At 37.7% G+C, this 65,397-nt stretch overlaps 2 protein-coding genes and 1 long non-coding RNA gene across 3 annotated transcripts; 2 read left to right on the top strand and 1 right to left on the bottom strand.

Annotated features, from left to right (window-relative positions):
• The first annotated feature begins 7,957 nt into the window (after positions 1-7,957).
• On the top strand, positions 7,958-49,783 carry LOC136247604 (uncharacterized). Its single transcript, XM_066039367.1, has 18 exons — positions 7,958-8,418; positions 27,503-28,615; positions 30,030-30,411; positions 31,789-32,017; positions 34,461-34,682; positions 36,271-36,332; positions 37,075-37,272; positions 37,951-38,092; positions 38,138-38,283; positions 41,624-41,738; positions 41,853-42,030; positions 42,713-42,840; positions 43,424-43,545; positions 43,990-44,115; positions 44,909-45,111; positions 45,884-46,064; positions 46,363-46,472; positions 47,936-49,783. The coding sequence occupies exons 1-18, from the start codon at positions 8,207-8,209 to the stop codon at positions 49,560-49,562; spliced, it is 5,496 nt and encodes a 1,831-aa protein (XP_065895439.1). The 5' UTR covers positions 7,958-8,206; the 3' UTR covers positions 49,563-49,783.
• Positions 49,784-54,145: 4,362 nt separating this feature from the next.
• LOC136246262 (uncharacterized) lies at positions 54,146-55,322 on the bottom strand. The gene is made up of 2 exons (XR_010696342.1): positions 54,597-55,322; positions 54,146-54,544 (listed from the first exon to the last, which is right to left on the bottom strand). It is a non-coding gene; the product is annotated as an uncharacterized lncRNA (long non-coding RNA).
• A 1,255-nt stretch (positions 55,323-56,577) lies between these two features.
• On the top strand, positions 56,578-60,282 carry LOC136246261 (uncharacterized). Its single transcript, XM_066037677.1, has 2 exons — positions 56,578-56,756; positions 59,445-60,282. The coding sequence occupies exons 1-2, from the start codon at positions 56,694-56,696 to the stop codon at positions 60,033-60,035; spliced, it is 654 nt and encodes a 217-aa protein (XP_065893749.1). The 5' UTR covers positions 56,578-56,693; the 3' UTR covers positions 60,036-60,282.
• Positions 60,283-65,397: the final 5,115 nt, after the last annotated feature.

Genomic DNA, 65,397 nt, shown 5'->3' with positions numbered 1-65,397 from the left:
TCGTTCTGTTGTTGCTACTTTGTAGCACTATAACTCTAAAAGTTCTTGGCATGTGAAGCTGAAACTTCGCCAGAGCATACACTTGGCCATGTAGATTATAAATATTAAAAGTTAATTTGAAATGTGTAATTATGTCAGGTTTTTGCATATCCGGTCACATTTATGCAAATTAAAATATCAGTACACACTAAACGCTATTATAATATGTGTTTTAACATAGTGCGCCAGCCTGAAGTTCTGTAGATGGAAGGCCATTCCAGATACTGTATCAATCAACTGCGTTTGAATCTTAACAGGGTTTGACAAAGTTTAAATGTACAGCTGGGTTCTAGGAGTAAAGACATTCAATGAGTTGGACCTGAATAGAAAATAATATTATTATACCCTGACCTCTTGAATACTGCTTACATTTGGGATCAAATATTCAGTATACACAAAACACATTTTACTACTTACTTATTTTAGGCCTTTATTTAGGAAATGACTCGAGGGGGTAAAACAACCACAAAGAAGTCAGTGTGAGTGTTTATTACAAATGAAGTAGGATTCCAAAGTACAGTAGCAAAACAAGAGATGATGGTAGCTATGAGGTAAATTTGAAATGATGGTAGCTATTTGGCATAGTGCACTGTTTTTTATCACTGGAACCCTATTTCATTTTAAAATTAAAACTTGCACTAGCTAGTTTGTTTTGTTATACTGTAGCATATGTAGCTATAAAATACACACGTGACTGTGACTGCTATGTTAGAGTATCTCAATCTCACAACTCAGCTACACAGTAGATCAAGCTAGTGAACATAGAAAAATTCCTTGTTTGCCTATGAAGCTAGATCATTATTGTGGTATATTCTGATTGTCTATGGGGGTGTGGTAATTCGTAGCCCATGTACTAGAGTCTGTTTATAAGCATCTAAAATAGTTTTGTGGCTTCTAAATATGCTTGCTCAAGGATACACCCACAACCAACCAAAATCCGTAGCCAGCCTTCAGCCGGCTGCACTCCTCCTGGTTTAAAGATGAAGCAGAAGCCATGAAATGCATGGCCCTTCATCAAACTGTGCCAATGTAACAAATACCCTGCCGTTCTGGTTAAATTCATGTGATTATGTCTAGATACCTGTATCATATAACCCTCCCTGTTATATAAATAGCAATAAAGTACTAGGGAGCCACTACTGCTCCAAGTTTGTCAATAGTACTAACCATTATAATATTTGATACGTCATACTTACTTCACGAAGCAGTTGACAATACTTTGGCCGGGTACAAACCCAGCCCATTTGCCTTCTTACACGTTTTATTGTGGAAGAAGACACAGGTATTTCCGGCCATCGCGATGCGAGCATGTCCTTTAATTTCACTGCTGTAATTTCATCATCTTGGTAGAGCATTTCTTCTATAAAAGTCTTCATTTCATCCGTTATTTTTCTCGGTCTTCTTCTCCGCGGTAAGTCTACTACAGCTTGATGTCGCCGGTATTTTGACAACAAGTAGTAAATGGCTCGCAGTGTCACTGGTGTAACTCCCTCTTGTTGTAATTGGTCATAAATATTTTTGACCTTCCAGCCTTGCTGATGCAACGCAATGACTCTATTCCTCGCTTCCAGGCTTAACCTCGGCATGGTAACACGTTTTGTCACTATCGTAAATTACAAGGTATGTAGAAAACCGATAGAAACCGGTGTATTTCTAAATAGTGCTTTACATTAAACAACAATACAGTCACAATAAATAAAAGTCCAGATCGAGGTCCAGATTCCAGCTTTAAACTCCATGATTGAGAATGAACGAAGACTGAATTAACATCTTCTCCGTAAGGTACAGTATAGATGGTGGTCGAGAATGACTGGATCGGTTTAATCAAGCAGTCCTTTATTCATGGCAACACTGTGAGTCGTTCGGACTGATCCTGCAGTGAATAGAACACTTATTAATGTAAGAAACACTGTAGCTATTGTATCACTGTACAGTACAATGTTCTTTTAGCGTGCTTACAATACAGATGCATGCGTAGGAATGAGACAAGCTACACGCTACACCCGTGTAGTTACTGAGTGTAGCTAGGGCACGCGTGTAGAGTAAAATGTACACCCGTGCACTGAATCCATAGCACTCGTGTAGAGTAGCGTGTAATCGCGTGAAAAGTAGCGTGCATTTTTATTATCCACGCGTACATTTACCTAGCACACGCGTTTTAGTGCTCAACAGCACGCGTTGTGTCACTACGCGTGCATGAAGTTTAATTTGGGCGGTACTGTATAACTTTAAAATGTTTGAAATTTCTAAGCCCAATAGCTAGAGTTTTCCTTTTCGTGAGTTTTACACACTCATTGTGTCCCAGTTAGTTGATGTTACAGTAATATGAAATGGTTTATATTAATTATGAAATGGTATATACATCAAGTTGAAACATCTTCAACAATATTAATAGTAGAGATGTTTATCAGAGGTAGGGATGCGGCGATTATGCCAGCATAATTTTGGGCATAATAGGTATGTGTGGGAATCAGGAATTATGCTAGCATTTTCAAGTGATTATAAAGCTTTAACAGTAGCAGATTGCACAATTCCGTTAAAAAAGATTGAGATACTCTAAAATCCATCCCCTCCAATGCCTTAGTCACTCCTTACAGACCCGATGTTGTCATCTATAACAGACACTCTGCATCGATGGGCATTATAGAGCTTACATGTCCATTGGACTCAATACATCATTTGGAGTCTGCACACAACTGCAAACTTTATAAACCTGAGTATGTACAGCTTTTGGCTGAATTGGATCGTTTGAAGATTCCTCACTGCTACAGAACTGTGAAAGTCAGTGTTTTGGGCCATTTTCAACCTAGTTCTATTGCTGCAATTAAGGATGTGATAAATTTTACCCGGCAAGTATCCCTATTTTCCAAAGGAAGTGCTAGAAATCTTTTGTTCAAGATAGCCAGTGCCTCAATTTCTGCTTCACAGAGAATATTTTATGGTAGGAACTCTAAAGAATGGACAATCAACCCGGGCTGTTTTTAATCTGTATATACTTTAAGCTGTAACTTTAGTTTTGTACCTAAATTTATAATTTTTTTCCTTGCCATGCCCACTGCTGTCCACTGTTGGTCAGACATGTGGTCTCATGTTGTCCGAGGACACATAAAATATAATTTGTTTGTAATCATGCATGTTTTCTCATCAATTATTAATGATGGTTCTCTCCTGTCAGAAACTCTAATAGAACAGTCACTGAATATTATTTACTCTAATAAAGCATTACATTGAAACGAAATACTCTAATACAGTAACCAGCAAGGCTGTTGAAAGCTTAAACGTCAATGAAAATGGTCTGGTACAGCAATAAACTGGCATTATGGTAGCATAATTTTGGGAATAATGGGCAATTCTCAAAAGCATAATAGGTGATTTTCTGAGCACTGCTCAAAAGCATAATGCTCAATTTTTGGAGCATAATAGCCTCATGCCTAATCAGAGCTGAATGTTAATCATTGTGACTGGGCCTGCGAAAAACGGCATGTGGGCACAAACTACACCCAGTCACACAACAGGTCATATCTCAGTACTGGAACAGACTATTTGTATTCTATAATATGTATGATATAGCCTATTAAATGTTTAATAAGAGGTGAAAATTGCACGACAATAGCATGATGGCATAAAAAGATATGAGTCATGGAAGTTTGAAGAACTAGGAAAATTTTGTGTGCCCACATGCCCTGTTTTCGCAGGCCCAGTCACATATTATTTTCGCTTTCTACCAAACATGTATGGGAACTGGTAAACAAGAAATAACTGGTGTGACATTGTGAAGCATAAACATTATTAAGCTACGTTGATACTTGGGTTTTTATATCTTCTGACACCATCTTGAACACCAATTAAGGCGCATACATGTACATTTTATGCGCATATAAGAAGTTGTAACTAAAGTGTACAGTAGTATAAGTATGTTTTGTTGTGTGATAATGAGAGTTATTAACTAACCATTAGAATTAGACAACTTGCAGTACTTTGGTGTAATGGGACAATGACCAACATACATACGTATCTATATAATATGTTTGTGGATATTGCCTTGGGCCATGACTTTACTTACTTTAACTTAAACCTTGCATGTGTGTTTATACAGCACCAGAGGTGACTTATAATTATCATGATTATCAAGAACCATTACTTAGTGTAGATATGTAATGATAGCTGGTAGCTGTACAGAATGTAGCAGCATGATAAGTTGGTATCCATTAATATGAGCTGTATGTATACCCTTTATGGTGCTTTGTCACATGCTGTGACTGGGTTTGTAAAAATATATGGGTACTATGTGGGCACAAACTACACCCCGCCCGACACTGGGATATAAACCGTTAAAAATTGTAATAAAATTGCTCCCTAATCGTGCACTCTAATTTTAGACTGTCTTTCAACTTAAGAACAATAAATTTAAGTAAAATTATTCTAAATTCAAGATACAATATTATCATGTAATTAGCAGATACTGTGACATAAGGTGTTTTTAAATTAACTATAACAAGTTGATGTTGTGCTACTTCTAAAAACCAGGCACCTATGCAATTAATACTATCCCATTCTAACTAAATAGGTAATTAATCAATTCATGCTATAGATATTAGTAATTCAGCTAGATAGTTAGAATTTGTAAATACTGTAATTTAGTGCATTTCACAATTCATTAATTATTTTGTAATTCAGTAATTATGTTGCTATACGCTTCTAAGAAAGTGTAACTGTAACAAACCACTTTAACCACAAATTACACACAGAAGTATCTTGTCTACTGCTTTAAAGTGTGTCTATTGTGTTTTCTCATGCGAATTACCTGTTGAAACATTTTTTGTTAAATTTTGATGATGATAAACGTCTTATTGATTAGTAAGACAATATATAGTATACAAAGAGGGGCCTAGACTCAGGGTTAGGGTTAGGGTTACCGTATACGTACTGATAGCCAAACAATGATCAGTGCATGAGCCCTGGCAAGACTTACATTACTTAATTTACAGTACAAAATTAACTACACAGTAAAATGTTCAGGTCAAGAGGTCCAATAGATCCCACACCGGGGAAGCTCTAGAATTGAATATTCTGTTATAGCAGGAAATGGCAATACAAGCAGCCTGCTCAAACAGTGACCAGACAGTTTTCTTCAACACACAACAAGTAGTAGCCACTTGAGCAAATATTTTTGGCGTAAAGTGGCCCAGACATTCTACTGTATCTCAGTAGAAATGAGATCAACAACTAATCCAGTGTGTTGAGGATCATACAATAAAGAGCCATATCTATCTTCTTTCCGAGCTCTTACAGCCAATAAGTGTTGCTGCAGGATATTAGTGGGAATGGTCAGCTCAAACAGGTAGATGGAATGCCTAGAAACCAAGACCAAGTCAGGTCTGCTAAGGGAGGTAGAAAGTTCGGTGGGGATAGTGCTAGGAGGGCTGACACTGGCAAGATAATCTGGAAGGTCAGCATAAAGTTTAATTTATTCCAGCCCTAATGGCACTCCCATCCTCCCCAATCTCTAGCTAGCAGTTAAACCTAGTTTATAAAAGACAAAAAGCTGAAAAAAGCACAATTACAATTACTAAAACATTACAATTACAATTGTATAGAGAAAGCCTCGAGGCTGCCTCAGTTTAATTTTCATTTGTGTATTAAAGTATGGGTAACGCCCCCCTTTCAACTGAGATTTACGAGACGTCATCTACCTCTCATAAATAACTATCCTTTAAACAACCAGACCATTAAATCCAGCAACACATACAAGTATTTAGGGATACTTCTAGACAATTCACTGTCATGGGAACCTCACATTAATAACATTACAAACAAAGCCACCAGGATGTTGAATTTTATAAAAAGAAATCTAAGTAAATGTAACAGCAAGGTAAAATCAGATGCTTACACAACACTTGTGTGACCAGTTCTTGAATATGCCACTCAAGTCTGGGATCCACATCAACAGAACTTAATTTATAAACTTGAAATGGTTCAGGGGTGAGCAGCGAGATGGGTGCAGTCAGATTACAGTTTTCAGAGTAGTGTAACAACAATGCTAGAGAATCTTAATTGGACCACACTGGAACAGAGGCGTAAAGCATCTAGATTATCCTTATTTCACAGAATTACTCACCAGCTGGAACCAGCATTACAAATACCCAATTATTTCCTGCCACAATCCACCAGCACAAGACAATAATACCACCCACTCAGACTCATATTGCCAGCAGCCAACACCACCAACTACCAAACGAATTATTTTTACACAACTATTAAAGAACTGAACAATCTACCCTCCTTATGCTATGACAAAGACTTTGTAATAAATGCACACACTCTAGCTACTTATCTGTAAATATCCCCCAACCATTTTTATATCTATCTCTTTTTTTCATTGGATGTAATCAGTATTTTGCATTTATTAACCCGGGCTTGATGGACTGCCCTTGCCTACCACCCCCAGCACAAAGAAAGGCACATGCTGGACAACTGAACAAGACAAGAGAAAAGTAGAGTAACACAGCCAGCATGTTACTCTGACAAGCGGGACTCCACTTGCACTAGATTCATTGGTGAAATTTTAACAGAAGATAGATGAGCACCCAGTACCTAATTTAAGCTATAAAACAGAAAATTGACCCATGTGCCAAAAAGGTATAGGTTTTCCAAGATCAGGTCACCATTGGTGTTTACACTAGGGCTCCACCACCAATGGATCTAGTGCAAGTGGAGTCCCGCTTGTCAGAGTAACATGCTGGCTGTGTTACTCTACTTTTCTCTTGTCTTGTTCAGTTATCCAGCATGTGCCTTTCTTTGTGCTGGGGGTGGTAGGCAAGGGCAGTCCATCAAGCCCGGGCTGTCGCGCGCCCACAGCCGGAACTGTTTTTGTAAAAATGTATGTGTGCAGGGGCGGATCCAGAGTTTGGAAAGAGGGGGGGGCACCTTTCTGAAAAACAGTTGAAGACCAAAAAAAAAAAAAGGTCACGATAATAATAGCTAGTTATCCTTACCAACTATATCACGTCTGTTATGTAAAATAAAATTCTATTTATAGCTTCATAGGTAAGCTACACTGCCTCATGAACATTGTGACTGCTTTATTAGAGTAATTGACTGCTCTATTAGAGTATCTCGATCTTGTATGCAATTTCTTGAAGGGGGGACGTTTGCCCCAAATGCCCCATCCTGGATCCGCCATTGGTGTGTGTTGTAGGGTTAGTATATCTATGATGTGTGTATCTACCATAGGCGGCGGAAAGGGGGGGGCTAGGGGGCTAAAGCCCCCCCTCGGTCTGCTGAGGGGGAGGCTTAGCCCCCCTTCAGAATGATATCACACCGAAATTATCTTTCTTGGAGTGATCTGAAAAGATCGAGATACTCTAATAGAGCAATCACTCTAATAAAGTAGTCAGTGTGTAGCGAGCTATGTAAGGATTTTTATGTTGTTTATCAGCTAGAAATGGTAGCTGGTGAGGTGGAAAGCTCTTGTCAGTTGGTTGTGACCTTTTTTTTTTTTTTCTTTTTGGTCTCACCTTACCAAACTATAGAAATAAGTCTGGGTCAGCCCAGCCCCCCCTCATATCAACTACGTCCTCCGCCGCTGGTATCTACCTACCTACCTACCTACCTATGTTGGTTTTTCTCTGCTCCATTCAGCTATTCAATGCATTCGAGGTGCACGTTCAATAAACGTGCACCTCGAATGCATTGAATAGCTGAATGGAGCAGAGAAAAACCAACATAGGTAGGTAGGTAGGTAGATACACACATCATAGATATACTAACCCTACAACACACACATACGGTTTTACGAAAACAGTTCCGGCTGTGGGCGCGCGCCTGGTGTAAAATGGGCATGGTTACAAACAACTGTTGTGGTTATAAACAAGGGGCTTGGTTTCAAACCAACGGGCGTGGTTACAGACAAGGGTGTGGTTAACTACGAACAGTCTTTCCTCAAACGGTGTGGTTAGCTACACTCAGTAACAGTCTTTCCTCAACCAGTAATCGGTGTGATTATTCTTTCCTCAACCAGGTGAAATTGAAAATTTCGAGTCAGGTTTTGGTGACACCGGAGGTCACTGTGCATACTGGCAAAGAGGGAAGCAAAAGTCGTTATAGCTACTATAGTGGTAGCTAGATCGTTTCATTCAGTTGCAAAGACGGAGCAGATTTGAGAGCTATGAAAGTTGCCATTCTACTGATGTTCGCCTGTACGGGCGTTTTAACTCGTGTGCAAGCGCTGACGTGGAGGAACATTAACAATGTGGATGCGTTGTGCAATGATTTCACTAGGGCTGGCTATTACATTCGTACAAATGAATCTTCATCAGATTGGGTTGTGTTTCTTGAGAGTGGAGGAGCTTGTTACTCAGCTAACACCTGCAATAGAAGGTATTCTGTGTATATTAACTTACAATGTTTTATGTGGTATTGGATCAACTGTTGTATTGGGGATCGGCTTGGTGGATATGAGGCAAAGGTCTGCCACTCCCATTTTTTTCAATCGTTAACTGTGACCAGCGCAGGCCTGCGAAAGCAGGGAATGTGGGCATAAACTACACCCTGTCACACTAAAGGTCATATATCTCAGTATTGGAACAGAATAATAGTGCATTCTGTAACTTGGATCATTAAATTCATACTAAGTGCAAAAAAATTGCATAGCCATAGCATAGCTAATAGCATAAAAAGTTATGAGTGATGAAAGTTTGAAAAAGTAGGCAAAAATCATGTGCCCACATGCCCTATTTTTGCAGGCCCAGTCAATGAACTTAACATGTGCTTCAGACTGGATTTTATAGCTTATTAGGGTAGCTATGGTGAAGGGTTTTTTCATTTTTGTGGTGTTCCAACATATGACCAACTGACAAGCCCTGCCAGCTGAGCAAAACCCCGGTAGATTTTGCACATTCCGATTTAGCTATTGCTTCTCTGTTGTTTATAGCTAGTAATGAAAGATTGAATCAATAGTCCATGTTTCAACCTTTTATGAGGAAGAATCTTAGTGCTAGACAAGTGGTGCTACACAAGTGGAACAGAAAATTAAGGTTACGGAATAGTTTTAAATGCGTGGGCGGAACAAATTACAAAACCTGCTTTAAACCAAGCATGGATAAATAATTTCAACAACTGTGTAGTGTTAGCAATACAACTAATTGTGCTTGTTAGTTTTTACCACAGAACAACGACTGTTCTTGGGTGTGTGGTCCACAATAAAGCGATGTTTTATAAAAACGTGCCGCCAAAAACCAGACTAACAGATTACTGAATCCTTATAATTTCAACACAAATGACTAAACAACTAAAATATCTAGGTCCTGTGGAAGCGATTTTTAAAGTTACTAGTTGTATAGACGTTTTATTGAACTTTTAGTAGTTTTTTCAAGTGAAACAAGCTCTTTGAAGGCTTGTATCTGAGTAACTGGGAAGAAACACGCCAAAAACGCTTCCACAGGACCTAATAAATTTAATATACAGTATCATTATGCCCCAGAAATTTCAATAGAGCCTACAGCTTTTGCTGTATTTGGCACGGAAAGACATGGTAGTGACAGCTGGAGCTACTTGTGTTACTACAACAAATTGTAGTGTTCCACCTGCCTCAAACTACACTGTAGCTACATAAAAACATTAAATATGAAGGGCTTCACCTTCATTTAAAACTTTTCACGCTGCTAGACTGGTTTTATGGGCTTCTCAAAAAGTATCGATAGGCATTCAAAACTTTGAATGATTGCCCGTGACTATACCGTAACCTTAATGCAATAAAACAATAAATTAAAGGCTCTTATTTACTATTACAATTTTAAGTTCGATTAGAGATTAAAGAAAAAAGTAGTGGAACAAAGAAATATCTAAAAAGTAGTGTAACAGTAGAGGTTGCCTATACTTGCACATATTATGAAAACATAATCCCTGTGCTTTAGTCGATACCATGACTGAGCCTTTAGGGATTAACTACCACTAGTATATACATCTTCAGGTATACAGTATAGGCAACCTCTCTTGTTTCACTACTTCTTTGCATAGGCGTTTCTAAGGGGGACCATGGCCCACCCTGCATGCTGAAAAATAACTTCAAAATCTTGGGGAAAAGTTGCGGTATAGATTGGTATTGTTATTTTTATGTTTTTAGCATAAATTTTAGGCTGTTTTCAAATCCTCAAATTGCAATAATCCTATAGCTTCTGAAGATTGCACCCCCAAACCCCCATCCTGAAGTTCTACTTTAATAAAAATATATTACAGCTATACAACAATAGTCATGCTGTTCCCTACTTGGCCCCCCTGAATGTCGGGTCTAGAGTTGCCACTGCTTCTTTGCTAGCTATATTCCCTTGTTCTACTGTTTTCTTTGATCCCTAAGGCCATAACTACGTATTTGAATTGTCGTTCAAATATTGCTGCAAGCTAAAATTGGTAAGTCGGATAATACAATAACACTTCATATTTGGCAGGATCTGCAAAAGGTGTCTTATAGCCTTTCCAACTTCCCAAGTTTGAGTAATCATAATATAACTGCTCTTTCGTTTAGCCTATCACCTTCATAATACCCCAAGCAATAGTAGTATTCCAGGAGTATAATGTGACCAAAGTTCAAACCAGTATAGTATTCACAAGTAAAGATATGGGTAACCAAGTACATACAATCAAAAGGCTATTTAGGTCCCCTTTCACAGATCCGGTCACATATATTGCACTGTCTGCAGGCATGTCAAATTACAAGCCACATAGTGGACTGTAAAATAATGTAACTAATATCTACTTTCATAGGACACTAAAAACTAAAGTTTTAGTTTAGCTTAGACTACAACAAGTTTGATACTGAAATTTGATTGGCTGAAAACGTGGTCTCTAAATCTCGTAGAGCCACGGTCATGTCCAATAGAGACCACGCTCTGAGGCGATACGAAACACGATAGTTACGCGCCTGTAACATTGGCAACGCATGGGAATTTAAATGGCTAGTAACAGCCGTACTGAATTAGAGGGAGGTGTAATGGGCTTGTTTGTACTAATCAACACTACATTACTTGCTTACAAGCAGCTGTTAAGGCACAACAACAGCAACAATGAGTTGTAGTCCACTCGCTGAGTCCAGTACTTCGATACATAGCACGCGCCTGTAACATTGGCAACGCATGGGCGTTTAAATGGGTAGCAACAGCCCCGCTGAGGTCCCGCCATGTCGGGAGGTGTAGAGGGCTTGTTTCTAGTAATTAGCCATACATTTCCTATTTACAAACAGCTGTCAACTCAAGGTACAATAACGAGTTGTAGTCTAAATAAGTTACACGTCAAGAACCACTGGGTTCTACGGGATTTAGAAAACCCTCAGGCCCTTAGTAGCGACCTCTCTGCGCTCAGGCGCTACAGCCCAGGGCCTTCGAGTTTTCTAAATCCCGTAGAACTCTGGTTCTTGACGTCTAACTATTATATAGATCAGGAGTGGGGTACTGACCTAGATGGATGTCAAAAATTAATGTATAATGTGCTCTTTCTAAGTGGTTTACACCTATGAGATGCCTCAAATTTTAGCTTTAGATTAGATAGAGTAAATGACTCAGTGACTGTTCTACGTATTATAATTTCGTGAACAGTTTGCAACAATTAGAAACTAAATTCCACATGTTACATAATCTACTGTTTTATTAAAGTGTGTGCAAAATTGGGTTGGTCGGGTCCGAACAAGAACTTCCCAAGTAGGTATGGGCTAATATTCCTAATTTTCCCTTCTACTGGTTTTCTTACTTTGCAATAAACTAATGAACCAGTATACTGCACCAAAGGCAAAAAATAAGCAATAAAATTAATTTGCTTTTGAAGATGATGTGTGACTCTTATATTTTGTTATCAGCTATGTTCTGCCCATTATAAAACGATACACATGAAAACAGTACAAGAAGCATCTCAACTGAAAATAAATCCAGTTGCTATGAAATACAGGTGATAGGTGTTAAAGGGAGTCACAAGGAATCCATATTGCATGCCTACTATGAATCAGCATCTTTGCATTGTCAGCAAAAAGAACTGGGTCACAAAGGAGGACAAAGGTAATATATGACCCAGTCTGAGAAAACCGGGCTTATCGCCTGTTTAAAAATATCGAGAAATGCCAGTTTTAATTATTTAGTGTGTTGTAGCTCGCCAATGATTGAAGCTATGTGTACCAAATTTTCACATGTTTAACCCCAATTCCTTACCTTCCAGAGCATCCTCTGAGCAAGTAGTCAACAACTAAGTTTCCCGCCATTTTAGATAGTTTTTAAGCCGAGGTTGACTGTATCAGGCGAGCTACAAATTGGGTGGCCCTGGAAGGCGGGCAAGACAGTGTTCAAAAATAGAAAGGGAAGGCCAAGGAATGAAATAGGCCAAGATTTGGGCCATTTAGGTCTGAAAACTGGCTAAACTGAAAGGAAATTCACAGCAGAGGTGCTCATTCAACACCACAGAGCTGTACAGCCACATACAGTCATCCCTAGGCTGACTAGAGCTCCATTAAGGCCCCACACCACACGTACGGATCGCCACTGGGCTTGGGAAAAGCAGCCAGCAAAACCAGACCACTCAAGTCTAGCTAGCTGATTTTGATTGTGGAATTAGATAGTTTATTCATGTAGCTTTGTGTCCTGGGTGAAAACTTGAATCTGCTGACATGGGCGATAAGACCGATTTTCTCAGACTGGGTCACATATGTCCATGATGTGTGCATTGTAGCTGCTGCAGTTGTTGAAAATGCATGTCTCTGGCTAAAGCAACATCAAATAGTGAAGAAATTAGCCTGTATCTAGTCATTAAGGCAGGTAAGCAGTCAGTCAGTCAGTTAGTCAGTCAATCAGTCAGTTAGGTAGCAGAAAATACTGTTAAATAGAAAATTAAGGGAATTTCATATAAAACTTTTTGGAGGAGCTTGGGGTTACACTAAAGATCTTTTTGGGCTTGGTTATGCCTAAGCAATACTGCCAAGGTGTCATGAAGGAAAATTGAGGCTGGTTTTAGGGTAATTTTTTTCCCAGAAAACCGTAACCATCATGATCCCTAAATGATAACTGATGACTAAAACAACACAGTAGAAATAAAGTTACCATTGTCGTGATCATTTCTTAGTTGGAATGGCAATCTTCTTAGTTGACATTAAGGAGTTAATGGAAAGCACTATGCCTTGATCGATTTGCCAGATCATGATGAGCAGAGTGAGAAAATCCCATCTCCATACCTTGTAAATGAGCACCAATAACTTGTTGCCTTTTCTTGGACCAACACACAACAAACAGGTGAATCTGATGATGTATCAGCATATTTGCCTGCCTGCCTGCCTGCCTCCCTTCCTTCCTTCCTTCCTTCCTTCCTTCCTTCCTTCCTACCTACCAGACCACAGTCACAAGACTGGAGACCAAACGAAGCAGCACATGGCCACTCACCAGTGGCATGTGCCCTTTGGGGTTCTGTGTTGCTCTCTGCATCTTGTGTTGCCTTTTAACTTCAATCATGCTGGTCGTTGTCTTCTTCATGCAACAAAACCATATTGAGGCATATGTGTGCATTCCATATCATTACTTCCCTTGAGCAGCATAATTAGATGCCAAAAAAGTTTTTAAAGCAGTTACACTACTGTAAAGAGTGCTGGACACCTGGTAGACACCTGCAACTTCACGGTAGGTAAGCTCATTAGTGATCGTCGTTGATTAATAACGACCAAGCTAGGAGGCGACATCCTAATAAGAAATGAATAAAGAACAGTGACCTAATCCCTTCATATATGAGAGGCTGAATCCACCAGACATCTAATGCAGACGTCACCGTAATAATTATATAGAACAGTTACACATGTATATGTATATAGCTTTATGCTGTAACAAAAACTAAATAAATTTAGTATAATTAACATCATTTTAAAAAATGAAATATATAGGGATCCAAGCGATGAAAAGCAGTGAAATAAGAGATGAATAATAGTATTTAATTGTAATTTAATTTAATTTTAATTATGAAGGACTCAAGATGAGTGTAAACGCATATCAAGTTTATAACTAAAAATTCTCATGTTACAATGTTCTCTGGCAATGAGTTCCATACATGTATTACAGCATAGCTAGGGGGGAAAGTCCCTACTCTTTTGCACTGAACTTATAACATGATAGAGCTATGCTGTACTACCATCATTCATCTCTTGTTTCACTACGTTTTATTGATTTAATCCCTACTTCATTTTAAAACTAATAATAATACATGTTTTGTTTTATTGGTTTGAGGTTAGTACCAAAGCAATTAAAATGTACTTAAAATTTTATGTAGCAGGCTTGTGTTTATTAAGTTTATTTCAATACATTTTTAACAAGATAGCAATTGCAAAAAGAAGTGGTTTTTACACACGTATGCCTGAGGGGTCATCAGTCCACAGTTCAACATTGATGATATCTGGCCTAATGTGAAGGCAAGCTAAATGCTAGTACACCAGAGTAAAACATCGTTAATAGTTACTAGTGTTATCCAGCTCTTCAGCCAGTGCTGGGGGTGGAAAAGTAGCCCTGTAGAAGACTCCTACCCATGGAGCCAATTAAACAATTAAATCAGTTAGTATGTGTATGAAATAGAGTGAATTTCTCATTGTGTCGAAAGACGCACTCCATTCCATACCATTTGACCTGGCCTGCTGTGAGGGTCAATTACCTTAATCAACAACATGGATGTGGATAACTTGCTGGAAGGAATTGTGAATGCCTTGGTTTCTTTGGTGCGTAACATTGACCCTTCGATATTTTTGAACTCCAATGATACGGCCGACGATCAGCAGACTATTATAATCCACACAAAAACAGCCAAGCTATGAAAAAATGTAGCGGGCCGTGCAGCCTTAAAAAGCCTGGGTGAAAAAAGTTGTGAAATCAAAAGTGGCGGCCAAGAAATTGCTGCAATGATGTTAATGGTAAAAAAATTTAATTATGCACACAGCCATTATTAAAATTTTTTAACATTAACTTCATTGCAGCCATTTCTTGGCCACCACCTTTGATTTCACAACTTTTTTCATCCAGGCTTTTTAAGGCCGCACCACTTTTTAACAGCTTGGCTGTTTTTGTGTGGATTTCATTTCTTTTTGTACTTCATAAGGCCCCAAACCAGCCTATGGCTGACTTTGAGGTTTGTTTTACTTCTATATAGAGACAATGATGATAGTGTATTAAAAATTATAAACTTAAAAATGAAGTAGGGATCCAAGCGGTAAAAAGTATTGAAACAAGAGGTGAACGATAGTAGCTATTACAGCATAGCTCAGTAGAAAATCCCTACTTTGGCATGGCATATAGCAATTATTTTGTGTACAATTGCAAAGTAGGGATTTTCCACCAAGCTATGCTGTAATAGCTACTCTCGTTCACCTCTTGTTTCATTACTTTTTACTGCTTGGATTCCTTCTTCATTTTTAAATTTTAAAATTTTAATATACTAGTTTGTTAAATTTTTGTTAAAGCATACAGCTAGCTATAAACATGTGACTGTTCTATTAGGGTGACTGCTGTATTAGAGTATCTAATCCAAAACAGCCAAGCTGTAAAAAAAGTGTGCGGCCCTCAGAAAGGCTATGGTGAAAAAAGATGTGAAATCCAAGGTGGCGGCCAAGAAATGGCTGTGATGGTAGGTTAATGGTAAAAATTTTAATAACGACAATTCAGGTGAATTTTTGTGCCAATTGACCAAGCGGCACCAAAATTCACCTGAATTGTTGTTATTAAAATTTTTACCATTAACCTACCATCACAGCCATTTCTTGGCCGCCACCTTGGATTTCACATCTTTTTTTCACCATAGCCTTTCTGAGGGCCGCACACTTTTTTTACAGCTTGGCTGTTTTGGATTAGATTTCATTTCTTTTTGTATTTGTATACCCCAAAGCCGGCCTATGGCCAGCTTTGGGACTTTTTTAACCTATGTTTTTTTCTTTACTACAGGAAGAAGAAAAGATGAAGTAGATGTACTTTAAATATTTTATCAGTAAATGTACAAATTATATATACTGTATAATACATATGTGACAGGATTTGCGAAAAGGGGTCTTCCACACACATCCAATTTGCCAACTTTGACAATTGATAACTTCAGATTGGAAAGAGCTATTGCCTTGAATTTTGGACAATGGTGAGCACCAATATAGCTGAATATGTGGTGAAATTGTCAGGTTACTATGTTACTTGAACACTGAGTTATGGTCTCCAAAGGTTACGGAATTGGATGTGTGTGGAAGACCCCTTTTCGCAAATCCGGTCACATAATATTATATTGATTACAGAAATCTCCATGGTGGTTTCTTTGTAACTGAACACTCTACAAGGTGACTTCTTCTAATTGCTCTCTCTACAGGGTGAATTGTTTGTAGCTGAACGATCTACAAGGTAACTTCTTCTAGCTGATCTCTCTACAGGTTGATGTGTTTGTAGCTGAATTCTGTATAGGTGATTTGTTTGCAGCTGAGCTCTTTACAGAATGGTTTCTTTGTAGCTGAACTCTCTAAAAGGTAACTTCTTCTAACTGATCTTTCTACAGGGCAATTTGTTTCTGGCAGAATTGTCTACAGGGTGATTTCTTTGCAGCTGAACTCTCTACATGGTGGTTTCTTTGTAGCTGAACTCTCTACAAGGTAATTTCTTCTAGCTGATCTCTCTACAGGGAGATTTGTTTGTAGCTGAACTATCTACAAGGTAACTTCTTATAGCTGATCTCTCTACAGGGTGATTTGTTCGTAGTTGAATTCTGTACAGGTGATTTGTTTGCAGCTGAGCTCTTTACAAAATGGTTTCTTTGTAGCTGAACTTTCTCCAAGGTAACTTCTTCTAACTGATCTTTCTACAGGGTGATTTGTTTGTAGCTGAACTATCTACAAGGTAATTTCTTCTAGCTGATCTCTCTACAGGGTGATTTGTTTGTAGCTGAATTCTGTACAAGTGATTTGTTTGCAGCTGAGCTCTTTACAGAATGGTTTCTTTGTAGCTGAACTCTCTACAGGGTGATTTGTTTGTAGCTGAAATCCCTACAAGGTAACTTCTTCTAGCTGATCTTTCTACAGGGCAATTTGTTTGTAGCTGAGTTCTCTACAGGGTGTTTGTTTGCAGCTGAATTCTCTACATGGTGATTTCTTTATAGCTGAACTCTCTACAAGGTGACTTCTTCTAGCTGATCTCTCTACAGGGTGATTTGTTTGTAACTGAACTCTCTACAGGTGATTTGTTTGTAGCTGAACTCTCTACAAGGCGATACTTCTAGGTGATCTCTCTACAGGATTCCTTGTTTCTAACTGAACTCTCAACAGGGTGATCTGTTCATAGCTGAACTTTCTACTGGGTGATTTGTTTGCAGCTGAACTCTCTAAATGGTGGTTTCTTTGTAGCTGAACTCTCTACAACGTGACTTCTTCTAGCTGAACTCTCTACAAGGTGACTTGTTTCTAGCTGATCTCTCTACAGGGCGACTTGTTTCTAGCTGAACTCTCTACAGGTGATTTGTTTGTAGCTGAACTCTCTACATGGTGGTTTCGTTGTAGCTGAACTCTCTATAAGTTAACTTCTTCTAGCTGATCTTTTTACACTGCATATTTGTTTGTAGCTGAGTTCTCTACAGGGTGATTTGTTTGCAGCTGAACTCTCTACATGGGAATTTCATTGTAGCTGAACTCTCTACAATGTGACTTCTTCTAGCTGAACTCTGTACAGGGTGACTTGTTTCTAGCTGAACTCTCTATAGGTGATTTGTTTGCAGCTGAACTCTCTACATGGTGGTTTCTTTGTAGCTGAACTCTCTACAAGGTAACTTCTTCTAGCCGATCTTTCTAAAAGGTGATTGAGTTTTTTGCAGCTGAACTCTTTACATGGTGGTTGCTTTGTAGCTGAACTCTCTAAAAGGTGACTTCTTCTAGCTGAACTCTCTACAGGATGATTTGTTTGCAGCTGAACTCTCTACGTGGTAGTTTCTTTGTAGCTGAACTCTCTACAATGTGACTTCTTCTAGCTGAACTCTCTACAGGGTGACTTGTTTTTAGCTGATCTCTCTACAGGGTGACTTGTTTCTAGCTGAACTCTCTACAGGTGATTTGTTTGTAGCTGAACTCTCTACATGGTGGTTTCGTTGTAGCTGAACTCTCTATAAGGTAACTTCTTCTAGCTGATCTTTTTACACTGCATATTTGTTTGTAGCTGAGTTCTCTACAGGGTGATTTGTTTGCAGCTGAACTCTCTACATGGGAGTTTCATTGTAGCTGAACTCTCTACAATGTGACTTCTTCTAGCTGAACTCTCTACAGGGTGACTTATTTCTAGCTGATCTCTCTACAGGGTGACTTGTTTCTAGCTGAACTCTCTACAGGTGATTTGTTTCTAGCTGAACTCTCTATAGGTGATTTGTTTGCAGCTGAACTCTCTACATGGTGGTTTCTTTGTAGCTGAACTCTCTACAAGGTAACTTCTTCTAGCCGATCTTTCTAAAAGGTGATTGAGTTTTTTGCAGCTGAACTCTTTACATGGTGGTTGCTTTGTAGCTGAACTCTCTAAAAGGTGACTTCTTCTAGCTGAACTCTCTACAGGATGATTTGTTTGCAGCTGAACTCTCTACGTGGTAGTTTCTTTGTAGCTGAACTCTCTACAATGTGACTTCTTCTAGCTGAACTCTCTACAGGGTGACTTGTTTTTAGCTGATCTCTCTACAGGGTGACTTGTTTCTAGCTGAACTCTCTACAGGTGATTTGTTTGCAGCTGAACTCTCTACATGGTGGTTTCTTTGTAGCTGAACTCTCTACAAGTTAACTTCCTCTAGCTGATCTTTCTACAGGGTGATTTGTTTGTAGCTGAATTCTCTACAGGGTAATTTATTTGCAGCTTAACTCTATACAAGGTGACTTCTTCTAGCTGAACTCTCTACAGAGTGATTGATTTTTTTTGCAACTGAACTCTCTACATGGTGGTTTCTTTGTAACTGAACTCTCTACAGGGTGATTTGTTTGTAGCTGAACTCTCTACAGGGTGATCTGTTCATAGCTGAACTCCCTATAAGGTAACTTCTTCTAGCTAATCTTTCTACAGGGCGATTTGTTTGTAGCTGAGTCCTCTACAGGGTGATTTGTTTGCAGCTGAACTCTACATGGTAGTTTCTTTGTAGCTCTACAATGTGACTTCTTCTAGCTGAACTCTCTACAAGGTGACTTGTTTCTAGCTGATCTCTCTACAGGGTGACTTGTTTCTAGCTTAACTCTCTACAGGTGATTTGTTTGCAGCTGAACTCTCTACATGGTTTATTTCTTTGTGACTGAACTCCCTGCAAGGTGACTTCTTCTAGCTGATCTCTCTACAGGGAGATTTATTTGTAGCTTAACTCTCTACAGGTGAATTGTTTACAGCTGAACTCTCTACATGATGGTTTCTATGTAGCTGAACTCTCTACAGGCCGATTTGTGTGTAGCTGAACTCTCTACATGATGGTTTCTTTGTAGCTGAACTCTCTACAAGGTGATTTCTTCTATAGCTGATCTTTCTACAGGGTGATTTGTTTGTAGTTGAACTCTCTACATGATAGTTTCTTCGTAGCTGAACTCTCTACAAGGTGATTTCTTCTATAGCTGATCTTTCTACAGGGTGATTTGTTTGTACCTGAACTATCTACATGATGATTTTCTTTGTAGCTGAACTCTCTACAAGGTAACTTCTTCTAGCTGATCTCTCTACAGGACAATTTGTTTGTACCTGAACTCTCGCACGATTGCTTCTTTGAAGCTGAACTCTCTACAAGGTGATTTCTTCTAGCTGATCTTTCTACAGGGTGATTTGTTTGTAGCAGAACTCTCTACAAGGAAACTTCTTCTAGCTGATCTCTCTACAGGGAGATTTATTTGTAGCTGAACTCTCTATACATGATTTGTTTGCAGCTGAATTCTCTACATGATGGTTTCTTTGTAGCTGAACTCTCTACAAGGTAACTTCTTCTAGCTGATCTCTTTACAGGGTGAATTGTTTGTAGCTGAACGATCTACAAGGTAACTTCTTCTAACTGATCTCTCTACAGGGTGATTTGTCTGTAGCTGAACTCTCTACAAGGAAACCTCTTTTAACTGAGCTCTGTACAGGGTGAATTGTTTGTAGCTGAACTATCTACAAGGTAACTTCTTCTAGCTGATCTCTCTACAGGATGATTTGTTTGTAGCTGAACTATCTACAAGGTAACTTCTTCTAGCTGATCTCTCTACAGGGTGATTTGTTTGTAGCTGAATTCTGTATAGGTGATTTGTTTGCAGCTGAGCTCTTTACAGAATGGTTTCTTTGTAGCTGAACTCTCTACAAGGTAACTTCTTCTAGCTGATGTATCTACAGGGTCACTAGTTTGTAGCTGAATTCTCTACATGGTGGTTTCTTTGTAACTGAACTATCTATAAGGTGACATCTTCTAGCTGATCTTTCAACAGGGTGATTTGTTTGTAACTGAACTCTCTACAAGAAAACTTCTTCTAACTGATGTCTGAACAGGGTGAATTGTTTGTAGCTGAACTCTCTACAGGGTGATTTGTTTGTAGCTGATCTCTATACAGGTTACTTATTTCTAACTGATCTCTTGAATTCTGTTCAGGGTGACTGCTCTATTAGGATGACTGCTCTATTAGAGTATCTCGATCTCGCACTTGCTGCACCAAGTTGGATTTCGTGTTATAACTCCGTGGCTTTAAGTCTGATTTTTCTACACCATTGAAGAGCCTTTCTAAGATGATAACTCCATCTGTACAGCGATTTTCAAAGCATTACCCCAAGTGGTTTATCTGGTAGGCGTGGCAAGCATAATAATAATAATAAATATAAAAAATAGCTAATCTTGATTGCGTAATTGTTACACACTGTTGATTTTTTCGCTGTATCTTCCTGGTTTTTAGTTCGATTTCTTTCAAACCACAAAAGGTTTGAGGTTCAATAGTTAACCTATTCACCCACCGATTTTCAGCTTCTTCCCATACGCGGTTTACCCTGTAGGCGTGACAACATATTGGTGTTATTTTTCGTGTATAATCGCTCATAACTCTTTGTCTGTTTATGGTATTCCAGCCAAAGTTGGTACCGAGATGCGCCTTTATACTCCCCTTCTGTGTGCCAAACTTCAAGGCAATCGGATAACGCGTTCGCGTTTTATAGCAGTTTTTGTAAGTGTGCGAAAAGAGGAAGAAAAATAAGAAGAAAAAAAACGAAGAAACTAAGCCAATTTTCGAAGTCGCATATCTCAGGAATGCCTGAAGTGATTTCGCTCAAATTTGGAATGTGGAGTACTGAAGTTGGAGGGAATGTACACAGCAAAATTTGTCTTGTTTCATCAAGGCAGCACAGAGCTACGGAGGTGCGAAAATTGCGTTTTCTTTCTTCCTGTCAATATACTCACGGGGTTGCGCGCCGGCTTCTTGGGCCGCACGACACACTACCGTGTGTCTTGATCTAATCCAAAACAGCCAAGCTGTTTAAAAAAGTGTGCGGCCCTCAGAAAGGCTATGGTGAAAAAAGATGTGAAATCCAAGGTGGCGGCCAAGAAATGGCTGTGATGGTAGGTTAATGGTAAAAATTTTAATAACGACAATTCAGGTGAATTTCTGTGCCACTTCACAAAATATACCTGAATTGTCATTATTAAAATTTTTACCATTAACCTACCATCACAGCCATTTCTTAGCCGCCACCTTGGATTTCACATCTTTTTTCACCATAGCCTTTCTGAGGGCCACACACCTTTCTTACAGCTTGACTGTTTTGGATTAGATTTCATTTCTTTTTGTATTTGTATACCCCAAAGCCGGCCTATGGCCAGCTTTGGGACTTTTTTAACCTATGCTTTTTTTCTTTACCACAGGAAGAAGAAAAGATGAAGTAGATGCACTTTAAAGATTTTATCAGTAAATGTACAAATTATATATATATAATACATAATATTATATTGATTACAGAAATCTCCATGGTGGTTTCTTTGTAACTGAACACTCTACAAGGTGACTTCTTCTAGATGCTCTCTCTACAGGGTGAATTGTTTGAAGCTGAACGATCTACAAGGTAACTTCTTCTAGCTGATGTCTCTACAAGGTCACTAGTTTGTAGCTGAGCTCTCTACATGGTGGTTTCTTTGTAACTGAACTCTCTACAAGGTGACCTCTTCTAGCTGATCTTTCTACAGTTTGATTTGTTTGAAGCTGAACTCTCTACAAAGAAACTTCTTCTAGCTGATCTCTCTACAGGGAGATTTGTTTGTAACTGAACTCTCTACATGATGGTTTCTTTGTAGCTGAACTCTCTGCAAGGTAACTTCTTCTATTGGTCTCTCCACAGGGCGATTTGTTTGTAGCTGAACTCTCTACATGGTGGTTTCTTTGTAGCTGAACTCTACAAGGTGATTTCTTCTAGCTGAACTATCTCTTTCCATAGTTGCATGAACTCCCTACAAAGTAACTTCTTCTAGCTGATCGCTCTACAGGGTGACTTGTGTGTAGCTGATCTCTATACAGGTTTCTTGTTTCTAGCTGATCTCTTGAATTCTCTTCAGGGTGACTGCTCTATTAGGATGACTGCTCTATTAGAGTATCTCGATCTCTCACTTGCTGCACCAAGTTGGATTTCGTGTTATAACTCCGTGGTTTTAAGTCTGATTCTTCTACACCCTTTCTAAGATGATTACTCCATCTGTACAACGATTTTCAAAGCATTACCCCAAGCGGTTTATCTGGTAGGCGTGGCAAGCAGTCGCTTTTTATTAGCTAATCTCGATTGCGTAATTGTTACACACTGTTGGTTTTTTCGTTGTATCTTCCTGTTTTTTAGCTCGACTTCTTTCAAACTAAAAAAGGTTTGAGGTTCAATAGTTAATCTATTCACCCACCGAGTTTCAGCTTCTTCCCATACGCGGTTTACCCTGTAGGCGTGACAACATATTGGTGTTATTTCTCGTGAATAATCGCTCATAACTCTTTGCCTGTTTATTGTATTCCAGCCAACGTTGGTACCGAGATGTGCCTTTATATCCCCCTTCTGTGTGCCAAATGTCAAGGCAATCGGATGTGGCATTTGCGTTTTATAACAGTTTTTGTAAGTGTGCGACAAGAAAAAGAAAAATAAGAACGAAAACGAAGAAACTGAGCCAATTTTTGAAGTCGCATATCTCGGGAACGCGCTAAGCAATTTCGCTCAAATTTGGAATGTGGAGTTCTGCAGTTGGAGGGAATGTCCACAGCAAAAATCGTCTTGTTTCATCAAGGAAGCACAGAGCTACGGAGGTGCGAAAATTACATTTTCTTTCTTCCTGTCAATATACTCACGGGTGCTACGCGCCGGCTTCTTGGGCCGCACGACACACTACCGTGTGTCTTGATCTCAAGTCAATCTGCAAAGTTGTGCGCTTGTCCAAACGGGGCGCGATCATCGTGATTTCGATCGATTATTAGAGTCAGCCTTCCAACTTGAAGGTGTGTGGTCACTGACTAGCTATTCCTTCACCTCGCGTAAAAAGGGTGTGTCATCGTGGTTTCAATCGATAGATTGACAATGTATAGAATAAAGAATTGGCTTGATTATTATTATTCGATCTTGTGACCTATCGTGGAGATACAGATAACTATCTAGTAACAGTACCTCAGTACAGTAGCATAGTCTAAGCGCCTTAAATAATCTTGTGGCGTCTATTACGCTGCAACACGGAAAATTAATGCCTCGATATGGATTCGTTATATTATGAAGAAGACAAGCAGCCTGATTGAAGATGAAAGAAGAGACAAGACGCAGAGGACCTACACTCATCGAAACCCCAAAAGGTACATCCCACTGGTGAGTTTGTTATTGTGGCGTAAAATGGTGGTTGTGCGCTGCCTCGTTTGGCCTGTAGCCTTGCGACTGTGGTCAGTCAGTGAGTGAGACAGTGAGGCTAAAATTCGAGTTTTGGCGATTTTAAAAAATTTTATATCTAGCCACCTGTAAGTGTTTTGTTGCATTTGATGCTGTTTTATGTATTATATGGACTAGTACTATTCCGTAACGGTGATTTTTTTGTCATGTAAAATGTCTCTAGGGTGATTTTTAAAGGCGGAATTTTGAGCAGCGCACGAAAGTTTCACTGCAATCCCTACTTAAACAGTACTACCGTACCATTCGATTATTGAAGACAGACTTATAAATGTATTTCATTTCATGATTTACCGAATTCAATATTATTTTGATAACATTATTGTGATACTCTAATAGAGCGCACATTTTTTGAGGATTTCTAATAGAACATACATAGATGTGTTCTAGAGCAATCTAGTACTTCTATTGGTAGATCTATGAAATTACAAACATTTGATTATAAGCAGATTTCAACTAGAAATTTTATTCATAAAGCAGAAATTAAGTGAGATGATCAGCCAAGGTAGCAGTGGTTCAGTGGTTAAGGATGCAGGTGATAGATATGGAGGTCCCTGGTTCGAACTCTGGTAAGTGTTTTTTCCCCAACATTTTTGCACACCTTTTTTACCCTGCGGTGACTGCTCTATTAGGGTATCTCGATCTCACAATTTTACACTTGCTTGATTTTTGCAATTTTGCTTTATAACTTTGTCGCTGTAACTAGTGATTTCCAACCAACCAATTATTCACACATATTTTTGCTACTCACCTTCAATAAATGTTTCACAAGCTGCCGTTCTAGTCAATGGTAGTCAGTGCTTCGTACTTCGTAATGCACTTTACTGGATTAAAATCATGCAGTATTTATTGAAATATGTCAAATCAAAGTTTGAGAAATAAAAATCCCCATAGGAATCCCATACAAATAATTGTGTACGTAATTCTAATTGGAAGAATACGGTACCGATGATAGCCAAAGTTTTCGAGTGTTTCCGCTTGAATCTATGGCAGATGAGGACGAAGAAAGTGTTCCTGGGCAAACCGTATATGCTGATTTCGATTTTTCTGTGTGTTTTTTGATTGGAGGATGATTGACGTTGGATTACGACGAAAATATGGCCCTTTTTAAGGTAAATCGCCATCTAACACTGTTCAGAATTCAGCATTACAATCACCCTGGGCTTCAAGGCATCCATCTGCATCAATGCAAGTATAGTTTGAAGGTGAGCAGTTTGTTGTCTTGTGCGGAATTTCAATATAAGGTTCAAGGTTGAGCATAATCTTTTCAGAAGTGGAGACTGGCATGTGATACCAGCCTTACATGGTTTCACACTTACCTAATGTTATATTCTGGTGCATTTACTGCTGTTTTGATCCAATTTATAGCAGCTTCAGTAATTGTAATTTTGGTCAGAAACTATTTATAATTTCTCTTTGTAGTATAGTGATGTCATTGTGTCGTATAATAATAATTATCCTTAGTGCTTAAAATGTGGCAAATAAGCCTGAACAGTGTCCAACAAATCTATTTTAATAATAATATTGGTCTTACATTTTGTTATCTGATTGTCATGTTCCCAAAGTATTTGTTAATTGTGACTTGTGATGCCATTACTTACTATGTTATATAATATTACTGATTTTTCTAGTTAGTTATCCCTGAAAATGCATTAGGTACCTGTGTATACTTAGTGTTACATAATACACACGGTTTTATTTGTGAATCACCTGCTTCATCCATGTAATATTGAGTGGTCAGTCTCAGGGCCAATGCAAGCACTACGGCCACTGCTGTAGCAGATTTTCACAGCCCAAGCCAGTCATGTGAGCCCAAGCCAGTCATTACAGCGCATGCCTAGCTAGGCTAATATAGCTACACACTAATAAGGTAGCTCCGTATAGTAGTTACGTCGTCATGACATACACTAATTTATATGTTTCTAGACAGACACTAACCATTCTAACCTTTAATGCAGTAAAAGGATGTGCAACCAACTACATGTTACCACTTGCTTATCCTCTATTATATTCATGCGTCTAATGATCGAAGCACGTGATGACCAGTGCCGGTGGACGTTCTTCCAGTTCTGCTGAAAGATAAGTTATTATTATTATTGGGGGTACAGGTGAGAAGGCAAAGCCTGTAAAAACCTGATCTATTGTATAAACAAAATTAGACTTTACAACATATAGAAAGGTAGTGTGACAGCTAGGGAAGTTACAAAAGTCAGTGTAAGTATGAAGCAATATCTTAAAATCAACTCTTGTAAATTGCTAAAATTGTGGTTTACAAACACTAAAAATTTGAAATTTTCCTGGGGGGAATGCCCCCCTAGAGGGGCTTGCTTTGCATGCCAGAGCGCTTCGCGGCACATTTGGCACTCATCGAGTTATGCTTCACACACTCATCACAATCCCTGAATCCAAACCTGGCTTGTTGCCTAACCAGCCACTGAGAGCTTCCACCGGGCCTGAGTCTACAAAGAAGTGGTCACTCTTGGGAGGTTTTACCTAGCTCATATGCTGTTCTCCATAAAATAGTTATGTGGTAAAAATTTCATGTCTTTATTAGTTTCCTATCTATATTTATGACACTTTGAATATTATGTTGGTGCCATGCGATATATGTAAAAAGCATTGAAAATACCATACACAAAAATCATTACACTGTCAACTTCTTTTGCTTATATCTGTTGATAGGAACCACTGATTGAGGTGGGGTTTGCACTAAAATGACCCTGAAAAATAGCACAATATTTGTCATACCAATGAATGCATGGAATGTTAATTATTTAATTTAGTTGGAAATCTCTACTGTAACTCTATTGCTATTCAAACTATCAAAAGGCACTGCTACGATGATCAGCCTATCTACACACCAGTTTTCAAGTTATTTCTATACCTGTAGCTGTGACAGAAGTTTGATCTTTTTTTACATGAATAAATGCTCATAACTCCTTGAATATTCCTCAGATTCACAACAAACGTGGCACTGTCACACGCTCTTCATCAGTGTCAAAGATTGAGGTAATCGAATTGCTCATTTGCATTTTATAGCAATTTTTGCAAAATGTGCGAAAAGAAATAGGAGCCCCCGTAGCCCCCGTATGGCATAAGGAAGAAGAAAAAACGAAGAAATTAAAACGAAATTTTGAACTCCCATATCTTCTCAAATAGCTGTTGCGATTTTAATCTAATTTGCTGTGTGGCGTACCCTACTGGGGGACAGCTATAATGCAAAATTGCTGTGTTTTAGAGAAGAGGCCATGGAGCTATGGACACATGAAAAAGCTGCTTTCTTTCTTCCGGTCAATATACTCACAGTGTGGTCACCGGCTTTCTTGACCGTATGAGTGTGTCTTGATATCAGTCACTGGTAACTCTAGTTTTCCAGTATGTAGCATGTTAGCAGGTTGAAAATGGTAGCAAGGGACAGTTTACATAGGTGCATAGCCCAGAGTAAAATGTTTGTGAGAATTTGAGATGATGTATATAAAAACCATTTGTAGACACCTGAAGGTGTTAAATGTGTGTGCTGTGTATAAAGGAATACACTATTTATGCAATGTGTTGTGTGTTTAAATATGTTTGACTGGTCATAGGTACTTCACTCGTGAGACAAGAGAGAGATATGGAGGTGGTGTGATCACACAGGAGTTCAATCTGACAAGAGCTTGGAATGAGAATAGAAATAATCGTCGTAACACAGTATCACCGTTAATGACCTCCATTAAAAACTTAACTGATAAATATGACAATATTGAAGGAACAGACATCTTGTCCACTGATAGTGAAACTAATCCAGACTTTTACCATTATAACCACATTCTTGTACCATATTGTAGTAGTGACCTGTGGCTTGGTAATGATGACCGATTTGGTAACAAGACATATTTTGAGTTTGATCCCAGTAATAACAAGACTATCCAGTTCACTTTTAGAGGTTTCACAATATTTCGTAGTGTTATCCGTGAAGCAATTAACAATACACGAGGTAGAGTGTTACTAGCAGGTTCCAGTGCTGGAGGTATTGGAGTGCTAAATCATGCTAAATGGGTGAAGGAATATTTACCAAATGCAAATATCAGGGTGTTTGCAGAGTCCTCGTGGTTTGTGAACTTTCATGACAATATTTATAACATCTTTACGGATTACTTGAATATCTCCAAAGATTCTAGAGGAGCTAATTTCAACATTACTGAATATGTTTTAGAGCAGGAGAGAACAAATGGGGATAATATGACCTCATTGTTTTCCTTAATACTTCATCACCCACCATGTAATTCTGTTGAATTGGGAACTCCATGTTGTATTTCTGCCCACTGTCTGGTTGCAAACTCTGAATACTACCCGAGTGATATACCAACATTTATGGCTCATAGCTTGTATGATGTGTATATCCTTGCTCAGTCTCTTAAAGGAGTTGAACCATATAACGCTCAAGAGAATTCTTTTGAACTTAATTTTGACCAGCATAATACAGAACCAATTGGATTAAATTTTAATTTCTTACAGATAATTGGAGAATATGGTGGAGTTATGAACAGTACTTTAGACATCACATCTCACCAATCACCTCATCTCAGTTTTTATGTTACTAGTTGTTTACAGCATATCTACTTAGCAACATCATCTCTATGGGGTGAAGATGATGATAATGAAACATTATTTGGGAGTGACTCGTTCGAGTTCAGTAATGATGTGTCTTCAATAAGGTCAGAGTTAGGCATGCGTACATTATGCCGGACTAATTTTTGGAATAATCAGTGGTAAAAAGAATCAGGAATAATTCCGGAATAATAGGGTAATCTTACAGAATAATTAATTAGAATTCACACATTTTCTGTGTAGTATTGCAGACAAACTTTTTCGTAAAAGAACATCCACAATCATTGCATACTAGCACAAAATCGGACAAGAAGATCGAGTTACTCTAATAGAGCAGTCACGTACCCTAATAGAACAGTCAGACAAGTTTAGTTTTTGACTGCTCTGTTAGAGTATCTCAATCTTTGGGTATAGTTTTTATGCTTGCAAGTGGTTATATTTTCAGCTGCAGAAGAATATCCATTTGACTTTTACAATTCCAGGAATTACTCCAGGAATATTTGGGAATAATTTTGGGAATAATAGGTGAATAAAAAAATAATTGCCAGAAAGAATAATAGGTAATTTAAAGCTAAAAGAATAATATACTCAAGCCTAGTCAAAGTCTTTATCAGTTAATTCTGGTGCCTTACATCAGTCTCGATGCGTCTTTAATGGTGAGGTGTCCTGGTCTAAAAGTGCATGCATTAGTACAGGACTATGGACAAGTGTCCTAATTATCCAGTCGTCTTATTAGGTCTAAATTCCAAATCTGTGTAAACTATTACAATAACTGTGTTCAAGATCCCTGATTATCAAGATATTCTTATTTGTGAGGTGTCCTGATTTCAGGGGTCTAAATGTGTGTTCACTAATACAAATGGGACCATGGACAAGTGTCCTGATTATCAAGACGTCGTTATTATTGAGGTGTCCTGATTTCAGGGGTCTAAAATTGGACTATGGACAAATGTCCTGATTATCAAAATTAATTATGGTTATCAAAAACTGAACTGGAACCATATTAGCTGGTTCATTTGTTCCTTGTAAGAGTTCTGTTTATACAAAGCCACTGGTACACTATTAATTTGAAGCCATTCATTAATATTATTGTTCTTGTTTTGGTATGTAATGAAGAAGCCAGATCACTGTGTGTTATATCTGTAAATACCTTGGGGCTAGTTATACAAAAGCCCTGCATGAATAGGTCAAAGTTAACTTTGGTTATCTATAGCCAGGTAAAAAGAAACAAACATGGGTTTAATACAATATAAACTACACAGTAATTAGATACTGTACATATTAGGTGCTGCTTTTGTTTGTAAACACCACGTGTAATTTGGCAAATTATAGCTAATAATCATTAACAATCATTGCTATTATCCATGCCTAAGTCTACATTGTGGTTTGGTGGAGGTTGTACACTGCTGCATACTCTTTTTATCCCATGACGCATTTGTCCATGATCCTCTTTCAGAAGCATTTGTGTTACACTTATTTTAAATTTCAAATGCACTGGGAAATTTTACAACATATTCACAGGCATACTGTCGAAAAAGGTCGCTGGAGTCGCTTCAAATTAACACCCTCATTGGAGAGGCCAAATGAAGGCACATCTATACGTCATGCTATTGGTATTTGGTTAAATACAGCTAATTCAACAAATCCAGTTCAATTCCGAGATGGATGTCACCTTACACATTGTAATGAGATGTGTCCTGAAGAAATTACATTTGCACAAGATGAATCATTTCTATGGCAATTTGGATTTGAAGTGTTTATTTATAGCCTTGTTACCTTGGTAACACTGATATGTTTCATAATTAAAACAGTGTTCTCTGTATGGCACTGGTGGTTGCTACATAAACAAAACCAGTTCTTGCACCGAGCCAGGGATGCTGAGAAAGCAAATGCTACTTATCAGGTGGGTATGTGTGTGTATGTGTGTGTGCGTGTGTGTGAGTGTGTGTGTGTGAGTGTGTGTGCGTTGTTTGTGTGTGTGTGTGCGTGCGTGCGTGCTTGCATGCGTGCGTGCGTGTGTGTGGTTGTGTGTGTGTGTGCCTGCATGCGCACACAAACTTTTTCATTCATGCACATGTGTTTGTATTTCGATTGTGTGTGCATTGCATGTTGACAGGACATTACATCATGCATATAGTCATTTTTCAACAGGATCAGTACATTGTAGCCACACCCTTTTATACAGCTTGACTGTTTTTGCATGGATAATCATTATGTAAAGTTTCATTTATGATTGTATGTTTGAAAATCTGCTATGTATCTACACACACATCATCATCAAACTGCAGTAGAATGAATGGATAGTCACACCAATACACTACACATTCACACCACAACTATGTCTCCATTGATGGTGATATTTCAAATTCATGGACTTTAGCCTTCCCAAGTTATACCAGATAGAAATGTTTAATATCCTGTATCTGTTTGATGTGTGCGTGCGTGCGTGCGTGCGTGCGTGCGTGCGTGCGTGCGTGCGTGCGTGCGTGCGTGCGTGCGTGCGTGCGTGCGTGCGTGCGTGCGTGTGTGTGTGTGTGCAGTGTATGTGCATGTACATGTGTAGTATGGGTATGTCTCTCTGTATGTGTATATTGTAACCAGCTGTACTGTGGGACAATGTAACTATGATTGCTCAATGGGTCTATCTACTATGTTAGTAAGATTTGAATGTGTCTAACAAAGGAGTGAACTATCGCGTGTGTACTGCTCATACAGAGTATTAGTGTGCCACCTGTTCATGTATGATGTATCCACAAGAAGTCTGTGTGGAACTTGAGTAATACATGTTTGTGAGGCATTGTACAGTATGTGAAACTTTACATATGCAAGCTGTATTAGTCAGGGCTCCAACCAAATTTTCCACCCGAAGATTAATTAGTTCCCATGCAAAAGAGGCTAGGTATACATGTAGAGTATAAAAAGTTGATGGCTGTGAATTGATGTGTGTTTGCTTGCAAAATGACTGACTAGCAGACTGACTCAGATCGACTGACTGACTGACTGACTGACTGACTGACTGACTGACTGACTGACTGACTGACTGACTGGCTGACTGACTGGACTGACTGGACTGACTGACTGACTGACTGACTGACCGACCGACCAACCGACCGACCAACCGACCGACCGACCGACCAACCAACCAATAATCAACTTGCTGACTCGCTGTGTCTTTGCTTCATGCATGCATGTGTGTCTCTGTCTATCAGTGTATTTGTCTAAGTGTTAATCAGTATTATCAAAATGTACTCTTTACGATTCCTTGCTCATGTGTACATAGTTTCCAGAGTGTGAGGACAAGCTGAAGATTTCTATAGCTTGTTTGGATCTTCGTTACTCAGTCCCCTTCAACCACAAGAAACACAAGGAGGCCAGTGCCTATGATGTTAAGCCTCTAGTACTACCCACCATCAATGCTGATGAGAGTGATGGTGATGAGGAGAACTCTTATGACGAGGATGAAGGCTATGAAGAAACAACTGATGAACCTGTCAATGATGGAATAGCAAGTGAGTGTCTATCTGTTTGTCTGTTCATGTATGTGTGTTAAAGCAAGAAGCTCCTAACATTGCTGTATTAATATATAGGTCTTGGGAAGACTTTTTTAATGTGCATTAGACCCTTTTTGTGGTGGATGTGGTGGATTTGGTGGATTTTGGAGGTGTCTAAGTTACTTAGACCCTTTTCATGTTTACTTAGACCTTTTTCATGTTTACTTGGACCCTTTTCATGTTTACTTGGACCCTTTTCATGTTTATTACGCGCACCTACACTGGTAGTGTTGGCAACGCATCGCCACCTGAAAATTAATTTTAAACAGGTAACAACAGGGTGGAGTAATGGCTTGTTTCTACTAATGAATGCTACATTTCTCTGTTAACAATGTTAAGGTACAACAACTACATAAAGGGTCTAAATAACTTTGACTTCAGACCACAGGGGTCTAAGTAATTTAGTAACCCTCAGGCCCTGTAGTAGCACCTTCACTTCGCTCAGATGCCACAACACAGGGCCATCGGGTTACTAAATTACTTAGACCCCTGCGGTCTGAAGTCTAACTATTACTTGTATCTAGCATGTGATTGGTTACATTTTAGTCGAGACAGCACGGTAGATTGCATTGCAGGTATGAACAAAGAGTGATAGTGTACGGGGATTGCCAAAATACTACTGTGCAATAATGTATAATATTATTTTGTGACTGAACTATACTAGAGAAACAGGTGTCTTGCTTGTGTTACTTAAGAGGAATTTCAAATTGATTTTAGTATGCTTAAAATCATAATGATGGTAAGGGGAGGGGCTGTAGCCCATGGCATTGGTATAGTGTCAGCATCCCGGAATAGTAATTACAAAGTGAAGAGTAAGCAGCAATACCTGCTTGTAGACTATACATGTATGTATTCAAGTAAAAAGAATATAATGTACTGTATTAGTGTCATAGTGTGACGCTAGGGAGAATGGGGGTCTGAAGTTAGCTAGCGTCATTATGATGTTAAGTGTACCAAAATCAGTTTGGAGATGTTCTTATAGTATTTGGCTGGTATCTTGTATATAGAAGGTAGACTTTAACTGTACACATAGTTAATTGTACGTAATGTGTAATACGTTATTGCTATATAGTTACTGCCCTGTATCATGTAAATATTATGTAACCCGTCTTTTCTGGGTGTAGTATGTGACCCGCTGAGCAAAAACTCGACGACTTGTTTGCATTTTTGTCAAACTTCATTTTTATGACTTTCATTGTCTAGAGGGAAAAATCAATGGGTCATATAGGTGCTGTACAAATTGATCGTTGTGTTCTTCTTGTTGTCTATCACTATATCTCTGAAAGCACTTACTGGATAAAGCTGAAACTTTGACAGACTGGGAAAAAGTTATATATAGGCACTTGTTTTGATCAATCATTAAGTCTCAAGTGCAATGGACTACAGAGTTGGGATTTGTGCCATTTTATTCACCATGAACTGGGGCATACATCAAGGTAGGAATGTATTGAATTTTCCAGCAAATAATTGGTAAGTAAAAGCAATTAACAAAATACTGGCATAATAGGTGTGGAGTGAATCTAATAATTGTAGAAACGATTGAGACTCTAATAGAACAAACAGTAACATGCGATAAAATATCTGCAGTATTACTAATTGTTGCTGGAAAGGCAAGTAGCAATTCAGATAGAACAGTCACATATCTGAAGCAATATTAGCTAGCTTCTTGCTAAATGTGGTAAGAGCAAGTGCAGATCGAAATACTCTAATAGAACAGCCACTTTAAGGTAACATTGTAGCTTCGCACTAGGTCATGTTCAATTAACAAAGATTAATGCTGAGAAAAATATTTAATTCTTGAGCAAACTGTGGAGCATAATAGGTGAAGAAAATATCACTGGAAAGAAAAATAGGTGAACAAAAAGCAAAATAGACTCATCCCTACTTCAAGGTACTATAGAGTTTGGGATAAAAACACCCATAAGGTTGATCAAGTTTAGAAATGTTGTTGATAAAGCTGAAACATAACCAAGCACAAATAACTCACGTTTGCTTCATGGCACAGAAACAAAGTAAAGACATCCTTCTCTCCATGAAGAGGTGAAGCCCATTGCTATGTTAGACATTTCTATTTGAGTCTTCCTTCATTGTTCACTGAAGCGAGATTAAAGCATGCATGAAAATATTTATGTAGGTAACATTTGTTTTTTACCCAATGTATTTCAATGGCATTTTTTCTCAAAAACAGAATTATGCAAACATGTCAGGTTTTCACTCATATATAACTGTAGCATGTTAAAATGGCGATTAACATGCAAGAGGTTACATTGTTACAGTAATAATCCCAAGTTGTATTTCTCACTAAAACAGATTAACACTCCCTAATAGAACAGAAAAAAGTCTTCCACACATTCAATTGGAATGTTTTAATTCCTTTGTGGTACTTGTCCTCTCCTTACAGCAAGTTATGGTCAACTAGACAATATGGAATCTGAGAATAGTCAAATTTTCAATGGTGCCTTCCCTCTACTGCCCATTAAAGAGGCATTTGTTTATCCTGAAGTTAGTGATGCTGGACTTAAGGAGAAACGTTTAAAGCCTCCACAGAAGGTGAAGGAGATACTGAAAGGAATTTCCCTCTATTTTAACCCTGGACAACTTGTTGCTATAATGGGACCATCAGGTACAGGTTTTGTGCATAGAATACATAAGAAAGCAATGATGATTATGTTGGCATAATTTCTAGAATAATGGGAATGTGTGGTATTATGTTGGTGTAAAGTTTTAACAGTAATAAAGTCTATGATTTGCACAATGTCTTAAAGACTTAAATGTACTCTAAAGAGTAGTCAAGAATTTGATGGAATAGTCACGTTACTACCAGGTACACTGTAAAAACGTAGCAATCAGCTGCTAAAAGAAAAGGAGACCAATGATCACTAAGACATCAATGTAAATAAATATTGTGACCGGGCCTGCAAAAACATGGCATGTGGGCACATAAAATTTGCCTTGTTTTTCTAACTTTCGTAACTTTTATGTCATCATACTATGGCCATGCAATTTCCAATACTTATTACACATTCAATTAGCAATATAACAACAAGTTTTAGACTACAACAAGTTTGATACTGAAATTTGATTGGCTGAAAACATGGTCTCTAAATCTCGTAGAGCCACGGTCATGTCCAATAGAGACCACGCTCTGAGGCGATACGAAACACGATAATTACGCGCCTGTAACATTGGCAACGCATGGGCATTTAAATGGCTAGTAACAGCCGTACTGAATTAGAGGGAGGTGTAATGGGCTTGTTTGTACTAATCAACACTACATTACTTGCTTACAAGCAGCTGTCGAGGCACAACAACAGCAACAATGAGTTGTAGTCCACTCGCTGAGTCCAGTACTTCGATACATAGCACGCGCCTGTAACATTGGCAACGCATGGGCGTTTAAACGGGTAGCAACAGCCACGCTGTTGTCCCGCCATGTAGGGGGGTGTAGAGGGCTTTTTTCTAGTAATTAGCCATACATTTCCTATTTACAAGCAGCTGTCAACTCAAGGTACAATAACGAGTTGTAATCTAAAAAAGTTAGACGTCAAGAACCACTGGGTTCTACGGGATTTAGAAAACCCTCAGGCCCTTAGTAGCGCCCTCGCTGTGCTCAGGCGCTACAGCCCAGGGCCTTCAAGTTTTCTAAATCCCGTAGAACCCTGGTTCTTGACGTCTAACTATTATACAGAATGCAAATGTTCTATTTCATTGCTGAGATATGATCTGTTGTGTGACAGGTGTAGTTTGTGCCCACATGCCCTATTTTTGCAGACCCAGTCACATAGAGCAATTATTGACCAAAGATGGTAATTAAAAACCTAGTGCTCAATTTTATGAGCACAACAGCATCATCTCCATACATGCATGATTGTGTTTTGAGTCAACCAACTGTCCATGTATCACATGACAGGAGAAGTTAGCTTCCTTGTGTACCTCGCTGTACACATTCAGCTGTGAAGTGTGGTATAATCTCCTATGGTGCAAAAAGGTTTACCAGCACCAGATGGGTAGTGTATAATTGTCACAGTTTAACATAGGTAGGCCAACCATGTAGTGATACCACGGTGATATTTTATCTGTACACTATTTGTGTGTATTGCATTTTGCAAGGCTTAATATGTGCAAGTGTTACTCTGTAGTTCAAATTGATTCTTTATTTTATATTCACTCTCGGTATTTAATATGCACTTGTAAGCAGTGTTTCTTCACAGGCTCTGGCAAGACTACATTTCTGGATCTGCTTACAGGTCGGAGGAAGTATGGCAACATCAAAGTGAGTGCATTCTTTTACATCCCTGTACAAACCTTGACCATATCTTTGGGACCTACTTGACATGGTCATTACAATTGGTCTTGTTAGTGGGTTCATGAAGTATACTTTAGATGTTTGGGACCTACTTGATAAGGCCACTGTAATGAGGTGGTCTTATTAATGAGGTCATGAAGTACACCTTAGCAATGTCTGGGACCTACTTGACATGGTCATTATAATGAGGTTATAAAGCACACTTTAGCTACGAATGTTTGGGACCTACTGTACTTTATAATGAGTAGGTCTTAGGTGTATGTGTGTAAATAAGTTGGCCAGTTAGCTTCGCTGTACCTCATGCAACTATGAAACAAAATCAACCTACCTATATACTGCTGTATGCATAGCTGTAGCAATAGGGGGTTTTAGAGGGGGCTTATATAGCCTCTCCACCTCTGAAGATTGATATACTCTAATAGAGCAGTCATTTACTAACTAATAAAAAAGCGAACGTGTTATGAAATTAAATCTCAAAAAGCTAATGAGAAAAGCTAATCAAAAATTTCCTGTCAGGGCATACCTCCAGACTCCTCCAGAAAATGTGTGTTCCGCATACTGAGTGAGTTTTACAGATTGTACAAATTGTATCAACCAGTCACCACCCTGCATAGCACCCTCAATTTAAATTTTATTGCTATGCCTCTGGTATGTATTGTGTATATGCATACATGTGTATACCCACTTATATGGATACCTTTCCCTACAGGGCAGCATATTTATTAATGGACACAGACTGGATGATATTAGAGACTGGTATATAGCCAATACTGGTTATGTACTACAACTAGCAATGCCTTATTATGAGGAACTGACTGTGAGGGAGAACCTGACACTAGCTGCCCAGATGAGACTATCCTTCTCTATGAGAGAAAAGTTTGAACGAACTGAACAAGTCATGAATGGGGTAGGTGATCAAGACACACGGTAGGGTATCTAGCTGCCCAAGAAAGCTGACTCATCACACCTTTGTATTATCAAGTAACAGGAAAAACAAGAGCCACTATGGTAGTTTTACATTTATGCAGCTCAGCCCTCATTCAAGGCAAGCCTTATACCAATTGTAAGCGAAATCACCCAAGCTATTCTCAAGATATGAACAACCCAGATTTTACCTTCGTTTTGCACACTTTACAAAGGTAGTTTTAAGTCAATATTAAAGATCGATATTATGGGGCATTATTATTACTTTGAGCATAAAGCAATGTAACAGTGTATAATAATATTATTATTGGCAAAGCATTAGCATTTTGGTACTGGACAATAAAGCTATGAACAGCTGACATCTATTTTGTTATAATTTGTCACCATATTTGATAACACAGATAATCATTAAAATACATATTCCTATTATGCTGAAAACAATTAAACATTTCATATTGTGATTCAATTAGATCATCTAATAATTATGGTATTCCATTTTGCTTCTTGCAAACGGTGTGCGGTTACAGCTCCACTGGTATAAAATGCACTAAACTGTGTGTTTTTGTTATTCCATTGTTAGCTATAGCATGATTTAGCAAAGTTCTAACATCAAAAAATGTCTGGCTGTATGCTTCTGGTATTCACTTAATATCTCCTCCAGACTGGTCTACAAGAACTAGCTGATATTGTAGTTGGTGGTACAGTTGGTCCAGGACTAAGTGGTGGACAGAAGAAGAGGTTGACTATAGCTCTACAATTGTTGAGACTACCAAGTGTCATCTTCCTTGATGAACCTACCTCAGGTACACATCACCTAACACATTGATAATGTTACATGTTTTGTATAGGTCTGGACTCTGCTTCATCATATGAACTACTAACCTACATGAACAAATTGGCTGAATCACAACGAACTGTCATCATGACCATCCATCAACCTCGTATGGAGATCTTCCACATGTTCACCAGATTAATAATGTTGTGTGAAGGACAGGTGTGGAGTGTAGTGAAAGTGTAGTGTTGCTGTGTATATAAAGTATACCGTATAACGGGAATGGTTCGTGGAAGAAAACATTCGCGAATAATTTACTATTTCCTCATTCGCAAGAAAACGTTAGCGACATAAAGTTGGGTGCGCACCCACAACGAATTTATTTTTTTTCCTTTTTCCATGGATAGCTAGGGAACGCTCGACTATATGGCTGACTCTGACATGTTGCGTACTACGCATACTAGTAGCCATGCATGATCGCTGTTTCGCTGGAGAAGTAGCCGTTCACGATAATGAGCGCGGACGATAGGTACATGTACGCCTACATCCGGGGGGCCGCACTAAAACCAAGGTTAAGACTAGTCTGGCGCCGCCCGCCCCTTCGCAAAAAGTAAGGGTCTAGTGAAATACAAATACCTAATCATTTCAAAAGGAATTCAATTAGACAGCGTACGTATTGTTTTATTGTAAAGAATGATCATAACACACGTACATACTGAAAACTACAACATACTACTACTTATTACCTAACTATATACTTATTACTACCTATACGTACTTAACTTAACCAATGTCAAAGTCAGGTAATTCGTCCTCAGCAGAGGGATAAAATCTCCTCCATTATCATTCACAATGTCCTGGTATTAGTTGTCCTTAGCTATCTCACCAACAGCAGCGGCCACCCCAGCCTGAGAAGAAGCAGAAGATATGACAGCAGATTGAGTGGTACTCCTGACGGAGAGATCAAAATAGGCAGGACGACCAAGATGAAAGTCAGGGTGGTATATGTCGCCAGGACGAGATCGGTCAGATGGAATGCCTTGCTCCCTCAGAACACCAGGGTGATCTTGGAGCAAGGCATGGTGTACAACAGACACTAAAGCATTATGACGCTGGATCCTCAAGGGACCATGAGAGCACCCCAGCAGACGATCACCAAACTGGTCAATGACAGATAGACAAGTACAGAGTGGTAAAGAAGGGAACAAAGGAATGCCAAGCCACAAACGTAAAGCTATAGTAAAATCGTGAGGAGGAATAGCTAGACCCAAAGCAGGCTGTGGAAGTGCTTTAAGCCAACCACTGCTGGTGCCAGAAGAATGTGATAAAGCACACAGACGTGCTTGATCACGAATGGTGGAACTGCTTACAAGCTGTTTAAAAAGTGAATCATCTAAAATGGCTTGAAGGTCAGTTTGAGAGGAGTTTTGCAACACAGAAACAGACATACCTTTGAAGAAAGCGAGGGAACAATCCTCCCCGGGAAATGGCATAAAAACATCAAAAGTTTCCACTAAATAAGGCAATAAAATACGGGAAGAATTACAGGACCCCACAAATGCAGGAGCAGCAGAACGCTCAGATTCACATAGGCCCAAGCCTCCTAACCTAAATGGCAAGGTGTCTTGTGTCCAACTACTGTCAGAAATTCCACAACACAAGATTCTACTAAGGCATTCTCGCAACCTAAGGTCAAAATGTGAGGGAAAGGAACCCAAAGAGGAAGATGGCACACAATGTAAAAGGTGAGTGACCTTGCAAACGCTAAGACAGCTCCTAAGCAGATGCAACTCTACTTGAGGGTCCTCAAGGTCAACCAATTTATCCTGAATTGCAACTATTTTATCAAATTGAACAGATAAAAAGGCATCGTAAAACTGTGGAGGTCCCCAAATAGGAGATCCAAGAAGCTCCAAACTACTGTTCTTGGGGTTGATACGCTTGATGGCAGGATGAAAGTTAGGAAAAGAACTGTCACCAGAAGGCCAGTATAGTTCACACTTGGATAGATTGATGTAAAGACCAAAACTGGGACCCGACTCAGTAAAATGTGAAAGTAATGTGTGAAGACAAGATCTAGTACCTATAAATGTGCCATCATCTAAATACCACAGGTTAAGAAGACATGTTTCACTAAAAGAGATGGAACAAAGAAATTGCACCAACACCAAAGAAAAAAGTAAGGGACCAAGAGGATCTCCCTGTTGGACACCTGTGGAAGCAAGAATACGCCTGTGGCCAAACCTCAGCTCAGCAGGTTGACTGTAGCACCAATACACCCAGGGGGGAAATCTCTGGAAACTCTTTACACACACCATTGCGTACGTATTGTTTGTTACGTCAGATGATTGCACTTCAATTCGAACAAAAGCATTGTGTTGCCAAGGCAATTTCTGTGTGAACATCATTGGCATGCACTAATTGGCTAGCGCCAAATCTGGGCGCTAGAAATGATTTAGTATCTGTATTTCACCAGACCCTTACTTTATGCGAAGGGGCGGGCGGCGCCAGACTAGGTTAAGACATGCCATTCCGGCACAGAGAATCGCTGGGCTACCATTATATTTGCTCCTTTTAGTAGCACTGATTGGACCGTTTGAATCTCTGTTCGAATCACACGCCACGGTCCTGCGCCTCACTGGCTATACCGTCACGCATGCAGTTTAGCGAGTAGCAAGTAGCTACCCGCTTATGCAATCGTTACATGAATGCTACATCAACTGACCCATGAGAAAAACTTTTTTAATTGTAGGAAAAATTTAGCAAGAAAACATTCGCAAATGCACTTAAAATCGCGAAATACGCGAATGTTTTCTTCTGCGAGTCATTCCCGTTATACACATAGGTAGCAGACCCCCCTCAGAATGAAAATTATACTTCTTGGAGTAGGGCTGAAAACCATAAAAAAGACTGATCTAGTCTTATAGAATGTACAAATACCCTAATAGAGCAGTCAAAGAGCTTCATAAAAATTATGTTCCTAAATGTATGAAAAAGAATTGCATACAGCAGGAATTGAACCACTGACCTCTCACATTAAGAGTTGATATCCTACCACTATACCAAGTGTTTCCAGGTGTCTAAAGGCTGTTTGTACTGCTCATAAATACTGTATGCCCTGTAGTCAACAGCTAAAAACTTTGTCCAAAGGGTTTGTCTACAAATAGCATTTAAAAAATACTTTTGATTAAAGAAGTTGGTGCTTTAGTTGAAATGCAATTGTACCTATACATTACTTCTGGTGAACTTTGAGATATCATAAAAGCTATTGTAAGGGGCTACAGCTTCTGGGCCCCCTGCTGCCAGAGATTCTATACTCTGGTCAGCCCTCCTCACATTAACTACTTTCACTGCCACTAAACAGTATGAACATGCTACATTATATTATGTGTGGTTGGTGTTTTGAGACACACTAGGCTCTTGTACAGTATGTTTTATAATGTACTTTGTGTTAGTATGTGCTTAGTGTGTACACAGCTCATGGGCTGGTAGTAGAGTACTGTATTACTGTCTTCACCTCTCTATTTACCTCAAGAATTTGACATGGTGTGTATCATTACAGGTAGCCTACCACGGTAGTCCTTTGAAGGCTTATGAAGTATTCATAACGGCATTGAACACTCAGTTTTTTAAAAAGGGACTTGTACTGCCTCAATTGGAGGACCAGAATCCTGCAGGTAAATGAACATGGATTATGTATAATACTGTAGCTATAGAGCCAGACTTAACTTTTTTTTGTAGTTATATATAATAACCACATATGTTGATAATTTTATTTGTTCTGCTTGTAGATGTTATTATGGACATGTTGGGTAACAGCCAGTGGAGGGAGGCCATTTTACAATACTACGAAAATTCTGGTGATCCAAAGGCTGTGTTTGAAGTGATAAAGATGTCACAGGAGAAGAAGGAGGAGACAACTGATAGAGGAAATGATGGCTTCAATTACATGTTGTTCGGAAAGAAGAGGTGTGCGTGTGTGTGTATGTGGGATACAACTTTGAGTATTTGTAGAATGTGTTTGTGCAATAAAGCTTTCACACTTTTTGCAAACTGAGCACAACACTAAAGGTTTTGTTTGGATTGGATAAAGTGTGTCTATTGACCCTTAATAAAACCCTTTCACTGCTAACGTTTCTGGGGGACCATACAATCTGCTGTAAAGTATTATATAGACATTATAATTATAAAGATATAGCACATCATTGATATACGTAACTATTATGTGACCCGGTCTGGTCTTATAGCTTTTCCACATTGTCGAGTTTGACTTATCATAACTCCTCATAATTTCAACCTATCATCTTCATATTACACCAAGCCACAGTGCTATGTTAGGGGTGTAAGGGGAACAAATTTCAAGGTGATACCACATCCACAAGTCAAGTTACAGGTTGCCAAGTACATGCAATTGGAAAGGCTATAAGACCCCTTTTTGCAAACCGGGTCACATACATGTATATACAATATAATTTGTAAGCATGCAAATGACAAACTCTTGTTTATGTCATTACCAGTTCACTGCAACCGAATATGTTGGGAACAGGAGAACAGTTTATCGGTTGTCATTTGTACACTTGTATGCAGCCAGTTACACTTTGATTGTGATTCGTCAGATAACTTGGTATTACTTTGTGCCATCACATTTCAGGGTATTGGAAAATCAGGGATCAGGATTTACTCGTATGGCAACACTGGAGACCAGAGCTGCATTGAGAACCACTATACCACAACTAGCCTATCTTCCTGTGATCTTCTTAGGTTATGGATTTCTACTTGGTTAGTTGTGTATGTTCATTTGTAATGTAGTATATTAGTTTGTATAATTATGTGACTGCAAAAAGGGGTCTTATAGCTTTTGTATTGCATATATACTCAGTAAACCCATAACTTAACTTATTAATAATTAATAAGATAACCACTTGAAATTTGGTCACAATGTACTCACTATTATTACTTGGTGTAATTTTAAGGTGATAAATTTAAAACATGAGATCAGTCAAACATGAAAACTTTGAGACCCTTACTGAGAAAGGATCATAATTAATTATAATGTTTTAAAGTGACAGGGAAAAGAAAAGCAGTGTTTAAAGTTTTGGGAATTGGTCCCTGTAAGTGAATTTTGGTAACAGTTTAAACTGAAAGGTGCTGAAATACAGCTGGATTTTTTTGTTAGACTATAAAATGGTAAGAACCTCCCCTTAGGTGGAGAGGCTCTAGCCACTTTACAGTATGCTACACTCAGTAACAAGCCCATCAGATAACCTTTTACCATATTCTAGGTCAATAATTTAATTCTCTATCATACACTAAGTTCTGTTGTTTATAACACTGCACACATTGTCTTCATCTTCCCCAATAGGTACAGTATATATTCAGACCACAACAGCTTTACTGATAGTATCAGGATTTTGTGTGTACTCAGTGGCTAGTGCTCTCTTCATGTTCCCCATCATGCACAAGTACTACTCCCAGGCTCTCACTGTAAGACATTGGGAATTACATATATGTACAGTACATGTATAGTATATGTATTGCAGATGTATACTAGAATTTGCATGCATAATACTGCAGAGATGTGTTGTGTAGAGATTCAGTAGATGTACTATATGCTGGGATATACTGTTTTACATAATTATGTGGAATTTAAAAAGTGATGTCATTCTACTACACAGGACTGGTATGCTAATGAACTTATGCATGCAAAATGGTCGTTTTGGGGCCAGACTTTCAGTAGCCATATCTTACCAACTCTGCATTTCAAATTTGTGAGATATAATTATTAACAGCTTCCTTTATAGTTATTTAAACTTTTTTAATTAAGTACTCAATACAAACATTGCCTATTAGTGATGTCACCAGAGATGTAATAAACCTAATTGTCTATGAATACTGTACTACATTTGTTATCACACTCTTTCTGTACAGCTGTACCAGTTAGAACACAGTGACGGTATAGGACACTCTATTGATCTGGTCATTCAGGGATTTACTAGATTTGTATTTCTTGGACTAATACCAGTAATTCTCTGTGGTGGAATATTGTACCTTCTGGTGAGTGAATATGTGTGATTATATGCAGTTTTTATCCATTGTAAGCAAGGCAGGCATTGCTTTCTTATAATCCAGTTCACACACCTTTAACATCCTGCTTTTAGTAGCTGCTGCCATTGACATCATGTTGACAAGTATATACGTAGCAAGCTCCTTGTCATATTAAGTATAAGTGTCCCTCCATTGTGGATAAATACAGTCCTGTATGTGTGACTTAGTCTGGGAAAACTGGTATTATTACCCATTAAAAAGTATCAAGTAATGTTTGTTTTTAATTATTCAGTGTGATGTAGCTCACCAATGGTTAAAGCTATGTACGTGTACTAATTTTTCACATGTTTTACACCATTTGGCCGGAGGAGGGAAAAGAGGCTGTTTTAGAACTAAAAGGAAGGTGTTGGAATGAAGTTATGGTCCATTTAGGTCTTAAAACTGGCTAAAATGAAAAAAAAAATATTTACAGCACCGGTCTTTATTCAATACCACGCAGCTGTACAGCCACATGTAACTATCCCGACATTGGCCAAATGTCCATTAGGGCCCCAGACTGCTTGTATGGATCAGCACTGGGCTTGGGAACAGCAAGCAAAGCAGACCACTCAAGTCGTGCTGATTTTTATTGTGAAATTTGATAGTTTGTATAGCTTTGTGTTTTTGGTGAAAAATCAAGTCATGGGCAATATGATCAGCTTTCCCAAACCCAGTCACATAATATATATGTGTGTATAATACAACATAACATACACAGATAATATATATATATATATTATTACCATTGATATCCCCACTACAGGTGATAATGGTGTCATCATACAGTTTGGAGGTTTACCTTAAAGTGTTAGTTGTCAACATGGCTCTCAACCAGACATGGATTGCTCTACTGATGTTTATACTCTGTGCATTCCCCAGTGTAGCATTCCGCCTGTCACCTGTAATTAGTTCAGTGGCTGGTTTTACCAGTGGCTTCTTTATACCTCGTGATTCCATGCCTCCTTGGTGAGTTGTGCTGCTTATTCACAACAATTATAATGACAAAAATGTGACTGAATGTTAGTATCTACTTTGTTTTTATCCATACTCAAACTTGGCAGGCACTTGAGTCCAAATGAAGGACAGGGGATGGTGTTATAAATCAAGGTCACACACCCTGTTCACAGATACTGTAACAATGTAGCTTGATGTTGTTTCTTCTTCGTGTTACTACTGTACACTTAACAAACTATTAGAGTTGCCAGCAAGCCAATCAACAATAAGCTACATAGAACAAGTGTGTAGTGCATTAGAAATTTTTGGTTAAACAGTACTGACCAAGCTGGTGTTACTGCAACTTTGGTTTGCTAGTGAGTGCTACAGAATACTGTACAAATCAATATCTTTCATGCTATAACAGTAACATAGCAACAGTAATATAGCAACAGTACATACATTGTTCCATGCTTCTGGTAGACTACCTAATGTTTTGTTGATTTGCTCTACTGGTATGTTAAGGCCAAGTGTCCAACAAAAGCAAATCATTATTATTAACGTGGTGTGTGGGTCCTGGAATTGTATCTTAACCAAGGTTACACTGTGCAAGCCAACCTTTTGGACCTGACTACTTCAGTCAATTTACATTACAGTTTATTGTGAACTGTGCCATGCTGTACAGAGAAGTAGTGTGAACTTTGTATCCATGTAACTGTATTAGATGCCACATTTGTACATCAGTAGCACTCAGACACTAATATTATCATTTTAATTGACTACTATTTCCTTTACTTGTGTACAGGTATCGATGGTTATTCTTTATTAACCCTAACTACTATGGTTTCTCATCATCTGCTTATCTACTGTTGAAGGAGTTTGACTCAAATTGTGCAGGTAATGAACTGGAATGTTACGTCTCTACTGGTGACTACACATTGACTCAGTTCAATTTCAATGAGACTAACCCTGTTCTACATGTGATGGTGAGTGCGAACTTGTATAATATACAGTGGAAGTCAAAAGTAGGGACCATTCAGACCGCTGAAATCAGGACACCAGAGCACCTTGATGATCAGGACACTTGTTCATGTTTTTATTTGTATTAGTATACTGAAGGTTTTGGAATTTCTAATATTCATAAAATATGCCCCTCTCCTACTAATTTTTGCACAAAATCTGATGCAGTTGATAAACTGACTACAGAATGTCTACTACAATATTTTGTTTCAGCACAGATATTATTAATTTCATTATAATATGTATGATTTGTTATCACTACAGATATTGCTGGCAATGACAGTTGCTTACCTCTTACTAGCAGTGATAGCAATGTGGATTAGACACGCTGACTTTGGTCCAGCACTTCGACGAGTTAAATCCATGTTCTTTAGGTAAGACATTAGAAAAGGAAATAAAATGAAGTATTGATTGTTTTATACATTCCAAAAGTAAGTGTCCCTTACACGGTCATATGTATATAATAGTAGTGACCATGACTAACATCTCTAATACTTTAATCTTTAGAATTTAGCTACTACTAGCCTGTCACAACAGACGGTGTATGTGATAATTGGTTGAGTAATCGGATGTGTAATTCATTCTCCTCTTTACTACATAATTGTGACTCAATTGTGGAAATCACTCATATGAGCACATTTGACACATAAAATATTTAATAATAAAATCCCAAACTTTATAGTGCAAATCTACTTGTTGATGGTTTTAAGCCATTCTCAATATTTTAAATTACAGGAAAAGTCTGGAAATATTTTCGAAACTGTGCACTGCTCTTATTAGTAACCCACTAAACATGAAATTTCACATGTGTCCATGTGGGTGATTTTCCAAAATTCAGTCACAATTCAACTTCTGACTACCCCACTAATAAAACGTGCCCTCTAGTGTTATGACCCTTATCAAGTTAATTGTCTAATTCTAAGCATATCAAGTGGAATTTGAGTATCTTCTATTTATACATGTGTGACTATTGTGTGTATGCAGTGAGTTGCTAATCATTTGTTTTAGCAACTTTCAATCTTGTAATCATAACTGTTATGATTACATACATGCATACATACATACTTAATAGTTATGGCATAGCCACTAGGGATTTGCCTGATATGTATGCCTATGCCCGAGGGTGCGGGAATATATATCAGGCAAATCTGGCTATGGTATACAGGTAGGTAATATATGCAACTTGGGTATGCTCACCTAATAGGTGAAGAGACAAACCTACAGTCACCACATTACTTTTATACAAAGGTATCTAGATATTGATTGTGGGTTTCAATTTGGGCTGTGGTATTCACAAAAAAGAAATGATCGTGGGTTTTGCTGGTTTTAGTGCTAGCCAAGTAATCCAGTTAAGGATGCCTGAAATAGTTTAAACTGCTAAAAGTAAGTGCTGAAGAGTATAAGTTATTGACCTTGAGAAAGTCTAAGCCATCTTGTCACATGGTTGAAATGTGCTGTATAGAAAACCATCCCCAACATTGTGCAAACAATTATTTAGTGGTGAGTAGTAGCTGATGATGATTCATTCAATTAATTCTCCTTGAAAAGATTGCTTGGCCAGTTAAGCCTATATGTTAAACTCAAACCCATAATAAAAAGTTTTAATTAGCTCAATAATATATAAATAATCTAAGGGAACTGATGATTTGTAGCTGCCTTAGCATCAAAGGCATTTGTGGTAAGGGTTATATCATGATATCACCCGAACCACAGGGCGATATCTATACTGTGGTCAGGGAAATATTTGAAATATGCCCTGTGGTTTCCTTTGATCTGAGGTGTAAAAGTGGTATACACACTTGGAACATGGAGTAATTTTCTGTTTGTGTTTTCATAGCACACCAGGTAAATTGTCAGATTTTGAGCAGTTTTCACAATCCCATTCTCATGTTGAAATGAACCCATTTGATGATGATAGTGAAAACCCAAGAAATGACATTCCAATGACTGAATTTGAAGAATCAATGAGTGACTCTGATGAGTTTTTAAGTGACAATGAAGGTTATGATGAACTTTACTTTGAGAGCCCTCATGACATTGAGTCACGAATAACCAAAACTCCATTAGATACAGTAGAAGAAGAAGCTGGTATTGATCCTAATAGAATTAGTTCTGGTAGCATTAAGAAACAGAATAGATCAACTTTGCCAACTCTAGAAGAGGAAGAAAAGCCTGAAGAACCACTTGTCACCAGCAATACAGATTTGAATGAATCACATGCTCGGTTGGATAGAATGTTAGATCCATCTACTCCACCATCCTTTGTAAAGCATGACAAAGATCAAGAAAGTACTCAGAAGCAGATAAGTTCCAGCAGTATACCAGAAACTGGTGATACTTCTAAAGTTAATCGATTGGTGAAAGGAAGATCATCAATAGAAATGTTTCATTCAGCTGCTACAGCAAGTAAAGCTGAGCATAAAATAAAGAGAAGACACACCAAACATGATTTCAATTCTGGTGCTCGAAAACCCAAAGATATACGTCATATGTCACGTTTCAAGAGTAAATTTCTCAATGACAATGAAGTTCATGTCATTTGGAAGCCAGACACATCTAATGTCACAACTGCTAGTGAAAAAACACAGAGAAAGACTAGTACTTCTACCATGTTGTCAGCGACTGATCCTGCCAATGCTACTTCATGGGACCAACAAGAAATAAATGCAGTGAGTGGGTCAACATCTCCACCTAAGGCATCGGATGATTTGTGGCTGAGGCAAAAACAGCTACAGGAGCGTGTTAATATCGCTCGAGAAGTTGCTAAAAATCAGTACAACACATTGGTTCAACCAGCAGTTTCTCAGGATGAAAAACGACGCATCCTACAATTAGCTTCAAAATATGTCTCTTATCAAATCAGTAAGAAGCCTAAACGTTTAGATGATGTAGTGTTACATGCTATGGGAAGTGCAGCTGACTCTACCAAACAATCTTCGCTAGAAGATTCAGATGAGCCATTGAGTCCAAAACAAAAATGGCGAAAAGCTGTTTTGTTATCAGCCCACAATAGAAAAGTAAACAAGTCATCAATGACCTCCAAAGCCAGTAGTCAATCTAAAGTACGACCTGTTAGTATTCATAGAATTGGTCAAAGAATGAGCAGGAATAGCAAAAAACCATTTTTAGGTTCAGTACCTCAGTCAAAATCTGATCATAACTTAACTGGATTGTCAAAGAGTTCCCCACCTAATAAAAAAGGTGTATTAAAGAGTCGGGCTACCTATGCCACAATGAACACCGGAGCACTGTTAGAAGATGTTGATGAAGATGAGCATGAATCAGATAAGCAGTCTTCTGTTGAGAATAAGGGTTACAAATCCAAAACTGATATGAATTCTACATCAGCTATGGTTACTGGTGAGAAGAAAGACCAATTTGATTCTAAGGAAGTAGCTACTAAGCCAACAGAATCAAATCGCTACCTTTACAGTGACTCCAATACTCTGGAATTCCTCTACTAACTATATTGTGCCTATATCCCCCTCAGTGATGTATTATCTGTGCTGTTATCTACCATAGCTATAGATAACTGAATTGTGAAGTGGTCATTAGCAGCTAGTGGTCTATTAGTGAACCCAGTGTTTTATTGTTTGGTGTAGTGTTACCATATTGTTCATCACATGTCTTGTGTTGTGTTTTCTATACTGATATTTTTATAATGTTAGTGTGCAAATCTTGAAAATTTTTGACTTACAAGCGTACATTGTGCAATGAAAGTAGTATGTTCCCCTCCTCTCATTCCCAACCACCTATGCCTGCGTTTCACTGCATTGTTTATATAGTTTAACTAAAATACAGCTTCTCTCTGCACTTATTAATAGCTTAGTACCATAAAGAGCTAAGAGTGGAAAGGAGGATGCTGTATCAACCATGAGCTGCTGATCACAAAAACATTGATGTCATGATATTAATTTTGTCTTGGATGCCATTGAACTGTATGTTAACATATGTCACTAATATGGAGAAGAACAAAATAGTTTAAATTCATTACTAGGAATGTAATGAATATCTGGTATGTACGTAGTTGTGATTAGGCTCATCCATTTTATTTTTACCATGTCACAATGTTTAACTGCCTAATGTTCAATGTTAATTGTGACCAGATTTGCGAAAAGGTACCTTTTCCACACATTTTACATACCAGCAAACAAAATGATATACCACATCACTCCTTATGCTGATTAACTTGCTGTTACTATCAAAATGTAGCCAGATACTGTAGCAACACTCATGGAAAATTCTAGGCAATTATATGCCATGATCAAAAATTTATGAAGAATCAAAGTTCAAAAAATGGGTCAAATTTTGTGTGTGAAAAAGGTACCTTTTCGCAAATCCGGTCACAATTATGTTTTGTGCAGTGATGTAATAGAAGTGTAACAAATCAGTAGGTCAAATAATTAATGGCTACCTCCATTACTGAGTTACTGACTATTCTATTAGAGTATTTGTATTGCACTCTACAACTAGTATAAAACCATGAAAGTCACCTTGTTTTGCACAGAGGTGACAATTTTTGTCTTACCTTCCTGAAATATTATGTACTAAGTACCATACCTGTAAAAATTGGACATGTGGGCACAAAGTACACTCCTTCACATAACAGTTTATATCTCTGTGCTGGGATGGAATATCTGCCTTTTGTAACTTGTGCTATAAAGCCAATTGCATAAACCATCCATTTACATAAGCCATCCAAGTTGACAAGTGACAACTTTGATGACTGATAATGTCAAATTGGAAAAGGCTATTGACTTGAAATTGTGAGCACCAACATAGCTTAGTGGATTGGAAGTGTTTCAGGTTTTTTGTGCACTGAGTTATGATCTTTCAAGTTCTTACAGTTGGATTTGTCACACGTGTGGAAAACCCCTTTTCACAATTTCGGTCACAACTGATTTGTGGCCATAACATGAAATAAAAAGTTATGAGTCAGCCTAAGTTTGGAAAAGTAGGCAAAATCTATGTCTCCACATGTCCTGCTTTCAGAGACCCTATCACAAATAAAGGTCTTGCTGGATAAACAACTTGAATTGCTTTTAATTTGAGAAACAGAGTACTATTGATGGTGGACATTTAATTTCACTGAAACGTGTACAATTTTAACTAGTTGATAGTTAAAAGCAATCGAGCAACTGTTTAAATGTGTTTCTAGCAGAAAATTGATTAATTAGGTTGATTTGTGCAGTAACTTAGTAAAAATACTGTCAAAAAATTATCTGACTGCTCTATTAGAGTTGCCAACTATGTTGTTAGGGTATGTCGACCTTCATTAAATTTTGTGACGTGCATTTTACAAACAAAGGCTTATAGCATTATTATTTTACCTATTATGCTAGCATTACACTGTACAAATGAGTCTGACTTAGTAACCGTCACTACTTTTTGTGGTAATGAGGGTCACTGATTGCAAAATTGGTCAGTGACAGTCACTGGGATTACCACAAAATCCATGTGATGCTGCACACCACATGCCACCAAAATCAATGTTTAACTATTTTGCAATGCTTGTGCTTTAGTATAGTCTATAGACATTATGTAATATTTGAACATTCAATAAAATTTTCAGTTCAGTTAACTAATTTTTCAGTTGAGGTAGTTAATTATTCGTAAAAGTTTTAATTTTTAGAGAGCTTATAGATCTTAAACTACCAGCATTTGTGCTTTCAACATTGAATTTTCATAAACATTTACAAACTTCAGTTGAACTTACCACCAAATTCAATCCCAGAAAGCTTATTTTCAAACTTTCCTATGTGAGCATAATAGCCTAGACATTAAACTACAATACAACTAATTCTGTTGCCTATAACTCAGCATATAGCTACTATATAGTTAGCATTCATACTTGCAGTGTTACTTAGTCAAACTGCCACAAATTCAATCTCCGAATGTAAACTTTCCTTACATGGGGAGCAGCCTAGACCTAAATTGCTATACTAGTTCTGTTTTCTAGCTCAGTAATTATATACATAGCTACTATTAGCATTTGCACTTTCAGTGCTAAACTATCAAAATAATTCATTCAAAAATTTCCAACAAATTTAATATCAGGATGTTAATTTTTCAAAATTTTTTGAGGAGGGGAGGGGCATAGCCACAGACCCCTTATATATTCATGCTTCACATTTCGCAGAGTGTGTTTTGCACACTGTGCATGGAGTCACTTCTATCCATGTGTCCCCCTTAGCAAAATCCTCCAAACCTGTATTACGACGGAAACATGCAACAAGTAACAACATCCTACTGGTAAATATACATACATTAATTTTACTCATAGAGAACTATTGGATATTTGTAGATCACATGTCAGCTACATAATTATTATAAGCAAGTTACTGCCGTACTGCACATCATTTGACGGCAGAAGCAACAGAAAGGGCAGAACAAACAAGTTTAAATAATGACAGTGTCACAGCTAGGAATGCTACCCTTAAAACAAAATACACAATTTCAACTGTTTCAATTTGAATTTTTAATAGATTATGCAATACAGTACATCAAGCACAAATATTATACCACAAGTGTACAGTATGTGTAAGTGAAAAGTAGAATACCAGCATATGATGTAGACAAGTAAAGTGGGTAAGAGTGACATGTTAGGGAGCTCATGTATGACTAAAATACCAATGAAATGTGATAATAAATGTACTAAGAATTAGATTAATAATCACTAGCTATTACTTTTGTTTTGTTTGATGTAGAATTACATCAAGTGCCAGCACTCTGTCAAGTACCAGCACTCTGTCAAATGTCCACTAATGTATTTAGGAAACCTATCATTAAGCAATTGTTGTTGACCCTGTGATTGCCATAGCTAGCTTTATTGACATCAGTATTACAATATCATAATACAGCTTCATGTGTATTAACTGGCGACTGCAACATAATCATGACATTCTTTACCAAAATGGATTTTCCTTTTAAAAACATTCCATCTGTCTACTATAGTTTTATAAAGATGGGTTTTTCTTTTGTGAGATTTTAGTATCACTTTATTCTATCCAATATCAATTGTACCTACATACATACAGATATACCATAGTACTCTTACCCACCCTACATATCTGTAATACATCTTTACCAGTCACAATCCTGTATACCTAAAATAGTGTATTTGTATATTGTGCAAGATTCAGTGTATTGATAATCTATTCTCATTGTAAACCTAATGTGGTAAAATCAAGCGTGGAAACTACTGTACAATTAATATTATGTTAACTTTTAAAAACTTGTATAATACCTGGATGTGACAGTAGTACTATGGTATGTATGTGGTGCAATAGGTAGTAGATAGAGACTAAAACTACACAAAAGAAATGTCATCTTTAAAAAGCTATTGGCTATAGCAGACATAGGTAATGTGTTTACATGGAAAATCCATTTTGGTTAAGAATATCATGTTACTGAATGTTATGTGATATGCATATTCTAACACAGATGTCAGCTAATAACAACCTCAAGATCAATAACAATTTTAGTGACAATTTTACAATTCTTTGTAAACACATTAGCAGACACGATTGACAGTGCTCTGCAGAGTGCTGGCACTTAATGTAATTCTACATCAAACAAAATAAAAGTAATAGTGATTTATAATCTAATTCTTAGTAAATGTATTAGCTATCACATTTCAGTGTAGTTTTACATTTTGTATGTTGTCTCATATACTGGAGCTGCCTATCATGTCAGTCTTGCCCACTTCGGCTTGTCTACATCATATAGTTTTCATATACACATTTGTGATATGTATGCTTGATGTAATGTAATTCATAATCTATTAAAAATTCCTGGGTTCACCATAAAAGAGAACAGCATGAAACTGCTGAGAATGTATTTGCATAATGTAAGAGTCTAAAGTAAAGTTTATTACATCCCAAGTGCGTGGGAGTATCAAAGCACCGCGCTGGGTTATAACTACCATACAGCTAGACAGAGCGGCGCTGCTACTGTACGATATATTAGTTATCACCCTGTTGCGGAGCCACTCAGCCAGTCTCTTTCGTGACATCATAATAACCGCGAATGGCATTGTTTACCAATGGAACAAAGAGCCAAATAAGGAAATATTGATACAAAACACACCAATACAGCACTTAAAACTAGCTAAATCTTACAAGAAAACTGTTAATCCTTTACACAATAACACTACAAGTTACCAATACGATAGTTTAACAAATGTCAAGAATAGTCCGTGACGATTTTCGCTCCAGCAATCACTCACAACGGTCACTATGGTGAAGAACTAACTTCCTCTAGCTTCACCGTTCTATCTCAGACTATGGTAGCCACTTGTTGGTCTTCTGCTTCTTCTCAGGCTGGGGTGGCCGCTGCTATTGGTGAGATAGCTAAGGACAACCAATACCAGGACATTGTGAATGATAATGGAGGAGATTTTATCCCTCTTGTATGTGAGACCTTTGGTGTTTGGTCACCATATACCCTATCAATTTTAGGATCCATAGCTGACAGAACAACTGTTAGAAACGGTTTACCTCGAAAGTTTGCTAGGCGCCAACTTCTCCAGCAACTGTCTGTGGCTTTGTGGAGGTACAATGCGAAAATGATACTCCGCCAGTATTCGCTCACTGCTGGGGACGAATTTCCTGACTTTGACATTGGTTAAGTTAAGTACGTAGGTAGTAATAAGTAGTATAGTTAGGTAATTATTTATTATTATTATTAAAGCTGTACAGTGGCCTGCACTGAAGGTCTGACAGCAACATGTGCTGCAGCCTTTGGATTAACCTAACCTAACACACTGGAACTGGAGACTTAAAGATTACATGCATGGCCTAGCTAACAATAAGGTGAAACAGAAAAGGGTCAAAGAAAGGAAAAAAATCTCTATCTTCTACCCCAGGATTCGAAATAAGTAGTAGTATGGTGTAGTTTTCAGTATGTACGTGTGTTATGTCCCATATTCCCTTCCAGTTGGGTAGACTTGTTGGTCTTTATTTTTCTCTTGCACACCACGCGACACCACCATACCAACTTCTGACGAAGGCTAATCGTACCTGGAACCGCTGCTTCATAACACCGCCCTTCGCTACAGTTTGTAGGCAGTATGTAAGGTCTCTCTTGTAGCTACGAAGTAGAATCTCCACATAAATCGGACGAAATCTTGAGCACAGTGACAGGAACTCAAACCGAAACTTAATTTACTATCCGTAAACTTCTGCGCACTCCCGCGCACTGGGATATAAAATAGTTATATCCCGTATACTCGGATGATATCATTGTTATTACACGAGTCCGAGGCTCCGCCTCGGACTCGTGTAATAGCAATGATATCACCCTCGTACTGGGATATAAAACTATAACTTATATGCCAAACAGTACCCTGTATACATGCAGGTTAATATATTATACCACATATTAAAATTCTCTTTATTGTCTTAAAAGACAAGCATCCCAAAGTCAATACATCAAGCCTCTTTGCTAGGTGATCAAAAGCAGTTGAAATTTTGCACCGCTTTGTAATGTACTTCGTAATAGTAATCTTTAAATTATTATATTCAAATTAAGTCACTGCATGGGTTAAATTATGTTATCATAGTTTAATCTTAAATCGAATTCATGTTATAGGATATAAGGATTAAGTTATTAGACGTTTTAATTTCAGTTTGAGGAAACTACCGGACAACATATCAAATGTAACACTAAAACTAGTAACAGTGAAATGTGCTAATACATTTACTAAGAATATCTATTAGGTAAAATCACATTTTGAATTACATGAAGTGCCAGCACTTTGTCAAGTCCCAGCACTCCGAAAACTGTGTCTGCTAATGTATTTATAAAATTGTAATTAAGTAATTGTTATTGATCTTGAGAGTGTTAATAGTTTAGAATAGGCATAACACTTTTTTTTTTCAACCATAATAGATACTCCATGTAAACACATTACATCTCTCTGCCAAAGCCAATAACTTTTAAAAGATTTCTTTTGGTCTCTGTCCATTATTGTATCAACCTTGTAAATACACTATTATAGGTGTACAAGTGACTGGTAAAGATGTATTGCAGATATTTAGGGTGGGTAGGAGTACTATGGTATGTCTGTTATGTATATGTTGGTACAATAGATTATTCATGAATGGAGACTAAAACCACACAAAAGAATTGACATCTTTAAAATGTTATAGTTATATATTGGCTATAGCAGACAGCTGTAATGTTTTTACAAGGAAAATCCATTTTGGTAAAGAAGATTACGATGCGGTCACCAGCTAATATTAAAATGAAGCTGTATTAGATTGTTAGCTATGTGATAATTAATGTAACACTGATGTCAATAAAGCTATATGCAACCACATGATCAACAACAATTAACAGGTTTCACAATTCTTAGTAACTAGCTACATTAGTAGACATCATTTGACTGGCACTTAATAGAGTGTTGGCACTTAATGTATTTCTACATCAAACAATTCTATTTAATTAGATGCACCACATTCCTGGAAAAACGGCTCAGCTAAGCTATATAAGAAGCTAAGCAGCCAGTGTAGCTATAGCCATTTCAAAACCTGCTAAAGCAAATTATCCAAGCTTCTATTGGAATTCGTCTAGCCAGTGCTCCATTGCATAAGATGACCAACTTTACTCACATATGGTGCCTGTTGCTGCTGATCGTATCTGCAACTGTTGCAGAGGTAAGCTCTTCTTGCAAAATCATTTACTAGCTAGCTATGTGATTTTTCTCCTGTATATAGCAATATATGTATGATCAGGTTGTTGCCAACTTTTCAATAGGTTAGGACTTAAAACTGAATTAAAAGTCTAGCTACAGCTTCTTAGTTAAGCCAGGAAAACTTGAATACTTGTTTCTCATCCACAAAAATTTGGATTTCCATGCAGGTGGGAGGTCATATTTCATTATTCATTATTAAAGAAACTTCCTTAAAGAAAATACTGTAATTCAAGCTGTCTGTTACTATAAAGGTTAGTTATAAAGCCTTTTAAGAACTAGTACTTACGTTTTACCACCGTTCACTGACATTTGCTGTGCTGTAAAATGACAGCCAGCCTTCTTAGCACTGATTAAAATACATGTGCACGTACAATAATGAAATTAGAGGAGGTGGGTTAAAAAGAGATGCGGGCGGGGATGAGAAATACTACTAATCAAGTTTGCCTTGCCTTATGTCTGGTACCTGGCTATACTGAGCTATGGATCTTAGGGTATAAAAAAATTCAAATGCTGGAATGCCGGCTGCCTACAGCTATAGTTAGACTAGCTACTTATTATATCTAGCTACATAAAGTATGCGAGATGCACGGGCGTAATTAGAGGGGTTTCCTGAACATAATTATTCAGAGACATTTAGGGCTTAAACGGAACCTAAGCAAATCTCAGTAAAAATTGAGCCAATTCTGCTACTCAGTGGCTGGGGCTATGCCTCTGTGTGTGCTGGTGTGTGTGTGTTCAGTTGTGTGTATGTGTGTGCATGTGTGTTCCGTTGTGTGTGTGCGTGAACATTCGACATGTATGTATGTATGTATGTATGTATGTATGTATGTATGTATGTATGTATGTATGTATGTATGTATGTATGTATGTATGTATGTATGTATGTATGTATGTATGTATGTATGTATGTATGTATGTATGTATGTATGTATGTATGTGTGTATATATGTATACAGAGTAAGGCTGAAACGAATAGTACGGATATTTGTTATTTGTTTGTTAAGAAATATTCGTTGTTCGTTAAATATTCGTTAATCGGATAATGTACACATTATAACCTTGAAAACATTTTTACAACTGAAAACTGTCATTTTAAAATATAATTTTTCATATGCATCTTAATAATACATGTAAAGGACTTTTCTTTTTTAACATTTAAAGTTTTAGTAGTAATCAAAGTGATTTTGTCCTGTTCAAGCACCTAATTATACAGAACATTCTTAAAGAATAATTCGTTAATTCATTCGTTAATTTGAGGAATATTCGAATACCTAAAATTTAATATTTGTTTCACTCCTAATGCAGAGGTATGTACATATTTATGTAATGGTATGAATGTATACAATAGCTATTGAAGTCAGCTATACTACTTGCATACAGTATACCGTAACGTAGTTCAATGGCTTATTCTCCTAAGGTTGTTTCCAGATTTGGTATAATAGCAAGTGCAGGGATCTGGGCACATACATACACATGCACATACATACATACATACATACATACATACATACATACATACATACATACATACATACATACATACATACATACATACATACATACATACATACATACATACATACATACATACATACATACATACATACATACATACATACATACATACATACATACATACATACATACATACATACATACATACATACATACATACATACATACATACATACATACATACATACATACATACATACATACATACATACATACATACATACATACATACATACATACATACATACATACATACATACATACATACATACATACATACATACATACATACATACATACATACATACATACATACATACATACATACATACATACATACATACATACATACATACATACATACATACATACATACATACATACATACATACATACATACATACATACATACATACATACATACATACATACATACATACATACATACATACATACATACATACATACATACATACATACATACATACATACATACATACATACATACATACATACATACATACATACATACATACATACATACATACATACATACATACATACATACATACATACATACATACATACATACATACATACATACATACATACATACATACATACATACATACATACATACATACATACATACATACATACATACATACATACATACATACATACATACATACATACATACATACATACATACATACATACATACATACATACATACATACATACATACATACATACATACATACATACATACATACATACATACATACATACATACATACATACATACATACATACATACATACATACATACATACATACATACATACATACATACATACATACACACACACATACATACACACACATACATATATAATACAGACACACAGACACAGACACACAGACACACAGACACAGACACAGACACACACAGACACAGACACACACACACAGACACAGACACAGACACACACAGAGACACACACACACACACACACACACACACACACACACATGCATACACAGTCATAATAATAATATTATATACTTGTATATCTTTGCTGTTTCCAGTTATATAAATAACTATGATCAAATGTGTGTGTCTTTCTAACAGAAACTGCTGTTTTCGCCTAAGTACTTGTCCACACAAGGTGGCATGTCAAAGGATTGTGAAATATCAGCTGATGATTCAATTGAGTGTGATCACTCTAGAAGATATCAACGTTTGCTTAGTGTGCCACTTGGAGCCTTCCTTTACCATGTGGTTGCAGACATCACTATTGGTGTCAACCCCAAATATGGTAATACTACAGATAGTGATTTTTGGATAGTTCTATCTGATGGGTCTCAAGCTATTGGATTCTTTGTTCTTGATCGATATAATTATAAGGGTTATGAGCCATGTGTCCATGCCCAAGGCACTCCTGGTGCATCATTTACCAACCGAAAAGTAATGCACTATGGGCCATTGATCGAAACATCCAATCCCTATCCTCAGACATACAATTTCCTTATCAGCACTCACCAACAAGCAGGAACCTGCCAGACTGCCACAGCAGTGGAGGGAGCCTATACTACTGCAGGACTTTATAGTACTACTTTAACATTGGGCAAACCTATTACATTGGATATCTACAGTGATGATGAAGCTGGAGAAAAGTACAACTTTAGGTACATTGCTGTAGACATTCATGTTGGAATATAGTGAGTGTTCATCTTTTCATCGGACTGAATTTGGGACTCTTGACCTTGGCATAATTATTGTAGTAAAGTAGTGACATATTTAGCAGTGCAGTGACTCTAATTCATTAGTTGTTTAGCAGCAATGTAGCATTAATTTTGTATTTGTATGCATGTTTCAGGGAGTATAAATATGCATTGTACCTTGTACAATTCTTTTCATATCCATGATAGCCATATTAATACAACTTTGTAATGGCATTCTTGATTGTTCTTTGATCCACACTGAGTTGCATTAGAATAATTATGCAATTAAGCTTTAACATAATATTATTGTCAATGCATGAAGCTTCATTTTATGAATTCATTGTGTAAGTTCTTTAGTGCTTTAGTGCTACAGTAACAAGTATTGAGTGATCACTTCCAGATTTGACTGATCACTATATTGATCACTTGGATAAAACATACATACACACCACATTACGAAGGTCATAGTCCTGGCCCTGTAGCTGTATATTCATCTTTTTGTTAGTTGTTAGTTATCACTGTGTGCATGAGTGTCAGTTTCTGATGCTCAAATTGTTCACCTTTTCTATTAGCATTTTCTTGTGAGTATTATGTAATAGTTATACCATGGCCACGAAGGATTTGCCTGACATATATGCCCAAGCCCTCGGGCCTGCGTCCCTCTGGATTGGGCATATATATCAGGCTAATTCCTAATGGCCATGGTATAGGTAATATATACCACTCTGGGATGCTCACCTAATAGGTGAAGGAAGACAAACCTGCATTCACCACATCAATTTATACAGAGTTTTGCAAACAATGATTGTGGGTTTAGATTGTGGGAACAAGAATAAATGACTGTGGGTTTCACTGGTTGTAGTGATACCAAATAACTACTTTGTGGATGCCTAAAGTAACCTACAATGCAAATGTTAAGCAGCTCTAAGGGAACTAATGCTTTGTAACTGCCTCAGCATCAAAGGTAGTTGTGGTCAGGGCTATATTATCATGATATTGCCCTAACCACAGGATGATATCATGATAATTATCACCCTGTGGTCAGGGCAATAAGTGACTGGGCCTGCGAAACAGGGCATGTGGGCACATGATTTTTGCCTACTTTTTCAAACTTCCTTCATTAATAACTTTTAATACCTAGTTGCTAATAAAATGAAATTTTTACCACTTAGTACGCATTTAATTGGGCAAGTTACAGAATGCAAATATTCTGTTCTAATACTGAGATATGGCCTGTAGTATGACAAGGTGTAGTTTGTGCCCACATGCCCTGTTTTTTGGCAGGCCTGGTCACATATAGCCTTGTGGTTTCTGAGATGTCAAAGTGGTGTATTATTATATATATGCATGGTAGTAGGCACCGGCCTATTATGCCCAAAATTTTACCCATTATGCTTTTGAGCATTGCTCAAAAATTAAGCCTATTAGGCTCAAAATTATGCTTTCAAAATCGAGATTATGCTGTAGAAGTGACTGTTTTATTAGAGTATATCAACCTTTTCTGACTGCTCTATTAGAGTATCTCGATCTTATTTCTGCAAAGTGTGAATAACCAACAAAGAAACGGTTTAATAAGTTATATTACGTCTAATAATACTATTGACAGTGAATATTTGCTTTCTTTCAGGCGCGCGTATTGCGCATTTAATTAATTTTTCAAACATCGTCCCTATTATGCTGGCATTATGCTTGATGCTTTTGGTCACCTATTATGCTTTAAATTATGCCGGCATAATCGGCCGGTGCCTACATGGTAGTAGTGGAAGTGATTTGTGAAATACTGAAATCCAATTTGGGCTCTCCATGTACCACCCCTGCACTTAAAGTACTCCCAATTGAAGAACAATATTTATGCACTGGTCAGCCCTCTGAGATTTCCACAGTTCACTGAGAAACATTCTAAAACACCAAACCATTTACTAACAATCATCTAAGTAGTATACATCATCATTCCATTAGATACGTAGGTTGTGTAATGTTGACTTGCTTACAGTATGCGGCACTAATTAAAAATCTGGCTGGGTGGTTTTTTAAAACATCACAGCTGGTGGGAAATAGCAGCAGTTGTTATAAATGCTGCACATATTCATTACAAGTCTTATCAGTCAATTGTAGAAATCATTACACACATCATCAGGTGTGTGGGGAAGTTGGTAAACTAGTACGTAGTATGCTTTTGTGTTTTTTTTCAGCACACATAATTACTAGTTTCATTATGATTTGTTATCGCTGCAGATATTGCTAGCAATGACAGCTGTTTTACCTCATATACTAGTAGTGATAGCAATGTGGATTAGACATGCTGACTTTGGTCCTGCACTTCGAAGACTTAAATCCATGATCTTTAGGCAAGGCATTAGAAAAGGAAATAAATTGTTTATGGTCAATATTCCAAATGTAACTGTCCCTTATAAAGTCATATGTATCATACAGTACGTTAGTACTATAATATGTTAGGGATCATGAAGAACTGGGCTTTTCCAGCCAAAAATATCACTCTAAAAATATCACTCTTTTCCAGCCAAAAATATCAGTCAATTTCTGTTCATGACTGCTTGGCAGCATTGGTTAGGCACAGCCAAGCCAAAAACTGTCTTCAATTATAGAAATTAAAAAACTATCTAAGTAACAGAATTTTACACTAACTGAATGATGCTTCCAGTCAAGCATAATTTGACAATGGATAAAGCTACAGGCTTGATTTCTTCACTCTTTGTCCTGGCTGGCCATGGGATGTTCCTTTTTGCCAAACGCAGTATGCACAATACAAGTGTTAAAGACTAGCCTTTGTCCTCCTTTGTGTTCCAGTTCTTTTTGCTGACAATGTAAGGTGTCAATTTGCAATAGCGCTATGCGACTTTCCTGTGGCTGTTTTGGCTAATCATCGGTGTACAGTATGCTATTGTTTGAGTAGAAATTCATTCTACTCATACATGTAAGAACTACATACCACTAATAAAATGTGCCTGCTGATATTTGTCAAGTTTTTTTGTCAAATTATAGTCTCCCATGCCAGACCCTTTTCCATGCAGGGCATCGTTGCTTTTAGTATAAGCACCCACATGGAAGGGTCTGGGGAATCTGGACCAAAGCTCGTGATAGAGAGGAATGTATAAATTGACTATATATGTAATCATATTATTCAATGTGGCTTACCCCCACAGTTTGAGAATGTCATGATGTAATTACTACGGTTACAATTCCAACCAAGTTCACAGAATGTGGTCCAGATCCTTCCGTGCGGGGACTTGTACTGAAAGCAGTAATGTCCTGCACGGAAAAAGGTCTAGCCTGTGAGACTAGTGTTGCACTGATATTCAAATCAACCAATTATTCCAAAAACCGATATTAAACAACAGAATTAGTCAATACCGATAACCGTTTCCGATATTCACTAATAACACTGACACTCATACTCATCATTATTAAATAACTCCTACTAGTGATATAAGTATTGATATACAGCTTATTCGAGGCTAAAATCACTTGTCACTAGCAGTATGGGTTTGAATGAATCACATGCTCAGTTGGAAAGAATGTTAGATCCATCTACTCCACCATCTTTTGAAAAGTGTGACAGCGATCAAGAAAGTACTCAGAAGCAGATAAGTTCCAGCAGTCTACCAGAGACTGATGATGATTCCAAAATTAATCGATTAGTGAAGGGAAGGTCATCAATAGAAATATTTCATTCAGATGCTGCAGCAAGTAAAGCTGAGCATAAAATTAAAAGAAGACACACCAAACATGATTTCAATTCTGGTGCTAGAGAACCCAAAAGATTTACATCATATGTCACGTTTCAAAAGTAAGTTTCTCAATGACAACAAAGTTCATGTCATTTGGAAGCCAGACACATCTAATGTCACAACTGCTAGTGAAACAATGCAGAGAAACACTAGTACTTCTACCATGCTGTCAGCGACTGATCCTGCTAACGTTACTTCATGGGAACAACAAGAAATAAATGCAGTGAGTGGGTCAGCATCCCTACCTAAGGCATCCCTACCTAAGGCATCGGATGATTTGTGAAACAGCTACAGGAGCATGTTAATATCGCTCAAGAAGTTGCTAAAAATCAGTACAACACATTAGTCTAACCGGACGTTTCTCAGGATGAAAACAACGTATCCTACAATTAGCTATGTCTGATATCAAATCAGACTCCAATAAGAAGCCTAAACGGTTAGATGATGTAGTGTTACATGCTATGGGAAGTGCAGCTGACTCTATCAAACAATCATTGCTAGAAAATTCAGATGAGCCATTGAGTCCAAAACAAAAATGGCAAAAAGCTTGTTTTGTTATCAGCCCACAATAGAAAAGTGAAAATGTCATCAATGACCTCCAAAGCCAGTAGTCAATCTAAATTATGACCTGTTAGTATTCGTAGAATTGGTCAAAGAATTAGTAGGAAGAGCAAAAAAACATTAATTTGTAGGTTCAGTACCTCAGTAAAAATCTGTTCATAACTTAACTGGATTATCAAAGAGTTCCACACCTAATAAAAAAGATGCATTAAAAAGTCGGGCCGCCTATTTCACAATGAACACTGGAGCACTGTTAGAAGATGTTGATGAAGATGAGAATGAACCAGATAAGCAGTCTTCTGTTGAGAATAAGGGTTACAAATCCAAAACTTCTACGAATTCTACATCAGCTATGGTTACTGGTGAAAAGAAAGAGCAATTTGATGCTAAGGAAGTAGCTGCTAAGCCAAATCGCTACCTTTACAGTGACTCCAATACTTTGGAATTCCTCTACTAACTATATTGTGCCTATATCCCCCTCACTGCTGCATCATCTGTGCTGTTATCTTGTTCTACCATAGCTATAGATTATTGAATTGTGAAGTGGTCATTAACAGCTAGTGGTCTATTAGTGAACCCAGTGTTTTATTGTTTGGTGTAGTGTTACCATATTGTTCATCACATGTCTTGTGTTGTGTTTTCTATACTGATATTTTTATAATGTTAGTGTGCAAATCTTGAAATTATTGACTTACAAGCGTACATTGTGCAATGAAAGTAGTATGTTCCCCTCCTCTCATTCCCAACCACCTATGCCTGCGTTTCCCTGCATTGTTAATATAGTTAAACTAAAATACAGCTTCTCTCTGCACTTATTAATAGCTTAGTACCATAAAGAGCTAAGAGTGGAAAGGAGGATGCTGTATCAACCATGAGCTGCTGATCACAAAAACATTGATGTCATGATATTAATTTTGTCTTGGATGCCATTGAACTGTATGTTAACATATGTCACTAATATGGAGAAGAACAAAATGGTTTAAATTCATTACTAGGAATGTAATGAATATCTCGTATGTACGTAGTTGTGATTAGGCTCATCCATTTTAT

The sequence above is a fragment of the Dysidea avara genome, chromosome 2 (assembly GCF_963678975.1).
Source record: "Dysidea avara chromosome 2, odDysAvar1.4, whole genome shotgun sequence".
In the NCBI taxonomy this organism is placed as follows: domain Eukaryota; kingdom Metazoa; phylum Porifera; class Demospongiae; order Dictyoceratida; family Dysideidae; genus Dysidea; species Dysidea avara.
Note: the sequence above shows the minus strand (reverse complement) of the source record. Positions and strands in the feature narration are given on the sequence as shown.

What these genes read in the sequence shown, in the direction of transcription:
- LOC136246261 (XM_066037677.1), top strand. Translation starts at nt 56,694, where the DNA reads ATGACCAACTTTACTCACATATGGTGCCTGTTGCTGCTGATCGTATCT. An exon ending in TATCTGCAACTGTTGCAGAG is followed by an intron (nt 56,757 to 59,444) that starts GTAAGCTCTTCT and finishes TCTTTCTAACAG; the next exon opens with AAACTGCTGTTTTCGCCTAA.
- LOC136247604 (XM_066039367.1), top strand. Translation starts at nt 8,207, where the DNA reads ATGAAAGTTGCCATTCTACTGATGTTCGCCTGTACGGGCGTTTTAACT. An exon ending in TGTCAATGATGGAATAGCAA is followed by an intron (nt 32,018 to 34,460) that starts GTGAGTGTCTAT and finishes CTCTCCTTACAG; the next exon opens with CAAGTTATGGTCAACTAGAC. An exon ending in CGTGATTCCATGCCTCCTTG is followed by an intron (nt 45,112 to 45,883) that starts GTGAGTTGTGCT and finishes ACTTGTGTACAG; the next exon opens with GTATCGATGGTTATTCTTTA.